The sequence below is a fragment of the Oncorhynchus masou genome, chromosome 27 (assembly GCF_036934945.1).
Source record: "Oncorhynchus masou masou isolate Uvic2021 chromosome 27, UVic_Omas_1.1, whole genome shotgun sequence".
NCBI classification, from domain to species: Eukaryota; Metazoa; Chordata; class Actinopteri; order Salmoniformes; family Salmonidae; genus Oncorhynchus; species Oncorhynchus masou.
In genome coordinates this window covers 47524292-47594128 of record NC_088238.1, presented here as the reverse complement: position 1 = coordinate 47594128, position 69837 = coordinate 47524292, and the positions used below count along the sequence as shown (strand labels likewise).

The 69837-nt window shown below is 41.5% G+C and overlaps 1 protein-coding gene and 1 pseudogene across 1 annotated transcript; both read left to right on the top strand.

Moving 5' to 3' along the window:
* Positions 1 to 49022: 49022 nt before the first annotated feature.
* Positions 49023 to 54801, top strand: LOC135516329 (5,6-dihydroxyindole-2-carboxylic acid oxidase-like). The gene is made up of 7 exons (XM_064940529.1): positions 49023 to 49665; positions 50303 to 50625; positions 51376 to 51580; positions 52154 to 52321; positions 52739 to 52918; positions 53197 to 53343; positions 54066 to 54801. The coding sequence occupies exons 1-7, from the start codon at positions 49311 to 49313 to the stop codon at positions 54254 to 54256; spliced, it is 1569 nt and encodes a 522-aa protein (XP_064796601.1). The 5' UTR covers positions 49023 to 49310; the 3' UTR covers positions 54257 to 54801.
* A 708-nt stretch (positions 54802 to 55509) lies between these two features.
* On the top strand, positions 55510 to 60632 carry LOC135516328 (leucine rich adaptor protein 1-like; annotated as a pseudogene).
* Positions 60633 to 69837: the final 9205 nt, after the last annotated feature.

Sequence of the window (69837 nt, the reverse complement as noted above, 5' to 3'; positions counted from 1 at the left end):
ATTGCCTGAGATGACACAACGCTCTGATAGCTGTTTGAGGCGTCCATCTTTATTTATCCAGAGAAGAGGTTAACTTTTATTGGGAGATTGTGTCAGAAAACCATCATCAGCTTAACCCCTGTGTTGTGTCAGTTACCTGTACCATGGCGCTAAAACGCTCAATTTAAAACATGCTCTGCCATGAAAACACAGAATACAAACTACATACTATGATGCTATCTTTGCTCAATATCTTTTATAGAGGAAACACTATAAAAAAATACAAGCGAGGTGAGTAATCTAATACATTTTTGGGGGGGGACAACAACCTGACATACACTGAGTCTACAAAACATTAAAAACACCTTCCTAATATTGCGTTGCACCCTTCCCTTGCCCTCAGAACAGCCTGAATTCGTCGGGAGGCATGGACTCTACAAGGTGTCGAAACGTTCCACAGGGATTCTGGCTCATGTTGACTCCAATGCATCCCACAGTTGTGTCAAATTGGGTGGTGGACCGTTCTTTTTATGAAAATTATATTTTTATTTCATAATATACAACACAAGGCAGGATCACATTACAAATACTAGCCGACATGACAACACTAACATACAATAAAACAAACTATACAATAAAAACATATTTTTGATACTGTCGCAAAGCTAACTAAAAAGCAGCATTCCCCAATTGAGTATGGCTTTCACTTCAGCAGTAATAAATTCATGACTTCTTTGAGGAAAAGATCATGATCATTAGAAAGCAAATTACGGACTCCTCTTTAAATCTGCGTATTCCTTCAAAGCGCAGTTCTCCTGAGTCTGCACAACTCTGCCAGGACCTAGGATCAAGAGAGACACTCAAGTGTTTTAGCACTATATCTCTTGACACAATGGTGAAAATAACCATGGCCTCTGAACCTTCAAGCTGCATACTGGTCCCTATTCCAACTAAACTACTGAAAGAGCTACCACTATTGTTTTCACTATATATTTTACCTCTTGGGGATGTCATTCGAAAACATAATGTTAACTTTCACTGCTATGCGGATGACACACAGCTGTACATTTCAATGAAACATGGTGAAGCCCCAAAATTGCCCTCACTAAGAAGCATGTGTTTCAGACATAAGGAAGTGGATGGCTGCAAACCTTTTACTTTTAAACTCGGACAAAACAGAGATGCTTGTTCTAGGTCCCAAGAAACAAAGAGATCTTCTATTGAATCTGACAATTAATCTTGAAGGTTGTACAGTCGTCTCAAATAAAACTGTGAAGGACCTTGCCATTACTCTGGAACCTAATCTCTCTTTTGACGAACATATCAAGACTGTTTCAAGGACAGCTTTTTTCCTTCTACGTAACATTGCAAAAATCAGAAACTTTCTGTCCAAAAATTATGCAGAAAAATTAATCCATGCTTTTGTTACTTCTAGGTTAGAGTACTGCAATGCTATACTTTCCAGCTACCCGGATAAAGCACTAAATAAACTTCAGTTAGTGCTAAATATGGCTGCTCGAATCCTGACTAGAACCAAAAATGTGATCATATTACTCCAATGCTAGCCTCCCTACATTGGCTTCATGTTAAGGCAAGGGCTGATTTCAAGGTTTTACTGCTAACCTACAAAGCATTCCAAGGGCTTGCTCCTACCTATCTTTCTGATTTGGTCCAGCCGTACATACCTACACGTACGCTACGGTCACAAGACACAGGCCTCCTAATTGTCCCTAGAATTTCTAAGCAAACAGCTGGAGGCAGGGCTTTCTCCTATAGAGCTCCATTTTTATGGAATGGTCTGCCTACCCATGTGAGAGACACAGACTTGTTCTCAACCTTTAAGTCTTTACTGAAGACTCATCTCTTCAGTGGGTCATATGATTGAGTGTAGTCTGGCCCAGGGGTGTGAAGGTGAACGGAAAGGCGCTGGAGCAACGAACCGCCCTTGCTGTCTCTGCCTGGCTGGCTCCCCTCTCTCCACTGAGATTCTCTGCCTACAACCCTATTACAGGGGCTGAGTCACTGGCTTACTGGTGCTCTTTCATGCCGTCCCTAGGAGGGGTGCGTCACTTGAGTGGATTGAGTCACTGATGTGATCTTCCTGTCTGGGTTGGCACCCCCCCCTTGGGTTGTCCCGTAGCGGAGATCTTTGTGGGCTATACTCGGACTTGTCTCAGGATGGTAAGTTGATGGTTGAAGATATCCCTCTAGTGGTGTGGGGGTTGTGCTTTGGCAAAGTGAGTGGGGTTATATCCTTCCTGTTTGGCCCTGTACGGGGGTATCATTGGATGGGGCCACAGTATTTCCTGACTCCTCCTGTCTCAGCCTCCAGTAGTTATGCTGCAGTATGTGTTGGGGGGCTAGGGTCAGTTTGTTATATCTGGAGTACTTCTCCTGTCTTATTCGGTGTCCTGTGTGAATTTAAGTATGCTCTCTCTAATTCTGGTAATTTATGAACATTTTAACATCTTGGCCATGTTCTGTTATAATCTCCACCCGGCACAGCCAGACGAGGACTGGCCACCCCTCGTAGCCTGGTTCTTCTCCTGGTTTCTTCCGAGGTTTTGGCCTTTCTAGGGAGTTTTTCCTAGCCACCGTGCTTCTACACCTGCATTGCTTGCTGTTTGGGGTTTTAGGCTGGGTTTCTGTACAGCACTTTGAGATATCAGCTGATGTACGAAGGGCTATATAAATACATTTGATTTGATTTGATACTGTCAGGAGTCAATTATTTGAGTGCACAATATGACATTTACAGAATTTAAGTAGAGTTCACAATAAAAAATATTCTATATTATTCTCAGAAATTAAAATGTTGTTCCCCCACTCCCTAACCATGTAGGTCCATTGCTTGGTCAAGTGTTGTTTTGCATAATACATCCCATGCTTCAACTGGATTTGCCCGAGCTTTGTTGATCACGGCCACTGATCGCTCTATACAAACAATATCTTGAAAATATGATAACCATGTTTGGAGGGAGAGTATTGTAATGGTGATCCAAGCACTATGGATAACCTTTTCTTGCTGCTGTTAACCCCAAATAAATATTTGCAGTACAAAATGAAGAGTCATCATTCAACAAAAATAAAGGTGTATCTTTATTCACAGGGAAACCCGTCATTGTTGTAAGGAAATCTGAAACATGTGACCAGAACTGGGACACCACAGGGCATTCCCAAAGCATGTGCATGTGTTCCAACAGCATTCATTCAGCATCTATCACATATTGGAGTAGGAATCAGCTTCATCTTAAAAAGTCTAAATGGAGTTCCATAACTTCCCAAATGGTATCCCAGTTCAGGTCATACTGCAATCCCTGCATTTCACAGTTCCATACTAGAGTGACACCCAATGTAGTGCATGTGACAGACAGAAGGCAATCATAAGTGGCAGATACCATTTTAGAAGCTCATTTGTTTTTATTTGTTTTATTAAACCTTTATTTAACTAGGCAAGTCAGTTAAGAACAAATTCTTATTTACAATGACGGCCAACCTGTGGCAAACCTGGACGATAATGGGCCAATTGTGCGCAGACCTATGGGACTCCAAATCACTGCCGGATATGATACAGCCTGGATTTCAACAAGGGACTGTAATGTTGCTTCTTGCACTGAGATGCAGTGCCTTAGATCGCTGCGCCACTCGCAATCCCTAATGAAGGGTCTATCCATGGAAGTATTACGTGGGATGTTAACGGAGCATCCCATAATACACCATGAGCTTTTAACGAAGATGTTAACGACAGGTAAAAGAAGCATGAAAAGCCCGGACGTGAACACCTTTGTTTGAGATATTAAGTTCTGCAGAAAATGAGATGAGTACACCAGAGACCTTAGCAGTTAGAGAGTGACATGAAACATGAGACCTATCTCACTGAAAATTACATACCTGATTAAAATCTCCTCCCACAACAAGTTGGTATTCTGAAAGATTTAAAAGTATTTTCGGGATAAAATCAGGTACGTTTGGACAGTAGTAGATTGAGGCGAAACACATTTTAGTGTGATTGATAACCGTGGTTACAAAAACAAACATCCTGCATCATCATTATCAGAACCATCAACTTGAGGCTTTCGTTTTCTATCAAATAATATTAAAACACCTCTAATTTTGTTAGTGGCTGAGGAGTGAGCAACACATTTATGGTATCTGTGTATGACAAAATAACCAATAAATAAAAAACACTTACTTCAATATAAACAGTAAAAAATATTTGTACAAATCAAATGTATTTACATATCAGCTGATGTACTAAGGGCTATCTCAAAGTGCTGTACAGAAAGCTAGCCTAAACCCCCAAACAGCAAGCAATGCAGGTGTTGAAGCACAACATTATACATACTTGTGAACAAGCTCTGACAGCTGGGTTTTAACAATAATATAAACAAAAAACAGTAACCACCCGCAAGAGAGGAAGTCTAACTTCAACCACTCTTTGGCTGGTAGGAACTCAAATTCGCGAACATCAGGAGTCTCCTTAACAGCGACGTACATCCCAAGTCTAGTTCCATTATGTCAGCCACTTGTTTTTATTCAACATGACTACGTGGCAAAATTAATTTTCACATTACACCTTCATACCAAGCTGAGCGCGCTGTATGTTAATTCCCATAAGGTTTACCCTACCCCAGGACTGCATTACTGAATATTTTAGCCAGCTAACATTTGCAGCCTGAACCAAATAATTTTCCAGCCAGTCAGCCGAATCAGCTCACGAGCCACATGCCAGCCAGCTATATCTTAGCCATACTAAAGAATGCGAACAGCCAAGTTAACAAATCATGACCATGCCCCTCATCCCGAATAAAGTAAATTATGTCGCTGAATAACTAATAAACATAGATGACGTTAGCTAGCGATCTTAGCATCAGTTGTGTCCATCTTACTAGTTAAAATGGGCCTTAATGCAATGGGGTATCCAAGGAAGGATGGGGACCGTAGTTGTCTGTTTCCTCCGTCTGCAGTTTCTTCAATCTGGAGGAATGGGGGGGCGATGACTGGGCTCCTTCTCTTGTAGTTGTCCTCAGCTGCAACGCATGCCTCTGCTTCTTCCACAGTATGGAATTCTTGGAGTGTTCCATTTTTCCTGAGCTTCAGGATGGCTGGGTGTATCAGGAACGGGCAAAGTCCTCTTGCTGTCATCTGTCGTTTGACGTGGTCAAAGGATTTCTTCTTCAGTGTGTTTCGTTGCTGTAGTCTGGGTACATATATCTTAACAGGCAGATTATGAGGGTACTCGGGCGGCCATGGTTATTATTGCCACTGTAGATTCGGTGTGCCAGTTGAATTTCAATCTTCCTCCCTTGTAGCAACGGTATCCATTTTGGAAGGTTCTCCTGAAGAAAACCTTTTGGGTCAAAACCCACTGCAGTTTCTTCCAGGTCCACCAGACATTGTTTCAGTCTCCTCTCTCTGTCTTCAAGCGACATCATTTTCTCCCCCAGTTGCTTCACTTCATCTCGGCAGGTGGTCTGTAGCGGCTCTGGCGCTAACCTGCATCTCATAACAGCGCTGCTGCAGAGACTTGCATTTGACAGATTGGCTGGCAATGTCGTTTGAGAGTTTTAAGATGGATATGGTGGAAGCCTCCAACACATCTTTAAGTGATTTCATTTCTCCCGAAAGCAGTTCCTCCAACTGCTTGTTTGACCATCGTTTGTTTGAAGTTTGTTGTTGATTCAGAGCCTCCAATATGGCAGAGTTGGATGTATCCTCGCTGGTCTTTGGTTGGGTGTCCTTGGTTGTGTAGTTCCATGTTATTAAGCATTTTGAAGGTTCACAGGCCAGTTGTCAGGAATTTATTATGGATTTTGGACTTTTGAGACGTTACTCAGAATTACACGTGGATCTCTGCCAAAAGGCCACCGGAAGTCCCGTGGTGGACCATTCTTAATCCACACGGGAAACTGTTGAGCATGAAAAACCCACACAGTTCTTGACACAAACTGGTGCATCTGCCACCTATTACAGTACCATACCCTGTTCAAAGACACTTCGATCTTTTGTCTTACCCATTCACCTTCTGAAGGGCACAAATACACAATCCATGTCTCAATTGTCTCAAGGCTTAACACTCCTTATTTAACTTGTCTACTCCCCTTCATTTACACTGATTGAAGTGGATTTAACAAGTGACATCAATAAGAGATCATAGAACAAGTGTTCAAAGAACAAGTGTTCTTAATGTTTTATATACTCAGTGTTTTTCCATACTGCAAAAATGTTTAATTGGAAACGGTGAAACCTCTATCTATATCCATTTCTGCTTTAATCCAACTCATCTACAGTTATCTCCTGGGGCACATGCCAATGAAGGGAAACGTGCGTTCTACTTCAGAGGCTTTCAGTGAATTGCCACTAGAATTACGTCAAAGTGCACGGAGGCCTCGGAGACAAATGCTCAGAACATATGAAACATATAAACGCCCAATTACAGCAGCTTCAAAGAGCGACACAATGAAAATGTCATAACGGGCTGACATCACGTAATCCAATGGCGAGGTTATGCAAGTGTCCTAAATAAAGCGAACAGATAGGGGTATTGTTTTCATGCCTTCATGGCAGAGTGTGGGTGGGGGGTTGGGGATACAAGGAGGACCTAGGTATTGTGAAGACAAAACACCACTCACTGAGCACAAACTAGCTGAACCAAAGTTGTTTCAACATAATTTGTCAACATACTGTGATGTGGAATCTACATGGAAAATACATTGGATTTGAAATAAGTAATCACCTCAAAAGGATGTTTTGAGGGTGAAATTTAAACCACAGGATTATGTCATCATGGTAGCCAAATTTCAACATAGACCAACCTTGTATAAAATATGTTGAATTTATACCTTTAAAAACAGATGTTTAACGTTCAATCCAGTATCCAAATAAAAACAGGCTGGGCAGCACCTCCTACTGGAGAATAGATCTATCTACAGGTACCCTTTGGTCTCCCATCCAGTTTTTTAACCAAGCCCAGCTTAGCTATGAGATTTGTCACTGACTATTGCCAATGTGCTGTCATGAGAACAATTATTATCAGATCTCCACTTAAAAATGAAGAGTCACTGTTGCTATCAAAGTCATCCCAAATGGTAGGTTTGACATAGCAAATTAAATGTCACCATACTTTATCAATCATATATCATCAACAATGGTAATTAGGCCTATGTAGCATTTGCAAAGTTATCAACAGCTATTGTTTCAATTCAACCCAGAATTGGTCTGACGTAATCATATAAAGCATGCAGGTTTAAAACAGCATGCATAGGTCAATGCAGGTCCACGGAGATCTTCACAATTGCTGTAATTATCTTCACAGAATGTTTGATTGGCATTGACCACTTGCACCATGTAGGCCTGTTTATAATGTTGTCTCAACTGCAATCCAGGTCATTTGGTTCTGCTGTTAGATGAAGCACAGTGAAAACACAATAATCTGCTGTATAAATAAACCAAATAGCTGACAATATAGTCCCATTTGAACTTTGCTTTTAAATGGTTGAAAGCACAGTTATAGACAATTGAGTGACAACTAAACCAAAGCACAGAAATTGCTTTTTGATTGGAATTTGATTGTGCTTTTTGATATTTGAAAGCATAGTTATAAAAACATTGGAAGTTCAACATTTGGCAGTCTTTTTGATTGGGTGAATATAGGTTGTAATCTCATTGATCAACCAAATATTACACAATTATCCAAGTTGAAATTACATGGTGTGCCCAGCGCTCAAAGAACTCAGACGCTTCTTCCTGACAGACCGCCTCCAGGTGGTAAAGGAACAGTTGAAGTCGGAAGTTTACATAGACCTTAGCCAAATACATTTAAATTCAGTTTCACAATTCCTGACATTTAATCCTAGTAAAAATGCCCTGTCTTTAGGTCAGTTAGGATTACCACTTTATTTTAAGAATGTGAAATGTCAGAATAAAAGTGGAGAGAATGATTTATTTCAGCTTTTATTTCTTTCATCACAATCCCAGTGTGTCAGAAGTTTACATACACTCAATTAGTATTTGATAACATTGCCTTTAAATTGTTTATCTTGGGTCAAACGTTTTGGGTAGCCTTCCACAACTCCCCACAATAAGTTGGGTGAATTTTGGCCCATTCCTCCTGACAGAGCTGGTGCAACTGAGTCTGGTTTGAAGGCCTCCTTGCTCACAAACGCTTTTTCAGTTCTACCCACAAATTTTCTATGGGATTGAGGTCAGGGCTTTGTGATGACCACTCCAATACCTTGACTTTGTTGTCCTTAAGCCATATTTCCACAACTTGGAGGTATGCTTGGGATCATTGTACATTTAGAAGACCCATTTGCGACCAAGCTGTAACTTCCTGACTGATGTCTTGAGATGTTGCTTCAATGTATCCACATAATTGTCCTCCCTCATGATGCCATCTGTTTTGTGAAGTGCACCAGTCCCTCCTACAGCAAAGCAATGCCACAACATACTGCCACCTCCGTACTTCACGGTTGGGATGGTGTTCTTCGGCTTGCAAACCTCCCCTTTTCCTCCAAACATAACGATGGTCATTATGGCCAAACAGTTCTATTTCTTTCTCATCAGACAAGAGGACATTTCTCCAAATGTACAAACTTTGTCCCCATGTGCAGTTGCAAACCGTAGTCTGGCTGTTTTATGGCGGTTTTGGAGCAGTGGCTTCTTCCTTGCTGAGCGGCCTTTCATGTTATGTAGATATAGGACTCATTTTTACTGTGGATATAGAAACTTTTGTACCCGTTTCCTCCAGCATCTTCACAGGGTCATTTGCTGTTGTTCTGGGATTGATTTGCACTTTTCACACCAAAGTACATTCATCTCTAGGAGACAGAACGCGTCTCCTTCCTGAGCGGTATGATGGCTGCGTGGTGCCATGGTGTTTATACTTGCGTACTATTGTTTGTACAGATGAAGGTAGTACCTTCAGGCAATTGGAATTTGCTCCCAAGGATAAACCAGACTTGTGGAGGTCTACAATTTTTTAAGGAGGTCTTGGCTGATTTTATTTTATTTTACCATGATGTCAAGCAAAGAGGCAATGAGTTTGAAGGTAGGCCTTGAAATACATCCACAGGTACACCTCCAATTGACTCAAATGATGTCAATTAACCTATCAGAAGCTTCTAAAGCCATGACATCATTTTCTGGAATTTTCCAAGCTATTTAAAGGCACAGTCAACTTAGTGTATGTAAACTTCTGACCCACTGGAATTATGATACAGTGAATTATAAGTGATATAATCTGTCTGTTCAATTGTTTAATTGTTGGAAAAATGTTTTGTGTCATGAAGAAAGTAGATGTCCAAACCAACTTGCCAAAACTATAGTTTGGTTGAAAAACAAGTTTTAATGACTCCAACCTAAGTGTATGTAAACTTCTGATGTCAACTGTAGGTAACACCACATCTGCCAGGCTCATCCTCAACACGGGGGCCCCTCAGGAGTGCGTGCTCAGTATCCTCCTGTACTCCCTGTTCACCCATAACTGCATGACCAACCACGACTCACACATCATTAAGTTTGCAGACGACACAATGGTAGGCCTGATCACCAACAGCGATGAGACAGGCTATAAGGAAGAGGTCAGAGACCTGGCAGTGTTTTGCCAGGATAACAACCTCTCCCTCAACGTGATCAAGACAAAGGGGATGATTGTGTACTATAGGAAACGGAGGGCCGAGCACACTCCCATTCTCATTGACGGGGCTGTAGTGGAGCAGGTTGAGAGCTTCAAGTCCCTTGGTCTCCACATTACTAACAATCTGTCATGGTCCAAACACACCAAGACAGTTGTGAAGAGGGCACGACAACACCTATTCCCCCTCAGGAGACTGAAAAGATTTGTCATGGCTTATCAGATTCTCAAAAGGCTCTACAGCTGCACAGTCGAGCATATCCAGACTGGTTGCATCACTGCCTGGTATGGCAACTGCTTGGCCGCAAGCCACTACAGAGGGAAGTGCGTATGGCCCAGTACATCACCGGGGCCAAGCTTCCTGCCATCCAGTTCCTCTATACCAGACATTGTCAGAGGAAGGCCCTAAAATCGTCAGACTCCAGCCACCCTTGTCATGGACTGTTCTCTCTGCTACCGCACGGCAAGCAGTACTGGAGCGCCAAGTCTAAGTCCAAAATGCTTCTAAACAGCTTCTACCCCCCAAGCCATAAGACTCCTGAACAGCTAACTAAATGGAAACCCAGACTATTTGCATTGATCCCCCCCCACACCCCCTTTGTTTATATCTATGCATAGTCACTTTACCTCTACCTCTTACTTCAGTTTATCTTCTATGTACAACTACACGCCTTGTTTCATCTATAGCATAATGACTGACACAGAATTGGGATAAATATGTGCACAGGAAAACACTATACAGACACTCCTGACCTGCAAACCGATCTCATTTCACAATTGGTTAAAATTCGATTAGGGTGAAAGTTTGGTTACGGTGAAGGAAAGGGTCCGTTTTTTATTTTGGTTAGTCGTTTTTGAAGGTCAGCAGTCTCCTTATAGTCTCATGTGTAAACAGTGTGAGAATTACAAAGAATGTCTGCACTATTTCTGACTAAGGATCAATATACCGTATAACATCCCAAACAACCCGAATATAACAGAGAGAACCGGGGTGGGAGAATGGAATCATTAGCTCGTTGGTATTAGCTGAAGGCCAGAAGCATTATCGACTCGATGCAGAATAGCATTACTAAGATGCATGATGTAATGCAGGCTAACTTGTGTGGTCTACAAGATTTGCATATTCACAGCGAATCAGGTCTGTCTCTTCCACTAGCAGTTGTTACTCCAAAAATAAGATAATAAAGAGAATAAAAGCTTCCCTAATAGAGGAAGTGAGGAGTTATTTTTCATAACATTAGAAAGTGAAAGAATTGTGAATGAATGGTCAGTTTGATCAAGACAAACAATTAATATTATAGAACACTGAAGTCATTCCAATATTAATATCTGGAGTTACAGGGAAATCACTTGCCCTGAGCTATGAAATTTACCAATAACAGACGCATTTGCTGTGTCATTTTCTATTCGTTTTTGGTGGAACAAATTGCTCTAAGTCCGATTGAAAGTGGCAGTTGAATTAATAGGTTTTCTACTCCTTATTCATGATATATTACATTAACAGATAAGTCCGTTTCCTTGCAGATAAGGAGGTCTCCTTGCAGCTTGTTATAGTATTGCAGTACAAATGGTTGGTCACAGAATATATCGATCCCTTTTGAGTTTCGAGAGGGATTTTTTCACCATTTCATATGGTTATATTATAGGTATTTCCTGACTCGTGTTGGGAAATATTATAGAGCAAACAGATATGATTTAGTATTTTTGAGCTGTTGTCATCTGTGAGCAACTTGGTAATCCATTTCACTCAGAGAAGTTTGACATAGTTGAGCTGTAAAAGGGAAATCAATTCCTAGCTTGGGCCTCCAGAAATCATTGAATACATGATCTGAAATGTACAATTTCAGGTAGAGGTTCATGGTGAGTTCTAGTGAGAGTGAGGTTATATTTTCTGTTGTATCCAATGGTGTATAACATCATTACACAAAATAAATCAAATTGTATGTTCCACGTGTCTGTCACGGTTGTCTTCCTCCTCTTCCTCTGAAGAGGTGAAACAGGGATCGGACCAAAACGCAGCGTGGTTATAGTTCATGGTTCTTTAATAAGAAAACTCAAACATGAACAAACTACAAAACAATAAACGTGAAAACCGTAACAGTCCTAACTGGTGCATAAAACACAAAGACAGGAAACAATGGCCCACAAAATACCCAAAGAATATGGCTGCCTAAATATGGTTCCCAATCAGAGACAACAATAAACACCTGCCTCTGATTGAGAACCAATCTAGGCAACCATAGACTTACCTAGACACCTAAACTGAACACAACCCCACAAATCTACAAAAACCCCTAGACAAGAAAAAACACATAAATCACCCATATCACACCCTGGCCTAACCAAAATAATAAAGAAAACAAAGATAACTAAGGCCAGGGCGTGACAGCATCGAATACAACAGGTATAACCTTATCGTGAAATGCTTACTTACAAGCCCTTAACCAACAACACAATTCAAGAGTAAAAAAAATCTAATCAAAAAGGCAACAAGAAATGTACGTAACAATAATGAGACTATATACAGGGTCTTGAAAAAGAAGGGTCAACACCGCAAATATTGACTCTTTGCATCAACTTCATATAATTGTCAATAAAAGCCTTTGACACTTATGAAATGTGTGTAATTATACTTCAGTATTCCATAGTAACATCTGAAAAAAATATCTAAAGACACTGAAGCAGCAAACTTTGTGAAAATTAATATTTGTGTCATTCAAAAAACTTTTGGCCCCGACTGTAGTCGCTGTTCTGATGTCCAGAAGCTCTTTTCAGTCAGAAGAGATGCTAGCAGCAATGGTAGCAGCAACATTATGTACAAAATTAGTTCGTTTTTTAAATATTTTTTAAACTAAACAAAATAACAGTTAGTTGGGAGCCTGTAAAACGGCAGCCATCTTCTCCGGCGTCATTATATGCGGGAAAACACTTCGATTGTGTCGAGCTTCCATTTACTTTGGCAAAATTTGACATGATGCCTTTATTATAAGCATTGACTTCTCAACCCCATTTTCCACACACATAACGCTACCATAATGTATTCACAACCTCCAGAAAACCTCACACCAGCCTCTAGTGCATCATTTCAATAACTAGCCAAGGTCCCCAGGCTTGCATATGAACCCTTTTGCCATGTTCTCCATAGATATACCTCTGTGCCCTTTTGCTATTGTTGATAGCCCAAACAATGAGTCACAACAATAAGACAAAATGTACATACCCCAGGGCAGTACCCCCTACAAAGATAAACAACCTGCAACAGCTTAACTTCTCTACAACACATCACAGAGTTGATCGAAGCATTTAATGCATCTAAATGGGGATTGTTCTTTTCTTTGTGTATTGCCTTGTTGTAGATAGTAGAGTTGTGTCTTCAAGATAGATTATACGCCATATGTGTCATTTAGAAGACGCTTTTATCCAAAGCAATTTACAGTCATACGTGCGGCTCCAGCGGGAATCAAACCCACAATCCTAGCGTTGTAAGTGCCACATTCTACCAACTAAGCCACACAGGACCCAATCCTGATAGAAGCGTCAGTGCTTGACATTTTTGTTCCGCCGTTTTACTTACGTTACACTAAGTAAGTGTTGTGGTAAGTATACAGGTGTATTAGCGTCTCTATACTATGGCATCCGATTACTCGAGCTGTCGAAATGGGACACTGTGGCTCCCAGATGCATGGACTTGCGTCATGATTACCTGTTGTTTTTTTTACCATTAACTGGTACTCATGCCGAGAGGATAAAATCCACCAGGAATGCAGACAGCATGGGTCCGACCCAAATCCTTGGAGTGACAGCCTGTAATCTTCTGTCTCGAGAGAAAGGCAAAAAAACCATGTTTGATCCTTTGACTAAGGATTACAGAGCGAACAGGAGAAATAGCTGAAAGGAGCTCTATACATTGGGTGCAGTCTCTCCTTGAACAGGCAGAAACATTTCGTGAGCCATTATTAGTGAAGTTACCCAGCACAGATCTAGTTTACATTGAACAAAAATATATATATATTTTTAATATTAATATTAATATTTTTTTTGTATTTTATTTTACCCTTATTTTACCAGGTAAATTGACTGAGAACACATTCTCATTTATAGCAACGACCGGGGGAATAGTTACAAGGGGGAGAAGGGGGGGATTAATGAGCCAATTGGAAGCTGGGGATAATTAGCTGGCCATGATCGTATAAGGGCCAGATTGTGAATTTAGCAAGGACACCGGGGTTAACATCCCTACTCTTACGGTAAGTGCCACGGGATCTTTTGTGACCACAGAGAGCCAGGACACCTGCTTAACATTAAATCCAAAAGAAGGCACTTTACACACGGCAATTCCCCGATCACTGCATTCACAAATAATTTCTGGGTAACAATGAAGTACCTTCCTGTGTTTGTTTTCAATTAAAATGGTTTAGCAAGAATTTTGCTACGACTGATCTGAGTGGGGAGAGGAACACTGAAAACAAACTGTTATTGGCGGAAAGGTTTGGTACTCTTTCTTATTGGTCTATTAACTAATTGACCTTCTGGTGATGTCACCAGGCAGGCCAAAACTCCATCCCACCAAAACATGCTAAAATGTGTTTACAAACAGCTCTCACACTAAAATGGCATTATCATTTTCACAATTTCACAGTATTATTTCAACCTCATAGTGTGGACATACAGTATATATAAAACACTGGGAAATAATGTTTTTGGCTGCACTGGGCCTTTAAAGTAAGTAACCTTGTCTGAACCAACCCATCTCCTCTCACTGGGTACACACTGGTTGAATCAACATTGTTTCCACGTCATTTCAATTAAATTACGTTGACCCAACGTGGAATAGATGTGAATTGATGTCTGTGCCCAGTGGCCTGTTTCTGTAGGATGAGATAGCTTGATGTACAAGTACATCCCCTGGTGTCACACCCTGATCTGTTTCACCTGTCTTTGTGCTTGTTTCCACCCCCTCCAGGTGTCGCCTGGAGGGGGGTGGAATCTTGCAATGTTATTACTTCACAATGGTGGCTGCAATGTTCATTTTTGGAGACTTAACCTACCAAACAAAGTGAGTGAGTTTGTATGGCAATTATGGGACTGTGATGTGGAACAGCTCAAAATGAATTGAACGATGAGGTAGTCATGTAGGCACTAATCCCTGAATGAAATCCCCTCTCAAATTGAACTTCCTTTTGTCGCTATGTTTAGTGTTCAAAGGACCACGAGTGGGTTCTGGTGAAAGCCTTCATTGCCTCAGCTTTCCCAACTTGGCTTCCCAAAGAAATCTCCTGTGCATCCCAAATGGCTCCCTACATAGTGTACTACTTTTGACCAGGGCCCATTGGGCTCCGAGAGACTTTCCATTTCCAATTATGAAGAAATATGGACGGGAGATGGCGACTGTCAAAGCCCCCCCCCCCCCCACCACCACCCTAAAGTTTCATTTTAATTAATCTCTGTCAGAAATCGGCAGCTTGGCGACACGCAACACATTGCAGGCCCCTGAAGTACATCCAATCTTCTGTCTCAATAGGCATTAAATTAGCAAGAACATTTCCACTGTTGTCACCCCTGCGCACATAACAAATGGAATACATTTGGCAACGTGACATAATGGAGCACTAACAAATGACTTGCCGGCATGGACGTTTGGAGGGACACTGAGCAGGTGAATCACTACCTTGGGCGCTTTGTCATGTAGTCGCTAAGGAGCTTGAATGTGCAGAGAGGCAGATTTAGATATGTGGAATTGAATGGGAGGGAGATTTTCTAATCTGTGGATGTCTGTGGCTTTCTTCCAGTGCAGTGATGTCATGTTTGATTTTACACAAGGTCAAGGAACAATTTTGGGGCTATTGCCCATGGATGTCCTGAAGTAATGTGGTGTTTTCTGACTCAACTATGTTCTGGCTTACTGCCAAGCTTAATTGACAATGCATACTCTCACTTGCCATTGGTTGCGAATGTATCTAAGTTGTATGCGCCTGTAATACAAGTGTATTGTTAAGTTGAACATGTTGCTCGTCTGACTCTGAATTTAATTTGTGTAAATTGCTTTCATTTTTGAATATATGGGAGAGTGGTGTAGGTTGAGCCCTTTTTTACACTTTTCATCACTCTGTCAAAGAAGTGTGAAGACATCAAAGTGAAGACATGGGATGGCATGTCACTGTAGAATGCTATGGAAGCCGTGCTGGTTAAGTGTGCCTTGAATTCTAAATAAAGTGGTTGGAACCAAAAATCTAAACTTTTGACTCATCAGACCAAAGGACAGATTTCCACCGGTATAGTATCCATTGCTCGTGTTTCTTGGCCCAACAGGTCTCTTCTTCTTATTGGTGTCCTTTAGTAGGTTAGTAATTCAACCATTTTAAAAAACAAGCACACAAAACTTCAAAAGCCATACATGAACATAAAAAAATCATTGAGGATAACACACAATAAAGTCTGGCACTTATTTCCATTGTAGTCCTCTTGAGACAAGATCAAACACAGTTAAAACACAGTATGGCAGTGAAATAATAAAAAAAAGAGAAGAGGAACATCTATCTCATCATTGCAGTTACATCATAGGGGTTATTCATATGGGCACTGAAGACATCAAGCATATTTTTACTTTATTTTTAAAGCTACCTGAGAGAACATTGTTTTTATGGGCAGAGGCAACTCATTCCATTCTGAGGTTCCAGTATACAACACCATACCTTTCCCAGCATTACTCCTGAACCTGTATAAGCACACATCAGCAACACCTGATCTGGTGCTGTGATGGTGTGCATCCCTAACACGAGGAAAGTAATCACTTAGATATCTGGACGCAGGACCATAAATACTCCTGTAAACCAAACCTAGTCTAATCTGGGACATTCTAGCCTCAACAGGCAGACAGTTTAGTTCCTGAAAGCAGCTCCTGCCTATGTGAGTATGTGGACTCACCTTCAATACTACCCTGAACAGCTTATTCTGGGCTATCTGGAGCTTCCCCTTCATACGTTTAGATAAGCCCCCAAACCAGGAAGTACTAGCGTTGTCAAAATGGCATTGAATGAGGGAAGTGTCTAGCACTTTCATGGAGTCCTTATCAAGCAGCTTGGACTTTCTAGCCAAAAACTTAGTCCTGGCATTAACCTTCCCTAGCACTTTATTGGCCATGATCACACCTTACAAGCTTCCATCAAGGATACATCCCAAGTAGCTAACAGAGATTTTAGTAGTCAGCATCTCACCCCATAACTCCACTCTGATTTCAGAGGACCTACTCAATTTAGGTCTGGAACCAAAAATAATTGCCTCAGTTTTCCCTAATTGCAGAGATAGCTTATTATCTCCAAGCCATGTGCTAATGTTAGTAAGCTCTGTGCTAAGTATGCTCTCCAAAATAGTTTTACTTTGTGAGACAGCAGAAGTGTAGAGTCATCCGCATAAAGAAAAAAAAGTCAAGAACAAACATCTTTCATATCGTTAACATACAATAAAAACAGCAGAGGCCCAATCACGCTCCCCTGCGGAACGCCACAACTCATTTGTTTTGCCTGAGACAGTGAACCATTAACCACTAGTACTTGTTCCCTTCCTGATAAATAGGACTTTACCCAGCCTAGATGGATACTGCTTACCCCCATTGCCTCCAGTTTGGAGGTTAGGAGACAGTGGTTAACTGTATCAAAGGCCTTCTGTAGGTCAAGCAGTACCATTCCACGGAGGTCTCCCTCATCAATCTCTTTCCTGATGAAGTCAGTCAAGTAAAGTAGACATTAAATCAGTGGAGTATGCTCTTCCAAATCCCGACTGAAAATCATACAATCATACATTAGACTTTGTTAACATATTCATACATTTGCTCATGTACAACTCTCTCCAGGATCTTTGATGTTACAGAGGATAGATACAGGCCAATAATTCTCAGGGTCAGACTTTATCACCTTCTTATACAGAGGTATAACTTTAACTTGTATCATGTCCCTGGGAAAGATGCCTTGTTCAAGAGAGAGATTAACGATATCCGTAACACAAGGGCCAATTTGCTCAGCAGGATCTATGAGAAACCATGCAGGAATATTATCCAGGCCTGTGGCTTTAGAGCATTTAAGCTCTGCCAGCATACTGACCTTTTTAGCTGTTGCTACCTTTGCAAAAGAAAAAGAGTTTGGCTGAACCCCCTAATTCTACATAATACTTCTTGGTTTGGTTGCTTCCAAACAAACCAGAACTGGTGGGCAGCTTGCTAACCAGCTTCCTGGCAACAGAAGTAGTGGTTTCTTTGCAGCAATTCCACCATGAAGGCCTGATTCAGGCAGTCTCCTCTGGACAGTTCATGTTGAGATGTGTCTGTTACTTGAACTCTGTGAAGAATTTATTTGGGCTGCAATTTCTGAGGCTGGTAACTCTAATGAACTTTGCCTCTGCAGCAGGTCTCTGGGTCTTCCTTTCCTGTGGGAGTCCTCATGAGAGCCAGTTTCATTATAGCGTTTGATGTTTTTTGCGACTGCACTTGAAAAAACTTTCAAAGTTCTTGCAATGTTCGGCATTGACTGACCTTCATGTCTTAAAGTAACGATGGACTGTCATTTCTCTTTGCTTATTTGAACTGTTCTTGCCATAATATGGACTTGGTCTTTTACCAAATAGGGCTATCTTCTGTATACCACCCCTACCTTCTTACAACACAATTCATTGGCTAAAACGCATTGAGAAGGAAAGAAATTCCACAAATGTATTTAACAAGGCACACCTGTTAATTGAAATGCATTCCAGGTGACTATTGAGAGAATACCCTAGAGTGTGCCAAGCTATCATCTTGGCAAAGGGTGGTTACTTTGAAGAATCTCAAATATAAAATACATTTTGATTTGTTTAACACTTCTTTTACTACATGATTCCATATGAGTAATTTCATAGGTTTGATGTCTTCACTATTATTCAACAGTATAAAAAATAGTAAAACAAAGAAAAACCCTTGCACGAGTAGGTGTGTGCAAACATTTGACTGGTACAGTATGTAAAATATTTACATTTGAGTCATTCACCAGATGCTCTTATCCAGAGCGACTTATAGTTAGTGCGTTCATCTTCAGGTAGCTAGGTGAGACAACCCCATACACTAAATTTACACATAAAAGTATGTGGACACTTAATAAGAGCTCAGTGACTTTCAAAGTAGCACAGTCATAGGATGCCTCGTTTCCAACAAGTCAGTCACAAAATGCTGCTGGAAGAAAGATTAGGGTTAGGGTTGATTTGATTTAATATACATTCATGTACATACTTCCTCAATTTAGCCTGACCAACCGGTGCCCCCGAAAATTGGCTACCTGGGCTATCTGCATTGTGTCCCACGTCCCACCACTCGCCATCCCCAATTCTATGCTACTGCTACTCTATGTTTGTCATATATGCATAGTCACTTTAACCATATCTACATGTACATACTACCTCAATCAGCCCGACTAACCAGTGCCTGTATATAGCCTCGCGATTGTTATTTTTCTCTGTCTTTTTACTTACCTAATGCTCACCTAATACCTCTTTTTTAAATTACACTGTTAGTTAGAGCCTGTAAGTAAGCATTTTACTGTAAGGTCAACACCTGTTATAGTCGGCGGACGTGACAAATCAACTTTGATTTGAGTTAGTCAAAGTTATGCCCTGATAGAGCTGTTGTTGTGAAGTGGAAACATCTAGCAGCAACAATGGCTCAGCTGGGAAGTGGTAGGCTACACAAGCTCACAGAATGGGACCACCGAGTGCTGAACCCCTTAGCTCAAAAAAAGTGTCTGTCCTCGGTTGCAACACTCACTATTGAGTTCCAAACTGCCTCTGGATGCAAGGTCAGCACCATAACTGTTTGTCAGCTTCATGAAGTGGGGTTACATGGCCGAGCAGTCACAAAGCGTAACACCAAGCGTCGGCTAGAGTGGTGTAAAGCTCGCCACCACTAGACTCTGGAGCAGTGGAAACGCGTTCTCTGGATTGATGAATCACGCTTCACCATCTGGCAGTACGACGAACTAATCTAGGTTTGGAGGATGCCAGGAGAACGCTACCTGCCCGAATGCATAGTGCCAACAGTAAAGTTTGGTGGAGGAGGAATAGTGGTCTGGGGCTGTTTTTCATGGTTCAGGCTAGGCCCCTTAGTTCCAGTGAAGGGAAATGTTAATGCTACAGCATACAATGACATTCTAGACCATTCTGTGCTTCCAACTTGTGGAAGGCCCTTTCTTGTTTCCATGACAATGTCCCAATACACAAAGTGAGGACGATTCAGAAATGGTTTGTCGAGATTGGTGTGGAAGAACTTGACGGGTCTGCACAGAGCCCTGACCTCAACCCCATTGAACACCTTTGGGATGAATTGGAACACCGACTACAAGCCAGGCCTAATTGCCCAATATCAGTGCCCGACCTCACTAATGCTCTTGTGGCTGAATGGAAGCAAGTCCCTGCAGCAATGTTCCAACATCTAGTGGAAAGCTTTCCCAGAAGAGTTGAGGCTGTTATAGCAACAATGGGGGAACAAACTCCATATTAATGATTTTGGAATGAGATGTTCGATGAGCAGTTGTCAACATACTTTTGGTCATGTAGTGTATCACATTCAAATATATCGGATACGAACCTTTCATTCCAGCGAAACAATGGAACACCAGAAAAGTGTCTACAGAGCGAAACGTCACGTGGATTAGCATGCGGTAGGGCTGAGTCCCATATGGCACCCTATGCCCTAGATAGTGAAATACATTCTTTGAAAAAGGGTTCCAAAAGAGTTAAACGGTAGTCCCCATAGGAGAACCCTTTTTGGTGCCAGGTAGAACCCTCTGTAGAATGGAACCAAAAAGGTTTTTGGAGCCATCATCGACTCAGTGGGTTTTGTCCAACGTCTCTGGACCCACTCACTGTCACAGTCATACGCTGGACCTAGTTTTGTCCCGTGGAATAAATGTTGTGGATCTTAATGTTTTTCCTAATTTTCCTGGACTATCGGACCACCATTTTATTACGTTTGCAATTGCAACAAATAATCTGCTCAGACCACAACCAAGGAACATCAAAAGTTGTGCTATAAATTCACAGACAACACAAAGATTCCTTGATGTCCTTCCAGATTCCCTCTGTCTTCCCAATGACACCAGAGGACAAAAATCAGTTAACCTCTTGAAACTCTAGGGGCGCTATATCATTTTTGGATAAAAAGACGTGCCCGTTTTAAGCGCAATATTTTGTCACAAAAAGATGCTCGACTATGCATATAATTGGTAGCTTTGGAAAGAAAACACTCTGACGTTTCCAGAACTGCAAAGATATTTTCTGTGCGTGCCCTAGAACATGAGCTACAGGCAAAACCAAGATGAAACGGCATCCAGGAAATGAGCAGGATTTTTGAGGCTCCGTTTTCCATTGTCTCCTTATATGGCTGTGAATGCGAGAGGAATGAGTCTGCCCTTTCTGTCGTTTCCCCAAGGTGTCTGCAGCATTGTGACGTATTTGTAGGCATATCATTGGAAGATTGACCATAAGAGACCACATTTACCAGGTGTCCTGCGCCGAAATTGGTGCGCAAACCTCAGCTGCAAGTATTTTTTCATGGAATTCAGAGAAGAAAGCAGGCTTCCACGAACGATATATCAATGAAGAGATATGTGAAAAAAACACCTTGAGGATTGATTCCAAACAACGTTTGCCATGTTTCGGTCGATATTATGGAGTTAATTCGGAAAAAGTTTGACGTTGTTGGTGACTGAATTTTCGGTTCGTTTCGGTAGCCAAATGTGATGTACAAAACGGAGCGATTTCTCCTACACACAGATGCTTTCAGGAAAAACTGAACATTTGCTATCTAACTGAGAGTCTCCTCATTGAAAACATCCGAAGCTCTTCAAAGGTAAATGATTTTATTTATTTGGTTATCTGGTTTTTGTAAAAATGATGCGTGCTAAATGATACTCAAAATGCTAAGCTAGCTTAGCATACTCTTACACAAATTAGTGAATAGAGATGGTTCAAAAGCATATTTTGAAAATCTGAGATGAAAGTCTAAGCTTGAGAGCAAATATATTTATTTCATTTCATTTCATTTGCGATTTTCATGAATAGTTAACGTTGCGTTATGCTAATGAGCTTGAGGCTATAAATAGAATCCCGGATCCGGGATTGCGCGACGCAACAGGTTAACCACCTAACTAAGGAACTCAATTTAACCTTGCGCAATACCCTAGATGCAGTTGCACCCCTAAAAACTAAAAACATTTCTCATAAGAAACTAGCTCCCTGGTACACAGAAAATACCCGAGCTCTGAAGCAAGCTTCCAGAAAATTGGAACGGAAATGGCGCCACACCAAACTGGAAGTCTTCCGTCTAGCTTGGAAAGACAGTACCGTGCAGTACCGAAGAGCCCTTACTGCTGCTCGATCATCCTATTTTTCTAACTTAATTGAGGAAAATAAGAACAATCCGAAATTCCTTTTTGATACTGTCGCAAAGCTAACTAAAAAGCAGCATTCCCCAAGAGAGGATGACTTTCACTTTAGCAGTGATAAATTCATGAACTACTTTGAGGAAAAAATTGTGATTATTAGAAAGCAAATTACAGACTCCTCTTTAAATCTGCGTATTCCTTCAAAGCTCAGTTGTCCTGAGTCTGCACAACTCTGCCTGGACCTAGGATCAAGAGAGACGCTCAAGTGTTTTAGTACTATATCTCTTGACACAACGATGAAAATAATCATGGCCTCTAAACCTTCAAGCTGCATACTGGACCCTATTCCAACTAAACTACTGAAAGAGCTGCTTCCTGTGCTTGGCCCTCCTATGTTGAACATAATAAACGGCTCTCTATCCACCGGATGTGTACCAAACTCACTAAAGGTGGCAGTAATAAAGCCTCTCTTGAAAAAGCCAAACCTTGACCAAGAAAATATAAAAAACTATCGGCCTATATCGAATCTTCCATTCCTCTCAAAAATCTTAGAAAAGGCTGTTGCGCAGCAACTCACTGCCTTCCTGAAGACAAACTGTCAGGATTTGGCCAGGGTTGTTCCGGTTTTTGGTCACTAGATGCCCCCATTGTACTTTTTGACCTTTTGTTTTCCCTTGATCCCCATTATTATTTGCACCTGTGCCTCGTTTCCCCTGATTGTATTTAAACCCTTAGTTTTCCTCAGTTCTTTGCACCGTGTTTGTATGTTAGCACCCAGCCCTAGTATTCTGTGAACTCTTGTTGATCCCGGTGGACTCTCTTGTGGAATTCTGTTTTTTGTTCTTGTTTATTTATATTTGAGTATCTTTTGAGGCTTTTTATGCTATACCTACCACCTTGTGGATTTACCTTTTTGTCTTGGAGGATTACCTTTGTTCTTGTGGAATTCCTTTTGAGGTTGTGGAGTTACATGTTTTCCTGAAGGACTTTTTACTTTATTAAATACATCGTCTCAAGTACTGCTGTGTCTGCCTCATCTTCTGGGTTCTGCCGACTATTCGTGGCTCAGTTGGTTAAGTGACTGTTTCTCACTCCGGAGACCCGGGTTCGTAACCGGGTCCTGACACAAACAATGTATACGAAATGCTTCAGTCTGGTTTTAGACCCCATCATAGCACTGAGACGGCACTTGTGAAGGCGGTAAATGACATTTTAATGGCATCGGACCGAGGCTCTGCATCTGTCCTCGTGCTCCTAGACCTTAGTGCTGCTTTTGATACCATTGATCACCACATTCTTTTGGAGAGATTGGAAACCCAAATTGGTCTACACGGACAAGTTCTGGCCTGGTTTAGATCTTATCTGTCGGAAAGATATCTGTGAATGGTTTGTCCTCTGACAAATCAACTGTAAATTTCGGTGTTCCTCAAGGTTCCGTTTTAGGACCACTATTGTTTTCACTATATATTTTACCTCTTGGGGATGTCATTCGAAAAATGTTAACTTTCACTGCTATGCGGATGACACACAGCTGTACATTTCAATGAAACATGGTGAAGCCCCAAAATTGCCCTTGCAAGAAGCATTTGTTTCAGACATAAGGAAGTGGATGGCAGCAAACTTTCTACTTTTAAACTCGGACAAAACTGAGATGCTTGTTCTAGGTCCAAAGAAACAAAGAGATCTTCTGTTGAATCTTACAATTAATCTTAATGGTTGTAGAGTCGTCTCAAATAAAACTGTGAAGGACCTCGGCGTTACTCTGGACCCTGATCTCTCTTTTGAAGAACATATCAAGACCATTTCAAGGACAGCTTTTTTCCTTCTACGTAACATTGCAAAAATCAGAAACTTTCTGTCCAAAAATGATGCAGAAAAATTAATCCATGCTTTTGTCACTTCTAGGTTAGAGTACTGCAATGCTCTACTTTCCGGCTACCCGGATAAAGCACTAAATAAACTTCAGTTAGTGCTAAATACGGCTGCCAGAATCCTGATTAGAACCAAAAAAATTGATCATATTACTCCAGTGCTAGCCTCCCTACACTGGCTTCCTGTCAAAGCAAGGGCTGATTTCAAGGTTTTACTGCTAACCTACAAAGCATTACATGGGCTTGCTCCTACCTATCTCTCTGATTTGGTCCTGCCGTACATACCTACACGTACGCTACGGTCACAAGACGCAGGCCTCCTATTTGTCCCTAGAATTTCTAAGCAAACAGCTGGAGGCAGGGCTTTCTCCTATAGAGCTCCATTTTTATGGAACGGTCTGCCTACCCATGTCAGAGACGCAAACTCGGTCTCAACCTTTAAGTCTTTACTGAAGACTCATCTCTTCAGTGGGTCATATGATTGAGTGTAGTCTGGCCCAGGAGTGGGAAGGTGAACGGAAAGGCTCTGGAGCAACGAACCACCCTTGCTGTCTCTGCCTGGCCGGTTCCCCTCTTTCCACTGGGATTCTCTGCCTCTAACCCTATTACAGGGGCTGAGTCACTGGCTTACTGGGGCTCTCTCATGCCGTCCCTGGAAAGGGTGCGTCACCTGAGTGGGTTGATTCACTGATGTGGTCATCCTGTCTGGGTTGGCACCCCCCCTTGGGTTGTGCCATGGCGGAGATCTTTGCGGGCTATACTCAGCTTTGTCTCAGGATGGTAAGTTGGTGGTTGAAGATATCCTTCTAGTGGTGTGGGGGCTGTGCTTTGGCAAAGTGGGTGGGATTATATCCTTCCTGTTTGGCCCTGTCCGGGGGTGTCCTCGGGTGGGGCCACAGTGTCTCCTGACCCCTCCTGTCTCAGCCTCCAGTATTTATGCTGCAGTAGTTTATGTGTCGGGGGGCTGGGGTCAGTTTGTTATATCTGGAGTACTTCTCCTGTCCTATTCGGTGTCCTGTGTGAATCTAAGTGTGCGTTCTCTAATTCTCTCCTTCTCTCTCTCGGAGGACCTGAGCCCTAGGACCATGCCCCAGGACTACCTGACATGACTCCTTGCTGTCCCCAGTCCACCTGGCCATGCTGCTGCTCCAGTTTCAACTGTTCTGCCTTATTATTATTCGACCATGCTGGTCATTTATGAACATTTGAACATCTTGGCCATGTTCTGTTATAATCTCCACCCGGCACAGCCGGAAGAGGACTGGCCACCCCACATATGCTCTCTCTAATTCTCTTTCTTTCTCTCTCTCATAGGACCTGAGCCCTAGGACCATGCCCCAGGACTACCTGACATGATGACTCCTTGCTGTCCCCAGTCCACCTGGCCGTGCTGCTGCTCCAGTTTCAACTGTTCTGCCTTATTATTATTCGACCATGCTGGTCATTTATGAACATTTGAACATCTTGGCCATGTTCTGTTATAATCTCTACCCGGCACAGCCAGAAGAGGACTGGCCACCCCACATAGCCTAGTTCCTCTCTAGGTTTCTTCTTAGGTTTTGGCCTTTCTAGGGAGTTTTTCCTAACCACCGTGCTTCTTCACCTGCATTGCTTGCTGTTTGGGGGTTTAGGCTGGGTTTCTGTACAGCACTTTGAGATATCAGCTGATGTACGAAGGGCTATATAAATAAATTTGATTTGATTTTGATTTGATTTGGTTATTCAAAGGGTCCTCCTATGGGGACAGCCAAATAACCTTTTAAGGTTCTAGATAGCTTTACACTCTTAGAAAAAAAGGTGCTGTGGTCAAAAGTAGTGCACTACATAAGAAATAGGGTGTAATTTGTGACAGATTAGGTTACAACCATCCATAGTAGGCCTACTCTCTTTCCCTCCAATGTGACGTGGCACAAAGAGAATATGACTTTGTCATATGATTCTCAAAAATCTATGCACAGAGGAACAAAAAACATAACAGCTAATTTCAAATACATTACTGTGCACACTCACATCCCTTACAAAGTAGAAACTTCCATTCCTGAACCACATGCTCTCCAGTCGGCACACATCAATGTCTGAACCCATAGCTCCATATTTAGAGAAAACTCTGCCCTATATTCGAGAAGATACCACATGTATCATTACTCTAGGATTTAAACAATAAAGTGGGCACCCCACCACTTTTTGTGGGGTAAAGAGTTTATTTAACTAGGCAAGTCAGTTAAGAATGACCTACTAAAAGGCAAAAGGCATCCTGCAGGGATCGGGGCTGGAATACAATTTTAAAAAGTAGGACAAAATACACATCACGATGAGAGAGACACCACAACACTACATGAAGAGACCCTAGAGACAACTACACAGCATGGCAGCAGCATAACAAAATATCAGCTTAAAGCATGGTACATAGGCATGGAAGTCAACACAAAGGGAAAGAAGACAGAGACAACAATACATCACGCGAAGCATCAAGTAGTGTCATTAAAAGTGTCCATGATTGAGTGTTTGAATGAAGAGATGGCTATAAAACTGTCCAGTTTGAGTGTTTTTTGCAGCTCGTTCCAGTCCCTAGCTGTAGCAAACTGAAAAGAGGAGCGACCCAGGGATGTGTGTGCTTTGTGGACCTTTAACAGAATGTGACTGGAAGAATGGGTGATGATGAGGGCTGCAGTAGGTATCTCAGAGGGGACTGAGGCCTTAGATGGTTTTATATACAGTGCCTTGCGAAAGTATTCGGCCCCCTTGAACTTTGCGACCTTTTGCCACATTTCAGGCTTCAAACATAAAGATATAAAACTGTGTTTTTTTGTGAAGAATCAACAACAAGTGGGACACAATCATGAAGTGGAACGACATTTATTGGATATTTAAAACTTTTTTAACAAATCAAAAACTGAAGAATTGGGCGTGCAAAATTATTCAGCCCCTTTACTTTCAGTGCAGAAAACTCTCTCCAGAAGATCAGTGAGGATCTCTGAATGATCCAATGTTGACCTATATGACTAATGATGATAAATACAATCCACCTGTGTATAATCAAGTCTCCATATAAATGTACCTGCACTGTGATAGTCTCAGAGGTCCGTTAAAAGCGCAGAGAGCATCATGAAGAACAAGGAACACACCAGGCAGGTCCGAAATACTGTTGTGAAGAAGTTTAAAGCCGGATTTGGATACAAAAAGATTTCCCAAGCTTTAAACATCCCAAGGAGCACTGTGCAAGCGATAATACTGAAATGGAAGGAGTATCAGACCACTGCAAATCTACCAAGACCTGGCCGTCCCTCTAAACTTTCAGCTCATACAAGGAGAAGACTGATCAGAGATGCAGCCAAGAGGCCCATGATCACTCTGGATGAACTGCAGAGATCTACAGCTGAGGTGGGAGACTCTGTCCATAGGACAACAATCAGTCGTATATTGCACAAATCTGGCCTTTATGGAAGAGTGGCAAGAAGAAAGCCATTTCTTAAAGATATCCATAAAAAGTGTTGTTTAAAGTTTGCCACAAGCCACCTGGGAGACACACCAAACATGTGGAAGAAGGTGCTCTGGTCAGATGAAACCAAAATTGACCTTTTTGGCAACAATGCAAAACGTTATGTTTGGCGTAAAAGCAACACAGCTCATCACCCTGAACACACCATACCCACTGTCAAACATGGTGGTGGCAGCATCATGGTTTGGGCCTGCTTTTCTTCAGCAGGGACAGGGAAGATGGTTAAAATTGATGGGAAGATGGATGGAGCCAAATACAGGACCATTCTGGAAGAAAACCTGATGGAGTCTGCAAAAGACCTGAGACTGGGACGGATATTTGTCTTCCAACAAGACAATGATCCAAAACATAAAGCAAAATCTACAATGGAATGGTTCAAAAATAAACATATCCAGGTGTTAGAATGGCCAAGTCAAAGTCCAGACCTGAATCCAATCGAGAATCTGTGGAAAGAACTGAAAACTGCTATTCACAAATGCTCTCCATCCAACCTCACTGAGCTCGAGCTGTTTTGCAAGGAGGAATGGGAAAAAATTTCAGTCTCTCGATGTGCAAAACTGATAGAGACATACCCCAAGCGACTTACAGCTGTAATCGCAGCAAAAGGTGGCGCTACAAAGTATTAACTTAAGGGGGCTGAATAATTTTGCACGCCCAATTTTTCAGTTTTTGATTTGTTAAAATAGTTTGAAATATCCAATAAATGTCGTTCCACTTCATGATTGTGTCCCACTTGTTGTTGATTCTTCACAAAAAAATAAATTTTTATATCTTTATGTTTGAAGCCTGAAATGTGGCAAAAGGTCGCAAAGTTCAAGGGGGCCGAATACTTTCGCAAGGCACTGTATAAGCATCAACCAGTGGGTATTGCGTCCCGTATACAGAGATGGACAGTTTACAGAGGAGTATAGAGTGCAATGATGTGTCCTATAAGGAGCATTGGTGGAAAATCTGATGGCTGAATGGTAAAGCCCATCTAGCTGCTCGAGAGCACCCTCACCTGCCAATGTAACGATGTGCGCTGAGAGTCGGGAAGCAAGTTCAGGGAGTGAGTGTTTTAATAAATAAATGAAACATAATACAAAACAAGAAACACGACAGGAACAAGAAACAATGACGCCTGGGGAAGGAACCAAAGGCAGTGACATCTAGCCATACTCTAAAGTACTTTTATGAGGTGACTACCTCAAGCTCTAAACCCTCTGAGGTAGTAATCACACTGGTGAGGAGAGGGGCATTCTTCTTACCTAACCACATTACCTTTGTTTTGGAAGTGTTCCGAACAGGGTTAAGGGCAGAGAAAGCTTGTTGGACACTAGGAAAGCTTTGTTGTAGTGTTTAACTCAAAATCTGGGGAGGGGCCAGCTGAGTATAAAATTGTATCATCTGCCTATAAATGGATGAGAGAGACACCTACTGCCTGAGCTATGTTGTTGATGTAAACTGAGAAGAGCGTGGGGCCTAGGATCGAGCCTTGGTGTACTCCCTTTGTGACAGGCAGTGACTGAGACCGCAGATGTTCTGACTTTATACACTGCACTTGCGGTAGTTAGCAAACCAGGCCAAATACCCCTCAGAGACACCAATACTCTTTAGAAACATGTCATGCTCTACCGCATCAAAAGCTTTGGCCAAGTCAATAAAAATAGCTGCACAACATTGCTTAGAATCAAGGGCAATGGTGACATCATTTAGGACCTTTAAGATTGCAGTGACACATCCATAACCTGAGCGGAAACCAGATTGCATACCAGAGAGAATACTATTATCAGGAATCAAGGTAAGACCCAAGTGCAGACTGTGTGGAGTAACAATGTTTATTGTAACCAGGCAAACGACAGGTCAAGGCAAGCAGGGATCGATAATCCAGAGCAGAGGCCAAGGTACAGGGCGGCAGTCAGAATCATGGACAGAGACAAGCAGTGGTCAGGCGGGCAGGTACGGGGTCAGGACAGGCAGAGGTCAAAAAAGAGAAGGATGAGAAAGAGAGAGATTAGGGAAAAACAGGAGCTGAGACAAAACGCTGGTCGGCTTGAACAAAACAAGACGAACTGGCAACCGACAGACAGAAAACACAGGTATAAATACACAGGGGATAATGGGGAAGATTGGCGACACCTGGAGGGGGGTGGTGACAAGCACAAGGACAGGTGAAACAGATTAGGGTGTGACATCTATAGACATCAAGAAAGCCAGTCAGTTGATTATTGGCAAGTTTTTCCAACACTTTTGATAAACAGGGTAAAATAGAAATTGGCCTATAACAGTTAGGATCAGATTGATCTCCCCCTTTAAATAAAGAACACACCTTGGCTGCTTTCCAAGCAATGGGAACCTCCCCAGAGAGGAGAGACAGGCTGAAAAGGTTAGAGATAGGCTTAGCGATTATAGGGGCTGCAACCTTAAAGAAGAATGGATCTTTTAGAAGCTCCTTTAACATCTCAGACTCAGTGACCGCCTGCAGTGAGAAACTTTGTATTGCGGAAGGGGATAAAGGGGGAGGAGCATCGATGCTAGTCGCATTAGAAGGGCTGGGAGATGATGAAATGTTGGAAGGGCAAGGAAGAATGGCTGAGTCAAATAGGAATCCTGACATAATGAAGTGGTGATTAAAGAGCTCAGCCATGCGCTCCTTGGCAGTAACAACCACATCGTCAACTTTAAAGGACATGGGCAGCTGTAAGGAGGAGGGTTTATTCTCATTTTACAGAACTTCTTGGGGTTAGACCCTGCTTAAAGTAACTAACTTTAATCTTCCCTATAGCCTGTCTGCACTTATTTCTAATTTGCGTGAAAGAGAGCCAGTCAGCCTGAGTGTGCTTGTGCCGAGCCTTTTGCCAAATGTAATTTTTGAGGTGGAGTAACTGTCAGATCACGGTCTAACCAGAGGTTGAACCTCTTTAATTCAAATGTTCTTTATCTGCTGTCTCAGTCACTGAAAATATAAAAACAAAAGGTCCAAGGGTCTTCAACAGAGGGGATCAAGCTGATTCCATAGAGATTTACAGAGGCCAGGTCATGAAGGAAGGCAGTTTTTTAACAGGACAGGTCGTTTAACTGAGCAGCCATTACAAACACAGGCTGTAAAACAGGGATCACTAAGTTCATTACAGAAAACACCGGACTGATACCTATCATGATTATTTGTGAGGATAACATCAAGGAGAGTAACCTTTTCTGGGTGTTTGGAGTCATACCTTGTGGGATTGGTAATAACCTGAGAAAGATTTAGGGAGTCTCATTGCTTTAGAACTTATTCAGGGAGTTTAGGTCACCTAGCAGGACAAATTCAGAATTAGTGTAAGGGGCCAGGAGAAAGCTTAGGGCAGGTAAGGTACAGACCGGTGCTTATGGTGGATAATAACACCCAGCAACAGTGAACAAAGAGCTATTTGAAAGCTTAATGCTTAAAACCAGCCAATCAAATTGTTTGGGGAAAGACTTGCACTGAGCACTGAAGTTGTTCCTTGGTAAATATTGCCAGTTCACCACCTTTGGAAGATCTGTCTAGCTAAAAAAGGTTAGAACCAGAAAGGTTAACATTAGTGTTCAAAACACTCTTTCTTAACCACATCTCAGGAATGACCAACATATCTGGATTGGAGATGTGAACCAACACTTTCAATTGATACATTTTTGGTAATAAGCTTCTAGTTTTAACTTTCAGAAAACCCAGGCTTTTAAGAGAGCAGAAATCCAAGCACAAGTAAGAATGGGGGCTAGCAACAGTAGATGGGCCAGGGTGTACATGCACATTTCCAGATATCATCAGCATTAATACAATCAGGGCATGGCAGAGGACAGGGAGAGCTATGCAGTGTATATGTTTAAATGTGCATCAGAAGGTAATAAGATCATATTGTACAGCAATTTCATCAGGTAACATAAATATAAAGCTGACAAAAGGTGGTTAGAAACTTCAAACTTCTACAGATGCACAATCGAGAGCATCCTGGCGGGCTGTATCACCGCCTGGTACGGCAACTGCTCCACCCACAACCGTAAGGCTCTCCAGAGGGTAGTGAGGTCTGCACAACGTATCACCGGGGGCAAAATACCTGCCCTCCAGGACACCTACACCACCCGATGTTACAGGAAGGCCACAAAGATCATCAAGGACAACACCCACCCGAGCCACTGCCTGTTCACCCCGCTATCATCCAGAAGGCGAGGTCAGTACAGGTGCATCAAAGCTGGGACCGAGAGTCTGAAAAACAGCTTCTATCTCAAGGCCATCAGACTGTTAAACAGCAACCACTAACATTGAGTGGCTGCTGCCAACACACTGACTCAACTCCAGCCACTTCAATAATGGGAATTGATGGGAAAGGATGTAAAATATATCACTAGCCACTTTAAACAATGCTACCTAATATAATGTTTACATACCCTACATTATTCATCTCATATGTATACGTATATACTGTACTCTACTGTACTCTACTATCATCTACTGCATCCTTATGTAATACATGTATCACTAGCCACTTTAACTATGCCACTTTGTTTCCATACTCATCTCATATGTATATACTGTACTCGATACCATCTACTGTATCTTGCCTATGCTGCTCTGCACCATCACTCATTCATATCTTTATGTACATATTCTTTATCCCCTTACACTGTGTATAAGAAATTAGTTTTGGAATTGTTAGTTAGATTACTTGTTGGTTATTACTGCATTGTCGGAACTGGAAGCACAAGCATTTCGCTACACTCGCATTAACATCTGCTAACCATGTGTATGTGACAAATAAAATTTGATTTGATTTGTTTTAGAATGAGATGCGAGGCCAAAAGACTGTGTAACCAATAGAGAGTCAGAGTTGCAAGTGTGGGACCAAACATTGTCTGCCACACTGTCGGGTTAACAAGCAAGTTCATAGTCAACAAAGCATGCATGAGTCATGGGGCAAATAGCATGAAGAAGAAGAAAAAAATAAAACGACTTGGGGCTGGCCATTGTAAACTCAAAGTGTCACGCCCCCAACAAGATAGATTGCACAAGTGAGGTAGCCCACAAGGGCACTGCAAGGTTGGAGAGAGTAGCATGTGGTAAATTAATCTCAACAGCAACTGTTTAATGAATCTTAAATCATTGTTGAGGTTGTCATGACGTTGGCCTGGGGGATAGGTTTATGACAGTCATAAATACCTCTTCCCTCCCTTTTTCCTCTTTCTAACCTACTGAGGTTACATTTAAAAAAACTTGGTTAACTTAGAGATTCTGGGAACATCAGAATGTGGGGGGAAATTATTCTGGTAATCCGAAAAATTGAACATATGCGGTGGTACTTAATGAATGTCAGTTCGGTTGTCATCTGAGACATTCTCATCAATGATAAGATGACAAACTCTACAGTGGAAAGTCTACACATCAGAGTTATCGGATTCACATGGAATTGTTGTTCAATTTAAATGTTTGAATATGAAATTATTTGTGATGGGATGAAATGTGATTTTATCTTCTAAAATGTGAGTTTTCATAAGTTAGGGCTGCTCACTCAGTGGCCCGCCTCTGTGAAGGGAAATGGGCTATAAAACTTTTCAAACACGCCCTCTTCTCCCTCCCTATATAAGCCCTTGACCTCAACATAACTCTCTGTTTTGAGGATATGAGGGTGACGGTCCTATGTCAGAATGGTTCAGAATGAAGCCAACATCATCATGAGCTTTGGTTGCGAATGGTATGAACTTTGAACTCTTATTCACTACAGAAGTGATACCTCCTAGCTGTTGTGTTAGCGCCCGGAGCTACAAACGCAGGTTACGAAGGAACAGACAGAGTATCCCGTCTATCACCCACAATGTTACTACAACGTATCTAATTGACAACCTGAGACATTCATCAAAGGACAACACAGCCTTCCATCTACCACCAACCTACTGAAGCGCAGCTCAGAGTAAATATTTTTTGCATTTTCCTTTAGAATGAATTTAGAATGCATAATATACTGTATTTACGATAGCACAGCTTCGCCTTTGTTCCTGTCTTCCCGCTCTTTCACTCAACCCAGACCCTTTTCCTTTGTAACAAGCTGTCATATCTGTTCCGCCCACTAGGGACGTTTTCCTTTATGACGTAATTTGTAATCAAGTTATGATTTAATTATGTGTGATTAGTTCGGTATTTAGTAAATAAGTGATTAAACCCAATTTTGTATTGCTGATTCAAATTGTTAGCCAGGGTTCTTGCAGATAACCAAGAATTTAAAACTTTCAGATGAGACTGAAGTAAGATGAAGATTAATGTTGACTGCTATGGATGTAAAAATTTACTAGGTCTTTAAGAGTTTATTCGGAAGATAACAGCTCTATAAATATTATTTAGTGGTGCCCGACTCTAGTTAATTACATTTACATGATTCGCTCAATCAGGTGATATTAATTATGGATAAATTATTATTTTATAGAATAGCAAGTCATATCACATAATCTGGCATAGCCAAAGACACGACAAGGTATTTAAAATGTATTTTTTTGTCATAATTTGGTAGAAAAAGGTGTCATGAATGCCCTAGTAGGCCTATACCCCCTTCAAGTAGAGTGGCTCCGAAGTTTCTGCATTACTTCACATTAACTACTGTAGGTATTTACGTACCACTCCCTGTGTAACCTTGTGCATATACTAGCCAGTGACAGTTTAATTAGGTAGGCTGTTGCACCAAAAGTTACTCTAAGGCCCATGTGTCATGATGAGATTATTACTTGGTCATATTCTTTCTGGTTATTAATCTGTAGTATCCTTATTGCTGCCATTGGAGAAGGTGTGGTCCATATAGCCCTCTTGTTTGAGCTGTCCAGTCAGTTGGAATTAGGGTTGCAAAATTCCCAACTAGTTTCCCAATATGCTCCTGTTTTCCAGAAAGTCTGGTTGTAAAATTCCTTGAATTACGGGGGAATAAGGAGGAAATCCGTGAATCCTTCAACCAGGATTTCTGGAAAAGCATGGGGGATTTTGCAACCCTAATCACTTTATGAACCTATACCCTATAACAGTATTTGTGGATTTTGTTGGTCCTGGTCTTTCCAGCTATAGGGCCTCTGTTACTGTATCATCAAACAGCATTGTGACACTTCACAATGACCTATATATTGGGCATCTATTTTGTATTATTAGCCATTTGTTAGGCCTTTATTTAGTGTCTTCTTTTGAACATGATTTGTTTATTGTGATCACATATGAATAAGAAAAAACTGAATAAAGACTAATAAAATGGTTAATAATGCCGCTATACTTTTAATCAGTGCCTATTATGGTAATCACTATGCTAGCCCTATGGGGGGTAAAAGCATGACCAGACAGGAATGGGCTTATTTTGGACCTAAGCTTGTCACCTGCCATCCTGCCTTTGGGCCAACGACTCCCATTATTAGGGATGAGACATGAGCATCTTGTCAATATATTAATTCTCTGGCATGACTGAGCACACTTTTGTGCAACCTCCCTTTCCTTCTCCATCCTCTGTCTCCCGCATTTTAATTAGCTCAGACTGGTTCAACCTTCCAACCCAGTTGGTTCCTAGCACAATCTGGAGCTAAATTACCATTCCACGCTAATTACCAACACTGTCTGCAATGATCTGCTTCATAACGAGCCTCCCACCCATTGATTTATCCCTACTTCTCTCTCTATCTCTAATTCCTTTCTCATTTCCATGTTTTCCCATTGGTGAGGTAACTTCACACTGACGGCGCTTTGAGAAACCTGTCCCTCAAGACTAATGACGGTTAAAAAGCAATCAGGTGATAGCGGCGGTTACGACAGTATTTCTCCGTTTTTTATTGCTAACGCCAGGTCATGGCTCCAGCTCCGTTTAAATTATTACTATTTAAATCACCTGAAGTGCTTTCGTATTGGAAAGCAGCAGATTTAAGATACTGGCCGAGGCCCTAAGACTAAGTAGACAGTAACCCGATATTCAAGGAGACTTGAGAGGGGCCTACTGTGCTCATTTGTCAACATGTCTGTCTAGTGGGTGTGGACGCCAGGTTCTGGAAAGTTCCCTCCCCGGTGAAACAAACGCTCTTCACATACTTCATGTACATGGCAGTTTCTGCTTACTGTGTTGAAATGGCCACAGTTTCCGACTCTGTTGCAGAAGCACTGTTACTTTCAAGTACTTAAAAAGTTTACATATTACCCTTTTCGACTTTGTAGAACTTTACACTAAGTTGTTCATATACTTATATAATTGACTTGCATTGGATTTGTGCAACAAATGTTAAAAGTTAACATTTGAAACAGATGCCAGGGAAACAAAACCAAAGCATGGATCGGTGTCATACCTTGTCAATTGACTGCTTACAGGGTAGGGCCATGTCATTTTCTAATTTAGGTGAGACATCCCTTTAATCAGTGTCTGTCCATGGATTACTCTGATGTGCCATAGTCACACAACACCAACACAGATAATAATAATGAATTCATGTTGGTTGTTGAATTGACGTCTGTGCCAATGGCTTGTGACTGATATATTGACGTGTCATCCGACATTCAACTTCAAATCCCCCAGCAGACTGATATAAGCCATGAGTAAGGTCAGGGTTATATGAAGAACTGGCATACTCAACTCAATATTCTTCATTTAAAGTCTTTGAGCAGGGTTTTGAGGGCATATAATAATACACTGAGAGTAGGCCTAGTCTTTAGATAGTTTTTTACCAATAAATTCAATAACACAGACGTGTTTTGCGAAAATACTTTGTTGGTGGTTGGACAAACATATTTATGTCTTTGTATATTTAGAAGTCTAAGACAGCACTACAGGGAGACAGGGCGGACAACTGATCGTCCTGGCAGTTGCAGACCACGTGTAACAACACCTGCACAGGATCGGTACATTCGAACATCACACCAGCAGGACAGGTACAGGATGGAAACAACAACTGCCCGAGTTACACCAGGAATGCACAATCCCTCCATCAGTGCTCAGACTGTCCGCAATAGGCTGAGAGAGGCTGGACTGAGGGCTTGTAGGCCTGTTGTAAGGCAGGTCCTCACCAGACATCACCGGCAACAATGTCACCTACGGGCACAAACCCACCTTCGCTGGACCAGACAGGATTGGCAAAAAGTGCTCTTCACTGACAAGTCGCAGTTGTGTCTCACCAGGGGTCATGGTCAGATTTGCGTTTATCATCGAATGGAATGAGCATTACACCAAGGCCTGTACTCTGGAGCGGGATCGATTTGGAGGTGGAGGGTCCGTCATGGTCTGAGGGCGGTGTGTCACAGCATCATCGGACTGAGCTTGTTGTCATTGCAGGCAATCTCAACGCTGTGCATTACAGGGAAGACATCCTCCTCCCTCATGTTGGACCCTTCCTGCAGGCCCATCCTGACATGACCATCCAGCATGACAATGCCACCAGCCATACTGCTGAATCTGTGCGTGATTTCCTGAAAGACAGGAATGTCAGTGTTCTGCCATGGCCAGCGAAGAGCCCGGATCTCAATCCCATTGAGAATGTCTGGGACCTGTTGGATTGGAGGGTGAGGGCCATTCCCTCCAGAAATGTCTGGAACTTGCAGGTGCCATGGTGGAAGTGTGGGGTAACATCTCACAGCAAGAACTGGCAAATCTGGTGCAGTCCATGAGGAGTAGATGCACTGCAGTACTTAATGCAGCTGGTGGCCACACCAGATACTGACTGTTACTTTTGATTTTGACCCCCCTTTTGTTCAGGGACAAATTATTAAATTTCTGTTAGTCACTTGTCTGTGGAACTTGTTCAGTTTATGTCTCAGTTGTTGAATCTTGATATGTTCATACAAATATTGACAAGTTTGCTGAAAATAAACGCAGTTGACAGTGAGAGGACGTTTCTTTTTTGGCCTATATAACAGGTTTATATGTTATGCCTGACAGGTATATATTTCAGGCCGATATGTCATGTATATATTTAAGACCTATACGTGTATATGTCAGGCCGATATGACAGTATTCTTAAGACATGGGATTTTGTGTTTTTCAGGTATGCGTTTCCCTTTAATAGAGCAGTGTCTAAATCACGGCAATCTGGTGTGGAATTTAACACTCACAGTGGGATCAATAATGAGAAACAGTTGTTTCGATTTGTGATATAAATGAATGCATTGACCTCTGCTGGTGAATGCGTGATACTATTCATTTGATGATAATGGAGAAGATGCAAGCTTAGATTTTATGCAGACGAACAGCCAACGCCACCAGCTAAAATCGTCAAAAGAAATGAAATAATCAGTAGGATTATATTCATATGCTTTCATTATTAAAACTGAACACTAACAAAACTAACAAAGAGAATAACCGAAACAGTCCTGAAAGGTGCAAAAAACTAAACAGAAATTTACTTCCCACAAAAACCATGTGGAAAAAAGCTATCCTAAGTAAATGTTTCCCATTCAGAGACAACGATAGACAGCTGTCCCTGATTGAGAACCATTCCCGGCAAAAACAAAGAAATACAAAAACATAGAATAAAGAACATAGAATGCCCACCCAAATCACACCCTGACCAAACCAAAATAGAGACATAAAAGCTAAGGTCAGGGTGTGACATACACTGAATGTACAAAACCCTTTTGCTTTGTAAAATTGTACCTTCTCGTCTCTGAAAAGATGTGGATATACACTGAGTACACAATATTAAGAAAACCTGCTCTTTCCATGACAGACTGACAATGTGAATCCAGGTGTAAGCTATGATCCCTTATATGTCACTTGTTAAATCAACTTCAATCAGTGTAGATGAATTAGAGGAGACAGGTTAAAGAATGGTTTTCAAGCCTTGAGACAATTGAGACATGGATTGTGTATGTGTGCCATTTGGAGGATGAATGGGCAAGACAAAATATTTAAGTGCCTTTGAACAGGATATGGTAGTAGGTGCCAGGCACACCGGTTTGAGTGTTTCAAGAACTGCAACGATGTTGGGTTTCCCATGTGTATCAAGAATGGGCCACTGCCCAAAGCACATCCTCTCACGCTGGTATAAAGGACTTGGAGACAGGCGCAGGTATACACAATAGGGGTTTTTAATACACCCAAAACAAACACATATACAAAACAACAGGCCTGTACCCAAACAAAAGGGCGAGGGTAAACCTCGTTGAACAACATGGGACGATACCCGTAATACACAATATATAAAGCACGCAGCATAACAGCGGCACCAACGCATAGGTAGTCACACCACCAACGAACATGGGAACAATCACCGACAAAGACAAAGGGCACATATACAGTGCCTTGCGAAAGTATTCGGCCCCCTTGAACTTTGTGACCTTTTGCCACATTTCAGGCTTCAAACATAAAGATATAAAACTGTATTTTTTTGTGAAGAATCAACAACAAGTGGGACACAATCATGAAGTGGAACGACATTTATTGGATATTTCAAACATTTTTAACAAATCAAAAACTGAAGAATTGGGCGTGCAAAATTATTCAGCCCCCCTTAAGTTAATACTTTGTAGCGCCACCTTTTGCTGCAATTACAGCTGTAAGTCACTTGGGGTATGTCTCTATCAGTTTTGCACATCGAGAGACTGAACATTTTTCCCATTCCTCCTTTCGAAACAGCTCGAGCTCAGTGAGGTTGGATGGAGAGCATTTGTGAACAGCAGTTTTCAGTTCTTTCCACAGATTCTCGATTGGATTCAGGTCTGGACTTTGACTTGGCCATTCTAACACCTGGATATGTTTATTTTTGAACCATTCCATTGTAGATTTTGCTTTATGTTTTGGATCATTGTCTTGTTGGAAGACAAATCTCTGTCCCAGTCTCAGGTCTTTTGCAGACTCCATCAGGTTTTCTTCCAGAATGGTCCTGTATTTGGCTCCATCCATCTTCCCATCAATTTTAACCATCTTCCCTGTCCCTGCTGAAGAAAAGCAGGCCCAAACCATGATGCTGCCACCACCATGTTTGACAGTGGGTATGGTGTGTTCAGGGAGATGAGCTGTGTTGCTTTTACGCCAAACATAACGTTTTGCATTGTTGCCAAAAAGTTCAATTTTGGTTTCATCTGACCAGAGCACCTTCTTCCACATGTTTGGTGTGTCTCCCAGGTGGCTTGTGGCAAACTTTAAACGACACTTTTTATGGATATCTTTAAGAAATGGCTTTCTTCTTGCCACTCTTCCATAAAGGCCAGATTTGTGCAATATACGACTGATTGTTGTCCTATCTGTGGAATACTTTTCGACACCTTGACCCAACAAATTGAGGCTGTTCTGAGGACAAAAAGGGGTGCAACTCAATATTAGGAGGGTGTTCCTAATGTTTGTACACTCAATGTATATTAATATGCTAAATGATTTCATATACATTAGCTGTGCTTGATGGTGCTTACCTGTTGACATGGAAATAACAGAAAAGTTCCCAAAGGTTCAAACCCTGTCCATCTGGAACTCCGCGAAGTCTAAACCAAACGCTCAATAATCTGAAATATTTCAAATAGTATGTGAACCCAGGCCTGGTTATCACTTTCCCTCAAGACCACTTGGCCTCAATGTACGAACTATTGCGCCAACTTGATTTAGTTGGTCAAATGAAGTGCTATGCCAACCCAAAACTATGATTATCAGGGGGACCATTTGTTAGTGTAACTTGTGACTGCTAAGTATGATTATCACTAGACAGCTTTGTGAGACTTAATTGTTGTACTGTAACAAAGTAGCTGTTGTCTGGGCTCGCATATTTCGACTTATGCCCTCCAACCCTACATATTTTCCCTGTGTTGCTTCTGTCCCTTGCCAAATGTTTTGTGTTATTGGTCCTAAAAGGTCAGGGATATTGTAGATAATTTCCTTTCAACACAGTGAATTTGCAGGAAGTACAGGAATCAGTATGATGCTACAACACATTGTATACGGTTGTCATTAAGCATGACTTAGAAGATAGTTTATGACCGTTCTGTCATTCTGTCACTTTAAAGGCTATGATACACTAGCAATCTTTGGAGGCAATGAAAATACGTCTTTGATGCAACATTTTTCCATTGAAAATTAGCTTGTTTTTTTTGTCTAGGGAATTTTGATCGGCAGCGCCACCAAGTAGGCAATTTTTTGAAATCCTTCAATCAGAACACAGATATTGAGTTTGAGTTTGATTTTTATTCTTGCTCACAGATGAAACTGTAGAAATGCAGAATTTACTTGACTAATAATAGCAAAACACTAATTTAAAATACATAACACATAAAACGTGACATAAATAGAATATTGAACAATTTGAAATTTAAATATTAAAATGTGTTTTCTTTTTGTTTTTTTACTATTTGGAGAACCATTTAAGAGCTACAGTTATTATACAGTCTGATAACAGTGTGTAGAGTGACGTTTCGCAGGCGGTTCGTACAGGCAGTTATACAGGACAATGTGTGGCTGTTTCTCAGGAGCCTTGTGGTGCAGTTACCTCTTTTTGGAGGGAGCAGGCCATTCAGTGGATGGTCAAGTGTATGCATGTCCTTCACCAGTTGAACTGCAGCCTGCTCTCGCCTGCACTGTAGTGAGGGGAGCTGTGGTTGGACTGCTTCTCTGGAGATGATCCTCAAGGCCCTCCTCTGCACCCTGTCTAGTTGGGCCTGCTGCTTTTTACTGCATCCAACTAACAGCACTCCACTGTATTCCAGACAAGGCTGGACCAGTGTAGACTGTGGACTGTGACCAGATCTTCAGTGGGTAGGCCATTTCTGGCAAAGAACAGTCAAATGTTTTGAGGCCTTCCTCACTGACTGCTCCACATGTGGGTCACCACCGAGGTTAGAGTCTAGATGAAAACCAACATACTTAGTTGTTGTTACCACTGGTACTTCCTGTCGTCCTAGGATTAGTGGTGCAGGTTGTGGATGGTCTCTAGAAAAACACATCCCAATTTCCACAGACTTTTTCCAATTCAGGAGCATGTTGTTGGATGCGACCGACTCTTCCAGCTGCTTTGCCTCCAAGCCCATGGAAAAGTCATTTTTGAAGCTGGTTAATGTGTCACTTAATGTGTCACTGAAGACAACTTTTCTCAGATGGACATGTGATGGAGGAACAGATATGGCGAGACCACGCCCCCTTGTGGCACACCAGAGGTGACCTCTGACCCGGAGCTAAAAGTGCCATTTGCCATCACCCTATGCCTTCTTCCTGTGGTGTGGCTGTGGAGCCAGGCTAGTAACCTTGGACAGTTCAATGTCAGACAGATGTTGCAGGAGCTTTGCTTGATCAAAGGCTTTGGACATATTAGCAAGTAACACCCTCACCATTGTTGTTTTTTTGGAGTCTGTAGCTGTCAGCCAGGAGTGTGTGGCTTTCACAAGGGCAGTAGTTGTGCTGGACTTTGGTAGGTAAGCATACTGATTTGTGCACTCAGATAAAACTGTTGGCATGACTTGTTTTTTTTTATGAAGCTCTCCTGCATTTTTCCAAGGCATGACGTTAGAGAGATGGGCCTCCGGTCACTCGTTGTACATGGGTTTGACACTTTAGGTATGGGGACACACATTGGCAATCTTCCAGGAAGCAGAAACAGTCCCCGGCCAGAAGGAGGTGTTAACAATGTGTGTGATGACAAGGGCTAGATCTTCTGCATGCTCTTTTAGTAGCCAGGCTGGAATGCCACCAGGCCCACACGCTTTACGTGGGCTCAGTCTGGTCAGAGCTTGCTTTTATCTGGACAATGCTGGTCATGTAATCAGTCTTGCCATTCTAAAATATTTTGGGAAAAAGCTGTCGTGAGAGAAAATCCAATATACACGACATGAACAAAAGTATGTGGAACCCAGCTCGTCGAACATCTCATTTCTAAATAATGGGTATTAATATGGAGTTGGTCTCCCCTTTGCTGCTATAACAGCCTAGAACGTGATTGAATACATTAAGATTTCCCTATGGAACAGCCTAAAAACATCCCCAGACCATTATTCCTTCTCCACCAAACTTTACAGTTGATTGAATACATTCCAAGATTGGTGAAGCCCTCATCAATGGAATAAGTCACTGAGTCCAATGGGGCCAACACTCCAGATGACGCTTGGCATTGCACATGGTGATCTTAGGCTTGTGTGCAGCTGCTTGACCATGGAAACCCATTTCATGAAGCTCCCGACAAACAGTTCTTGAGCTGGCGTTTCTTCCAGAGGCAGTCTGGAACTTGGTAGTGAGTGTTGGAACAATTTTTACACACTATACACTCGGCGGTCCCATTCTGTGAGCTTGTGTGGCCTACCATTTTGCACTGAGCCGTTGTTGCTCCTAGACATTTCCACTTCACAATAACTACACTTACAGTTGACCGGGGCAGCTCTAGCAGGGCAGAAATTTGACAAACTGACTTGTTGGAAAGGTGGCATCCTATGATGATGCGGTGTTGAAAGTAATTTAGCTCTTCTACTTCTACTGTTCGTCTATGGAGATTTCATGATTGAGTGCTAGATTTTACACACTTGTCAGCAACAGGTTGGCTGAAAGACACATTTCCAACTTATGATTATGAAGTTAATCTGCATTGCGATTTGTCTGCATTGCCATTGACATGACTGGCAGCAGGGGCAACAGCTCTTTATTGGTTGTTTGTTAGCTGATACATTTCAGTACAGCTGTGGCAGTCAGCTGCCAATAACAAGCTATAGGAGATAAGTAAATGAATGGAGAAATTGTGTTTTAAATTGATGTACATATGAAATCTATTATTTATGTCCATGTGGCTCCAGTGTCTCATACCCCTCTCCGTTGCAGGCAATATTGCTGAAAAAAAATGTTTGTGTTTCATAGCCTTTACTGTTGAGAGAAAGCATAGTAGAGTAGCCTACACAACGTGCAATTTCGAAATGTGGTATTGCATTAGCAGTTTCTCTTGTTATGTCAGTCAATGACAGCCAATCAATTAGCCCATGTCAGCTAACATTTTAGAGATTTCTAGGTAAGTTAGTCTAGCCAGCTATCTAAATGTTGTAGTAATCATGACCAAATCGTGCCCCAATTGGGGGGGGGGCCCAATTGATTGTGTTAGTCACTCAATCAGATATCATATGGGCATGGCATAAGTCACGGCAAAATGTGTAGAATCACATTAAAATGAATTCTAAAAGTGAAAATGTATTCTAAATCTTGCTTATGGCCCCCAAAATGTCTAGGGGCAACTAGGAGCAGTCCTTGAGAACCACAGTATAGCGATGATACGGTGGGGTGTAATGTGCAAGAGGCGTCTGCACCGCAGGGCTCTGGTCATGAGGCTTGGTCATCCCGTTAGGAGTAGAGGCATGCTGTATGCCAGTCCCACCTTAACCATAGGGCATTCCTGTATGGCCACGAACCGACCCTTGGGTGGTCTATAAAACCTATAATACTTTTTCTCAGAAGTCAAATAGGCTAGACATTAAGTTATATAGACTTATGCAGCATGTGTCTACTGTTGTAGCAATTAGACATCATGTGAATTCATTCATATTAATCTATTTATTATCTCATGTAACCACACAAATACTTATTTTCAAACAAACAATACATTGAAGGGTGTGGGAGGTGTGCACTTCCTGACAATTTTTCTGTCCAATATTTCTGTTCATATAGAGGATCCCCATTTTCTCAAGAGCACCCTCAGAGGCAACGGTTCCATATAGCCTCTTTAACTACTGTGAATTAATGTGGTTGGATATATGAAGGAATGATTCTCATAATCACATGACTGGGATAAGAGAGGAGAAGGAGGAGAAGAAAATGTGGGGGTGGGGGATAGCGGGCTCCATCCAAGAGGTAGTCAAATGAACAGCTCCTACATTCAGTGTTAATGACTCCCACTGGGCTTTTTTGACCATGGGCTCCAGTCACATATTCTCACATGATCCAAGAGGTTGTAAAGTGTGTACTGCACATAGACAGAATAGTAAAAATGAAGGGTAATTAGGAATAATGGTTGGTCATGGGATGTGCGCATGCATGCATCTGAAAGAGCGAGAAAATCTGGATCCCTACAAATCAACTGGGCTAGACAATCTGCACCCTCTCTTTCTAAAATTATCTGCAGAAATTGTGGCAACCCCATCACTAGCCTTTTCAACCTCTCTTTCGTATCGTCTGAGATTCCCAAAGATTGGAAAGCTGCCGCTCTTCAAAGGGGGAGACACTCTAGACCCAAACTGCTACAGACCTATATCTATCCTACCCTGCCTTTCTAAGGTCTTCGAAAGCCAAGTTAACAAACAGATTACCGACCATTCAGAATCCCACCGTACTTTCTCCGCTAATCAAGACAAAAGAAAAAGGAAAAAGGAAACATGGATCGGTGATGACTAGAAAGCCGGTGACTTCGACCACCGAATGACGCCCGAACAAGGAGAGGAGCCGACCTCAGCCGAAGTCGTGACAACTACCCACCACTGTGACCTGTACGCTCTTGTTGGCTGGCCCTCGCTTCATACTCGTCACCTTACCCACTGACTCCAGGTCACCTGCAAGTCTCTGCTAGGTAAAGCCCCACCTTGTCTCAGCTCACTGTGTACCATAGCAGCACCCACTTGTAGCACACGCTCATATCTCACTGGTCACCCCCAAAGCCAATTCCTCCTTTGGCCACCTTTCCTTCCAGTTCTCAGCTGCCAATGACTGGAACAAACTGCAAAAATCACTAAAGATGGAGACTCATATCTCCCTCACTAGCTTTAAGCACCAGCTGTCAGAGCAGCTCACAGATCACTTCACCTATACATAGCCCATCTGTAAACAGCCCATCCAACTACCTAATTCCCATACTGTATTTATTTATTTATCTTGCTCCTTTGCACCCCAGTATCTCTACTTCCACATTAATCATCTGCACATCTACCATTCCAGTGTTTAATTGCTATATTGTAATTAAACTTGTTTTGTTTAACATGGCATAGGTAATGGAAAAATGTGGAGCATTGCAGGAAATTTGCTTTACAAACTGCAGAAATGCCTCCACAACCCCATGGCAAAATGTCTAGAATTGCAGGACATTTGCTGTGAAACTGCAACAACAACAAAAAAAACTCTGTAGAGCCAGCGTATTTGTTTAACTTTTGTCCCAAAAAAAATACTTGTTCTGTTACAGATTAAATTTTAGTTTTTAATCCCGATGCTGAGTTAATGTGAGTTAATGTGTAGCGGAAAACATATAGCTAATAGGCTTTATGTTTGTATATCGACTGAGGTAAATGAAGCTACAGCAACCAATGTGATAGTGGCTGTGGTCATTTATATTGCATTTGCTGTTCTCCAAATAGCATTTTAGATTTTCTATTGTATAGAAATGCAGTAAATGTGTCACAGTCTGACCCTAGTTATTGTGTTAATTGTTTGTTTTAGTTGGTCAGGACGTGAGTTGGGTGGGCATTCTATGTTTTGTGTATCTAGGTTGTTTTTCTGTGTCCGGCCTAGTATGGTTCTCAGTCAGAGGCAGGTGTCATTAGTTGTCTCTGATTGAGAATCATACTTAGGTAGCCTGGGTTTCACTGTTGTTTTGTGGGTGATTGTTTTCGTGTCTGTGTTTTACACCACACGTTACTGTTTTCGGTTTTCGTTATGTTTATTGTTTTGTATGCAGTGTTCAGTTTATGTGTTTAATAAACAACCATGGACACTTACCACGCCGCATATTGGTCCTCCGATCCTTCTCGCCTCTCCTCTTCAGACGAAGAGGAGGAAAACCATTACAAAATGAGCTTCAAATGTCTTACAATTTCCCAAATCCCCTGGCTATGGCCCTGGTGATATGTATTCAATACTTATGGAGGGATTTGTTATTATGTTGTACATGTATTTTATGTCATTGCCCTCATTTATAATGGGGGTGCCCAGCATTGCCGTAATTTCGACCATATATGAACTTTCATTCCAATCATGCACTTGCGCAAATATATTGGCACCCTTGCACTTTTCTTAAATAATTCTCTATTTCTTCTCAAATATATTTAAATTGAAAACAAGGGTGCCAATTGGCCACCACTGTAAGTTGATACAAATCAAAAGTTTGATGGGTTGATTAGTGGAATCAGGTGTGTATGCTAGGGCAAAAACAATAATGTGCACCCTTTTGGGTCCCCAGGACTAAGAAACACTGACTTAGAGATGTGACCTTATAATGGCTAACATGCATGAGAACATTACCTTCAAGGACATTAGCTTGTTTAATTATTCAATATACATTGAAATTAAATACCATTACATGAATAAATTACGGTTCAGAACTGTCAGCAAGCAGGAACTGCTAAATAAGATAGTATTGTTTTTGAGACAATAGGTATTCCATCAAATTATTACATGATCAAATATGACAGTACACCTGCATTTAATTTAAAACAAGGCAGTTCAAAACAGATTCAGATATAGATTTAGTGATGCTTAAATTATCAAAAGAAATTTCTGTAATGAATCTACAATATGCATTTCCCTACACAAACCTGTGATCTTACAACTCCTAAGGAATGTATTTTCATATGTATTTCATTAGAATGGAATTACATCTTGCTTATCCTCACACCCCTATTTAAGAATCTTTCCCTTCAGTATGTCTGCTGGGAGCCAGATGAGTAAAAATGGCCTGACTTGAAGGCTGATGCGTAAGATGAATAAATGGGCGTGATACTGCCAAGAGCAGTGTGCAAGTTTCTCTTTTCTTTTAAGATATCATAAAAATATTCCCGAGCACCAGCAACAAACCAACTCAGATGTGCAAAAATTTGCCTATTTTTAGGCCTACATGAAAAAAAGTATGTGATATAGCTAAATTATTAATAAACTTTTTCAATTTGCAAACAATGATACTCGGACATTACAAAGAGTATTAGAGATAAATGTGGGACTTGTTTTTTTTTCATCTCTTAGATGTACTTGTTAATAATTTCTACTTCAGCTACTTGGGGAAAATGGCAGGTTTTCATTTGTAGGACAACATGAAGAAAATAATGCGGAGGATTCCAAAATCAACTTTTCATTGGCTAACAATCTGACAGATAATTCGAGGTAAAATGAGGACTTGTGTTTTCTTCTCATAAACTGTCTTTTTCATTATTACTTCTTCCTTTACACACTGAGCAGCCTTACAGCCTTACGGTCCACCTTCCAAAATGACGTGGCTCTCCATTCCTTTGTACCTGTTTAGCATTTTAAGGGAATGTTGGCTTTCTGCCAAGTTCTTTCCAACAGTGCTGTCTGTGCTTTGAAGTGGGAAAGAGACATATGGTAATTCAAAGCTAAAAACCTGCCATTGGACTTTTTTTCCCCAGCACTCAACTGATGTTTTCGCCCAACTATCCATCAAACCATAACACGGAGAAAAATGGCCCTTCGCTAATTAGGAGGAGTTCACCCTCCTGAGAAGGACGAAACCATGCACGTCCTAGTTATTATGAAATAATGACTACTAATTAGTGCCAATAAACAACTACTGTCTGTATTCGGAGATAACCCCGGAATAACCCACTGCAAAGCAAACAGTATAATGTGGGAAACGTTAAATATATTCCTTGCAGGTTAGGTTTTGGCCTTTTTGTGATTAACGTATTGTGATGTTCTTTTAGGTTTGTTGTCACACTGGTGGTGTCTTCTCAATGTGTCCCAAATCCATGGAACTCCACATATCTTGAAAGAGGAATACGTTTGAGCTGATGACGATGCAGTCCCAACTAAAAGATCATTAACAATATGCAAATGCCAACTGGCTATTAAGCCATCGGCTGAGAGTTGGGATAAAAATGTCCAGAATGCTCTCCATTCCTTGAGGCAAAAGTAACGTGTGGTCTGTAAGAGCTATTCAACTAGACTCCCTCACTATACCGTGCTGCCACTATCACAAGGGCCTCGAAGGATTCTTAGCTCACATGAGGAGGGAATGACTGGAGCCAGGGAGGAAAGGGCAAGCGAGGGTGGAGGGGGTGAACGAGTTAGGGATGAAGGGGTGCTGCGTGAGAAGTCAAATGACTTGGGTATGATGATCACATTCCAACATGAACTCATGAACCTGCGAGCGTAAACAATTAGGGATTAGCTAAAGGAGAGCTCATGCATTGCATACCTTTTATTACCTTTAACGTTGTATCAAAAGTTGTGTTTTATCTGTGCAAATAAATAACTCAACTGAACTGATGACACTAGGTGTAATGAAACAAATGAGTGACAGTAAGTAGTACATCACGAAGGACAATGTAGCTGTTCTCTGTGAGAAAGTGACTTGTGTTATTATAAGACTTTTGTAATGGTCGTTAGGTCGAGGTGGGTTCTTTTGCAATCACATCCAGATGAGTGTAGTTGTATTAGTGATAAGGTCAACATAAATATATGTAGGTATAATAACATGTAAATATGGTTCCATTTTATTCCAAGTGACACTTAACCATGTACTGTAGCAGACCACACTTTTTTGTTGTTGTGGTGTACTTCCTTTGATTTGTAATATTAACTTAGAGCAGTCACTCTATTTTGTGGTTTTCAATGTGGCCATGTAATTTAAGTGTAATCCCTTTTGACAACATGTGGTGAAATGAGTCCAGAAATGCATAAACATGAATTGATGGGGTTAAAACTGGAGGACAGCATTAATTCAATAGCTTCCACAGGTGACATGCCAAATTATGTTTCACAGTAGGACTAGTGAAACAGTGTGCGTGACTACCTAACCTCTATCCCTCTCAGTCCGGTAAGAAATGTGATGTGATCACGAGGAGATCAGAAATCCGGGCAGTCATGCGCTAAATCCAGTATTTAAAGGCCAGGGGGTTATTTGGCTAGTGTTGGGGCAATTAGTACAAGAGGGTCGGGCGGCATGGAAATACAAACGCGCACTGAATTGAAACAGAAAAATAACTTTGAAGTGATGAGGTTACGAGTAAGGTACTGACTAACGTTAGTGTGATTGAATAAAGAGAATTGGGTGATCCATCTTTCCATTTAACTAACTTTCTGGTGTGTGTCTTTTGCCTATTCGTGGCTATGTGGAAGTATGGCTTGCTGGTGCTCTTGGGCGCAGTGTTTGTGCGCGCGCAGTTTCCAAGGGAATGTGTGACTCCAGAGGGACTTCGGAGTGGTCAGTGTTGTCCATCCCCGTTTGGCGTCGCGAATGACGACTGCGGGTCCGCTACTGGACGTGGTCAGTGCATTTCGATAGCGGCAGACGCAAGTGCACACGGCCCCCAGTACCCCCACGATGGACGGGATGACCGTGAACGTTGGCCTATCCGCTACTTCAATCGAACCTGCCAGTGCAACGGGAATTTCACCGGCTATAATTGTGGCCGTTGTAGGCATGGATTTGCCGGGTTAAACTGTGACCAACCGGTTGCTGTTGGTACGTTTTTTTATCCCCTGGGAAACACATATTGCAGTTTCCATTACAAATGATTTGATGTTTTTACGCAATTGAAAGTGCATAGGGTTAATAACCTCCAATATGTGTCTCATTTAGTGGTGTGGTAAATCTCACCCTTAAACCAATTTAACTGAGATCAACAGTCCATACATACGTTGATTAAAATAAGTAAATGATAGTCTACTACAAGCAACCTCTATACAAGGCACCGCCACACCGTACATTACGTACCGCCGCTCAACTGGTTGAAAATCACATTTCTGCACAGGATTATGGAAAGCATACAAACATTACAAATGTCAAGGACACGAACGTCAATGGATTACATTTAGTTGCATTTAATGTACGATATAATGACATGTTTGCCTCATATTTAGGCAATGGTGTAGGTCTATGCGTAAAGGTTAACGGTACTATGGATAGACTACCTGCCCTATCTATACCCAGTGGGCACAGACGTCAATTCAAAGTCCATTCCACGTTGATTCAACGTAATTTCATTGAAATTACGTGGAAACAACGTTGATTCAGCCAGTGTGTCCCAAGTGGGTAATTTCTCAATTTCTTCCCACACAAGAATGTGCTCATTAACGATTGGCTGATTTTAATCCTTCAGTCCGGAGAAACGTGATGCAGCTCAGTGCGGATCAGAAGCGAGCTTTCGTGACCGCGCTGGACCAGGCCAAGCGCGCGGTGCACCCGGACATTGTAATTGCTACCAGGCGGTACCAGGAGGTATTCGGTCCGGATGGAAACACCCCGCAGTTTGAGAACATCACCATCTACAATTACTTTGTGTGGACCCACTACTATTCGGTCAGCAAGACCTTCTTGGGGGCCGGCCAGCCGAGCTTTGGCGGAGTCGACTTCTCTCATGAAGGTCCCGGTTTTGTGACCTGGCACAGGTTTCACCTGCTCCAACTTGAGCGTGACATGCAGGTGAGATGGGGTACCGGCAATATGTCACTGTATACATGTAAAATGTGAACTGAAATAATGCATCATAATGCAAATAACTTTTTTTGCAGTGTGTCAACCACTGGGCGTTGATTATTCAATTGTATATCACAGTCTAATAGGCCATCATCTTATGCTATTATGGATTTTCACCACCAGCAAATCCATTTGAATCTGTATTTATTGCCCATCAATAGTCATTTCACTTTCACTATTGTTTGTTGGAATTAGTGCCGTATTAAAAGTGAGGATATCTTTTCAGAAGAAGCAATTTCCTGCCAAAATCAAGCAAGCTTAGCAGAAAATGTGCTTAGGCTTTACTTGTCTGAGCCTAGATTTCTCTTCTAATAGGGCACAACAGAGCATCTGTTGCCCAAGTCATTTACTGGATTGTGTATTAGTCATTGGTTCATTACTGACAAAGATTGTTTATTGTTTCCAAAGATCATTATCTTGGTCATTATCTTGGCATAACCATATATTAGGCTATATCAATAAAGGCAAATCATTGTTTCATACGATGAAATACATTGAATCAGTTGCAACTAAATATTGAGATTGTGGTATGTTGTTTGTTCAATTGAATGGAAATAATGCAGCCACGATATACTTCTCTATGCCCATTTGTAACTATTTGAATTGCAGTTTATTAAGGGGTTTCTAATTGCACAATATGATTATTATAATTGTGTGCCCTTTATGTAATTATTTCTTACCCTACTTTCCATTTAGGATATGCTGCAAGACCCGTCCTTTGCCTTGCCCTACTGGAACTTTGCCATTGGTGGAAGCACCTGTGACATCTGCACAGATGACCTATTGGGAGCGAGGAGCAACCTCGATATGAATTCCATCAGCACCAACTCCATCTTCTCCAACTGGAGGGTGATCTGTGAGAGTGTGGGGGACTATGATACACTGGGGACCATCTGCAACAGTAAGCCTTCCGTAGTGCTCTCATATCCTTCCAAGTTTTGAAGAGAACCCCCTATGTGGTGGGTAGAAGTTGTCTGTGGGCACAGATGTTAAAATCCGTAAAAGTCACTGAGATTATATAAACATGCTCAGTAAGGTTGAAAAATGACCAGAACATCAAGGGACGTGTAGTGTCCCCTTGATCAACTTCAACATTCCATATTGTGATACTTGTTGATTACTATCATTACTTGCTTAAGCCTGGTTCAAGTGTTGGTGCTATTGGCGCAACACCTTGTCAGAACACTAGGGGAAGCAATGAGCTTGTCAACATTAGTCCCCTAGCACTATCTCCATCTCAATTCATCTTTCCTCGATTCCTTGCATCCCCTCTCCTCAAAAACCCATCACCCCAACAGGGTGATTTCCAGAAGGAAGGAAGGAAGGAAGGAAGGAAAAAATAATGAAATATCTAAATAGTATTTAAACATGGCCCTGGTGTGTTTTCAGCACTTCCCAAGCCCATTTATTATTCCGTCTATTAACCCAGGTTACTAAGACCACCCTTTTAACCCTCTCCTCTCTCTCTACCCAGATACTGAGACCACCCCCATCAGGAGGAACCCAGCTGGAAACGTGGCCCGCCCCATGGTGCAGCGTCTCCCTGAGCCCCAGGATGTGGCAGACTGCCTGCAGGTGAACACCTTTGACACCCCTCCCTACTACTCCACCTCTTCAGAGAGCTTCAGGAACAGCATCGAGGGTGAGTGGCTATTTCTGGTCTACACCACTAGATATAGTAATTCACATTGAAACACACAGATATCACTACACTTCCTGTAGTGTACATAGGCTCACACACACTGAACATTGAGGGGTGTTGTGCATGATGATACACACCGAGACACACGCATGCATGCACACACGCAACAGAGTGCATTCTGTTCGGACCCGAGCAGGGTGTGAACCAACAACCTTCTGCACACGATAACACACGCAACTCAAAGCCAACTGTCGTAGAGCAAGAGTCTAGTCACTCTGAGAGATGTAGGTCTTAAGGAAGGTGTGCAAACACCCATTTCACTGGTGTACTCCTGCCAACATGCTACTGGCGAGATTCACATCCACTACACACAGTTTCCTGTATTTAATCCACAAGCTACCTGTGTTGTGTGCACAGGCTATAGTGCCCCCCAGGGAAACTACGACCCAGTGGTACGGAGCCTCCACAACCTGGCCCACCTGTTTCTGAACGGGACAGGGGGACAGACCCACCTCTCACCCAACGACCCCATCTTCGTGCTTCTCCACACTTTCACAGATGCCATCTTTGACGAGTGGCTCAGGAGGCACGCCCCTGGTAACGGATCCCATCCTCCTGTCAATCTTGTGTTCAATACCTGATCTGTTGTCTTCATGTATTGGCTTTGTCTGTGCTTGCTTGTCTGAAGATACAATGTTCTTCTATGTACTTGTTGACTATGCGGTACAGGCCGTTTCTAAATTACATGGTAAAATGGTAATTACACAACAATTACACGATTACTATGCACCCTTTGTTTATCTCTGGCAGGATTTTTTCTTTGTACATCAGCGGCACATGTTCATAAGCTGACTCTTAACTGATACATTTTGCAGATTTGGCAGTCTATCCTTCAGAGAATGCCCCCATTGGTCACAACAGGGGGTACAACATGGTTCCCTTCTGGCCTCCAGTGACCAACGCTGAGATGTTTCTTACAGCCCCAGAGAACCTTGGCTACTCCTATGAGGCTGAATGGCCAGGTGTGTATAATGTCAATATAAATACAGGTTGAATGGCCAGGTGTGTATAATGCCAATATAAATACAGGCTGAATGGCCAGGTGTGTATAATGCCAATATAAATACAGGCTGAGTGACCAGGTGTGTATAATGTCAAATATAAATACAGGCTGAGTGACCAGGTGTGTATAATGTCAAATATAAATACAGGCTGAGTGACCAGGTGTGTATAATGCCAATATAAATACAGGCTGAATGGCCAGGTGTGTATAATGTCGATATAAATACATTATGGATATTTGTCTTGTCTATTATATACAGTCAGGACCGGAATTATTGGAAGCCTTGATAAAGATGAGCAAAAAATACTGCATAAAATAAATACAAATACTGAGCTATATTGTATGGGAAAAAGGGAAAATTATATATTTTATACTAATACAATTAGAAAGAGATTTTGTTTAGAAAGTGATAGATCCACCACTATATTTTATATATATTGTCCCATTGTTTTGTAGCTCAGTTTTTATTATATTTTATACCGTTTTTTTGCTCATATTTGTCAAGGTTGACTATAATCATGGACCTGACTTTATATGCAATGTTATGCTTATAGCTTGTTATGCTTACAGTTTCTTCATTTTAGCTATTTTGGTAAGAGTCGTCCGTCCGTCCGTCTCTTTGAGAGTTTCACATTCCATATGACGAATGTAAATGTTATATATCTTGTCTCGTCTCTATAGCTGCTCCTTTAACTTTGACCGAGATCATCACCATTGCCATCGTGGCGGCCCTGGTCGTCGTCGCTGTAATCTTTGCTGCAACCACATGTGCCGTGCGCTCCCACTCTTACAGCAAACTGGAGGGCCGCCAGCCCCTGCTGGGAGAACAGTACCAACGCTACGACGACGACAAAGGCCAATCCGTGGTCTGAGCTGTATGTGAAACTACAGGGTTATGTTCGTTAGGGCACGCTTTTTGCAACAAAATTTGCGCAACAAAAAGAGTCCATCCCTGTTTCTGTCAATTTTCTCCTGTTTCGTGCCTAATGATCATGACCAAGGCTTAGCTGGGCGTCACATATGTTCAAACTTTTGTATTGTTAGCAGTTATGTTTTCATAATTTTAAATTGAGTTTAAAGTGCCGTAGAATATGCATCACAAACTGTATTCCGGGAGTGGCCAAATGTTGCCAATGAAGGGTGTGGGTTGAATGTAGTCTGTAACAAAAACCTGAACACTGCTGTCCTCCCATTGCCAAGTTTAACCACCACTGCTGACTGCTGTAGTACATAATATGGAATCTTGTTGATTGCGCCACTCATTCTACTTTACGGAGTGCCTTGACCTGTATAACTACAGATTCTGAGTATAACGATGGTTTTCTGTAAATTTGTAAACATATTTCGGTCAAAATTGAACTTATTTGTAATTCCATTGACAATATTTGGTGATTAAACAAAATAAAAGGTTATGAATTTGTCTTGCATTATTATAATTTCTGCAACACTTGTGGAGTGCAATGTCATGATTCATACACATTTTCTCTCCTTATGTGCCATGACAGCTGAGAGCAAATTACTATGTGGACGAAGTAGAAACAAATAGAATGTAATTTAATAGAATAGGGAAAACGAAAGGATCCTCATTCTCGTGAGGATTCTCAAGTTGTACAGCCTACTTTGCCATTCTTGTGAAGGTAATGTCAATTCTCATGTATTGCCACAAGAGGGTAGAAGTGTGAAGTCCAATACGACTTGAAAAAGAGTCAATAAGGGTTAAATTAATTTGTGTTGCTTTGAAGAAATATAGAATTATTAAACAAGTCAAACTTAGGTTCATTTTCTTGCTTTCAAATCGTTCAAGATAGCTTTTTTTAAATGCATTTATTTTATTATGCTGGTTTAATAACAATGTATGTAAACAGGCCATTAGGATGGCTACACAACATTGGTTTGAATTCAAATAAATTCAGAAATACAGTTTACTGTTGCCTACTTTGCTGACATGAAATGACAATTTAATCAGTTGTATGATTGAACTGATGATACTGATGAAAATACTGTCGGATACCATATGGGTGTATTTTGTGCACCATACACAAAAATATATGCTGCGACAATTGCCTTATCATTACGGCCAGCAGGCGTAGTTTTATAGTCCCACTTGTCCGGGGTGTAAGGTTTCAGACATAAACTGTGTGGTTAAGCAGCACTTCGTCATCCTACTGTGCCGCTCCGTGGTACGAATATTGTTTCAATGGTCACGGCTGACATCCCGGCGCAAGGGACTTCCGAATCTCTCAATTCACGTCTGTAGTGGCTGTGCTACTTGAATAACAGGGTTGTTTCTATTTGGTTTTGAATTGCACTCTATATTTTGAGTTGGTGATAAGAAGTGGATTGGGAAACTGTTACTGTGCGCCTATGGATATAGCAGTCGCTTTCAACATCAGACCACTAAGACCATCCGGGCTATGACCTTTTCTTTGGAAGTGAAATCAGACGGAGCCGTCAAGCCACTGAACCCCATCATTTGCTCTCTGTGTTATTTCTACTGCACGTAGCATATATCGTTTTTCCGTTTATATTCTTACTGCAATTCTATCATGGAAGAGGACAACGTGTTATCCGATTTTAAGGACATTGAGAAAAAGTTGGGTCGCAATGTTCCTGAAAGTCTCATTCGTTCCCTAGCGGGAGGACATCATCATCATCACGACAAACATGAGGATAGAAAACCGGCGACACCGAAGAACCGCTCAAACTCTGCTGACTTAAAACGACTGGAGAGCAAGATATTATTTTTGAAACAGGAAATGGTAGGCTATGTGGTTGCCTTAAAGATGCAACTTCAAATATATGTCCGTCTGTCGCTGTTGGGTCAGTGAGTTGTTTCGTGCGTGCAGTAAGCCTATAATAAAGTTTATTGAATACCGAAGCAGACATCTAAATCCGGTACAATTGCAATTCGGACCCAGGCTTTTTCAAGACAGTTCACTGCTCCTTCAAAACCATGCTGTATATTAATTGGTGCATTGCATTAAATGCAATTGACCATCGACACAAGATAATAAAAAAAGCTTTTAGCTGCAGTAGTCTAGTTGTTGCAGCTGTTTGCTTTTGGCTTTAATGGAACTTGGACGTTACGTTAGTTCACTGACCTGTGATATCATAACTCGGCATTGTTATGCAGTAACCTCCAGACGACTGATGGCAATCCAACTGTATAGGCATTGTGTTCATAGGGTATATTTGGCATCTCAGAAGTTTATGGATGACTTAAAATGCCGCCTGGTCGCAAGGCATTGGAAATAATAGTGAGTGGCATGTCTTATTTATGTCTCATTGACTTCCACTGTAACTCCATCATCTGAAATAGAAGTAGGATATACACACTACAGGGTACAGTTTTTTTTGCCATATTTCTGGCCGTCATTTAATACATAACAAGACAATGGGAGTCGGTGTCTTAATCCCAAAACGATCAACATTGGCCCACCTCTTAAATAACAATTTCTATTGAGTATTGAGCAATAAATCTATGGATTTAGTGATGTTTCTCACCCTCTATCAGCTACAGATGTGATGCCACCCAGTTGGCGAAAGCCATTAACACTTTCTCTCTACACATAACAACAACAATGCACAGTTCTTAACTGACTTGCCTAGTTAAATAAGGGTTAAATAAAAAATAAATTGTCAGGTATCACCCGGGCAGACAATTCTCACCTCAACGCTCATTTACACAAATTCCAAACTCAACAAAAATACAGGAGGATGGCCTGGCATTCAAATTGATTATCACTTGGATTCCATGCTACTACTTGCCTTGTTTGACCCCCTGTATTGAGGAGACCCCCCACCCCTTTTAAGGCTTAAGGTCAGTCAAGGCATTAGGACCCTTGAACAGATGGTCAAATTGACAGAGTTTGTACAGAAGGGTACTGTGTCATTGCCTGGTTAACCAACTGAGGGAAAATACCTCTCTCATGTTAGTTTCCATGTTGAAGTCATTGAAAGGGTGGGTCATAATAGGATTATGATGACAGGCCCAGTAAACTATAATAACAGAGAAGATATCCCACCCGGGAGTGCATTCCGCCGGACACAAAGGCGTATCGTGATGTAGGAAAGCTAGTCTTTGTCTTCTGACTGGACAGTCAAAAATGATATTGATGACAATGACTGAAATACATCCACCATGCTCTTGGGAGTAAAGCAGAAAAATACCAGTATTATTCCATTCAGTTTAATTACATTTAAAACAAGTATAGTCTGCTGTGCTCCCTAGGACCCTACTATAGTGAATGGCACATTTGGGCCATCTAAGGCTTTTGCTCTGCTGTCACTTCTTCAATCCAATTAGGCTGCTTTTCTCTTGGCCATTTGGCTAACCGACTGGTTCACTTTACAATATACATGGAGGGATCAACAGTTTGTCAAATCTGTATAGGGTTGACCTGTGTTGCCTGTAACTCCAGTTTTAGACAAAAGTCCAGAATAATGTAACTAGTTTTAAACAGAGTTCAGAAAATATCTTAAACATATATCATAAGTAAGTATTGTTAGATACTAAAATCAATGAAGTTCAATTTCAATGACTAACAAACAGGCAGCAGTAAATTACATTAGCTATACCCATCTTGTGATTCACCACCCCATTCAAGCCAACTTTAATTGACACTGCTAATGCTTCTGTAAAATTCCACTATGCTCCGGCTGGGCGTCTGTGCACACATAAAGGACAGGTTATATCCGTAAGCAAACACTGGCAGCATTATGAGCTAGTCACGATCCACTCCTAAAAATGGCACTGTTTTATAGCCAGCCAGCTGTCCGGGCCATTGTATCAGCCTTGTCAACCACCATCTGGCATAATGCTTTTTGACTGGCTCGAGACTGCTGCTACTGACTGTCCATTGGTGTAAACGGCTGTCTATTTGTCACTAGTAGCCAGGGAAAATCTTATTGTGAAGTGATAAATCAATGGTGGTACTGTATGGGTGTCAGGGCGAGAATGTCCTGCTATGCCCTCACATACCATGCTGTTGCATGCCAAGGATGGAGTGATTTCCTGTGGCGTGCTTTTTTGTTTTACCTTTGTCCTTGTCCACATGCCAAATAGTAGAGTGGTGTATTTACAATCCCCAAGGGACAATTTGCTTTTCAGCATTACTTTGCCAACTCAAAATACATGCTGGGAATTTTCTTCTCACAAGAATGGAATAGGAAAGCAGTGAATTTACAAAACAAATAAAGATTGTGGGCCTAAATGTTCGAAGTGTGATATTGTGTGTAAATGTTGCCAGTAACAATCTATAATAAAGTCCTAAAATGAATCTCCTAACACCAAACGCAGGCCCACCTCCGTGCCATCGATGTCAAGCTGATGCAGCAGCTGATGTTAATCAACGAGGGCATCGAATCCATCAAATGGGTGATGGAGGACAAGGGGGCCTAGCCAGTCGTGAAAGCAGCCTGACCGGCAGCCTGTACAGCCTAACGGACAGCGAGGACGACACCTCTCCACGCGGCAGTTTCACCAGTCTGCAGGACGGAAACAGTGACGGATTGGACGGGATATCCGTGGGCAGTTATCTGGATACGTTGGAGGAGTTAGCCGAGGACCTCCCAGAACACCCTTCTCCAACGGATCTTAATCTCTTCTCAGATATACCCATCATAGAGGACAAGACTTTCAGCAAGCCACCCATGCAAGTCAGAGTGGATTCCGATGAGTACTATTGCTTTGGATAGGGCCATCAAGCGTTATCAATGAGTTGGCATGGTAATAGTTCATTACAAATGTTTCATATGTTGTCTGGTTCATTGAGCTCGCTGTGGGAAATGTAGCACATGGATGTTTCCCTTGATGATCTGTTATTTTCCTGCTGCTAAGTATTCTACAGTGACATTTAAGTTGACCTTTATTTAATAGGCAAGTCAGTTAAGAACAAATTATTATTTACAATGACGGCCTACCGGGGAACAGTGATTGTTCAGGAACTGCCTTGTTCAGGAATTTGTTCAACGCTCTAACCACAAGGCTACCTGCCGCCCCTTGTGAAATCATTTATGTGAGTTTAAGTGGGTTTACAAGGGGCAAATACTCAGTTGTGCTATTTTGTATCATAAAACCAAATTCTTTTTTTGTCTTTTGATGCATTTCCACCTCACTAAACCTTAGCCACTTGTCGCCAGTTCAGAAGAGCTTTAATCATTGAGAATTCAACAAAGGTGCAATTTATCTGCCCCCAACAATATGAACTACAACCACAATCAACAGGTCTGAAACAAAAAAACTAAAAAAACTAAAGTAGTGCACTCTCATCATCTTTGGTGTTGCGTTCGAGTGCTCTTACCAAGACCCTCCCCTTCAATCCTCCAGAAGCGCTGAGGCAACTGACGGGGAATCTTACTTACAAATCTAATCTTTAAGAATTATTTTGTTGTTTGTTTTGTTGTTAGAACAGCACGACTGAATTGGCAAAAATGTGATGTGTTTTTTCACAAAATGTTCATTCAGTGCACTCTGACTGTACTCCAAAGAGTCTTGATACCTCAGTCTCTTCTTTTCTTTTTCACTTAGATACCATGTCATTGTTTAGCCGCTCATCCATCTGAACTAAGTTAATGTAGTAGATAAGGAATTTATGGTCATTTGGAGCATTAGTGATTCCGTGCGGAGACATCGACTGGACTGGTTTAGTGCGGCAGAAATACTGTTTTCCCTCAAATAGAGGCTGTATCATTCAAGTGCAATTTGTGAACATGCCAAATCGCTGTATTTTAGCTCATGTACCTAATATGGAAGCTAGTAAAATGAAAATGAAACATACATTTTTACAGTTATATGCTTACATATTTAACATTGGACAGATACATTGTTCTTGCTGGCTTTTTTAGACAGATGGCAGTTGAATTGCCATGCCAACAAGGTCATTATTTTACTCTTTTTGTTTTGTTTTACCACAAGAGATGAATTGCAAACCATTTACAAAGTGGAATTATTGACATTCACAACACTCGGTTAATTTAATTACTAGATAGTATTTGTCGATGACAGTTTATAACTTACTGTTGAACCAGTCAACTAGTTAATGACTGGTAACTAACAAAATTCAAGTACAAAAGTAATGCCATTTATTTCTGTACAAAGATGATATAGCTTTAAGCTCCACTTTCTGTGTTGATTCACATTACCTGTGAGTATTGTTTCATGTTGCTTACTTTTTAACGCTGTAATTTATTGTTTTTATTGGTGTTGAAAGGTTTGTTGGGGAAAATAAATAATATATTGTGATGGTCTTCTTTCTCAGTTTCCTTCTCACACACACACAGACACACTGGTTCACACAATGACCATTTTGTGGTAACATGCAATTAGTGGAGAAAATGGTTGGATTATTTATTAAAACCACAGAAGTGATTATATGCAGATTTTTATGATGAGGTAGTCTTGCTCGATTTTTGTCAGACTAGTGAAGTTCCAACATGTGGCAATTTGACCAATGTACCATAGATAATTGTACCCAGTTAGAGCTTGATTCTATCAGATCTGAGCTAACTGACACCCGCATAATGGTTGTTTTGGCTGTGTCGGAGGTGGAACTGCGTTAGATCTGTCAAATCTAAACGCGGCTCCCGACATTATACCTAAAGTGGACATTGCCATTGGCTGCATGGAGTCGCATTAAGAGAAATCCCATGCAGCCTTGTTCACAAATTCGAACACAGATGTATAGTAATCGACACCTCGATTAGGCAGATAGAAATCCTCATTATTTTGTTTCCAATTTGAGCTTCATTATTTCTATATAGCCTACACTTTCTCATTCTGAACTTCTAACGCAAGTGGGATGGGTGTGGCTTCGGGACTGAGCAGCTGCTCACTGATTTGGCAGCTCCAATGCAGTTGCACATACGACACCACCAAAACATCAGCTATGTGGGTGTCGGCTATCGCCGGTTAATGCTAGATCTGATTAAATCTAGGCCTGTGTCTTTTAATCTCCACACTTTACATTACTTGAAAAAACAACTCAAAGAGGGCGATTCATATCCTAAATTCTGGAAATGGTAGTTCACTTTCTTTTTAAAACCCGTTGAACTATTAATGGAAGGAAAACCATTTGGGATTACACTTTAGTAACAACTTAACTTCTCGTGAACGAAGCATCAATTTACTATAACTAAACCTTGGGAGTATTCATCACACAATATTATAGTCGGATCAAGTCAATAAAAACGAATGTCCGTCAGAGAGAAGACAGAAACACAAAATGAGTGCTACCCACAGTATGTTTTATGGACATTTTAATTCACCACGCTGGCTTGTTGGATGCTAAGGGAGATAATTGAATTTCAAGACCGGAGTGTACATATATTCATTGGAAAGTGGAGGCCCTTGTGGCACGATGAGCAGCCCCACTACATTCCAGTTCCCACACAGTGATGACATCACCATCTGCTCTATTTAACACTGCAGCTAACCCATATCACCTATCACTTCTTTTTTTCTAATGAGACTACAATGATCTACTTTATTTAACTGCATACAATATCACTTCTCCCTTTATTTTGGCGTTAAAGACAGCCATTGTGGTCACATACGACTGTGAGTCACAGATAATTCTGATGATGGGCAGCATGCAAGATAAATACAAATACCCTTGCAAGGGGTTTAATATACTTTCATATTGGTTCAAATTACATGTTTTCCTTAACATTGGAGGTGTAGGGATTAGTGAAGAATCACCGTTAAAAACTGAAATAGGAAATGCATTGAATTGGTATTAACCACTGCATAAGGATTGGGAGGAATTACAGTACATCTCAGTTAATACCACAATGATTTGTGTTTAGTTGCAGCATAGAAAATGACTTTTGTGCTATATGTTTGGGTGTCTAAAGTATTGGTCACATACTGTTTACCACTTTTATGATAGCTCTCTCTCTTTCTTCAGCCTCACACCATATTGTCTGAGATCACACTGTACTGGTGTTAAGCGAGGGGAAAATTGAGCATACTCTTGATTCCCATAACTTGACGATCCAACACATTTCCATGACTAAAAGCAAAGCAGCTTTATTTGGTTTACTTTGCCTTATCTCGGCTTCTTAGGCCTTTAGCACACTTGTCAAGACTTAAAGCCAAACGTACCACCCCAGAAAGCCTTTTTGAATGACTGTTTGACCATATTCAATTAGAAACAGACAATGTACCATCATCATTTCCTGTCAATGAATCTTAACTTTGTCGCCACTGGCTATTCTTTGACTATCCCCTTCAGGGAAACAGAATGACAAGACCTAGTGGCTCATAAAGTAATTGGAGGATTTCAAGAAACAAGAACAGGTTCCTCAGGTTGATTTGCTAATAACCCCTTCTATGCATCGGAATTCCTGAGAGAAGGGCATGGTACACCACCCATGTACAGTTTTTGGGTATTTTGTAATTCCAAGGCGGGGATTAAAAGCTTACTTTCTCTCCACATGCTCATATTCATTTAGCACCTTTGTGACAAAATATTCTATGACTGTCTCTTTCACATTAACATTCAGCACGTCAAGTCTATCTCTCTAAATACTGACTCAGCTAAACATGGCGTTGGTTGCTAGTGCAAACAATGCAAAGACAAGGGCTCTCTTTGACACCGAATGGGGTTCAACAGTTTACTGTTCACCTTCAGAGGTGTGTCAAGCCAATGAATCCCAGGGTGCACGTGCTCCTTCAATTTGATCAACTCTTAATGTCAGGACAGTGTCAACAGAAAAGTGGCAAATCTGATGTTGAAGGCAGGTTTTACATCATATATTTTGTTAGTGTAAAAAAGCCTGTTGAATCAAAATACAATTTTAAAGATTGAATTCGGTATTTACAGACAGTCAAGGTATTGAATATGGTTAATTCGTTTTCCCTTAATTTACTCCTTGGACCTTGAACTAAGGGTGGATTTACATTCGTAAAATATGACTAGTGAGATCTACAGTATCTTTAACATCAGATTTGCTCATTTTCTGTTTACACTAGCCTTAGAGAAAAATGAACTTTCTATAGCTGTGATATGTGGTTGTCCCACCTTTCTATCTTAAGATGAATGCAATAACTGTAAGTCACTCGGGATAAGATCGTCTGCTAATTGACTAAAATGTAAATGTGTGAGTGCAGCTTTTGGCATACCGTATATATATATATATATATACACACAAACAAAATAAGGATAGAAATTCAAACTATGAATTGAGCTTCTTATCTAAACCATGTTGTGCATAGTATTGCATCCTTTATTAACTCAATGATTCACAAATGTGTGGATATTTTAAAAGCCTTCCATTTTCAATTTGGCAAGCAGAGAAAAAAAGTGTCTACTGACGCTACCAAAATCACATAGAAAAGTGAGTTATAGATCTGTCATTATCATTGAAACCAAGCCTAAGAAGTGGTAGATATGTTCTATGTGCGCTATTTCTGTGCTTTGCATTCTTAAGATTTGTTTTTGTCTCTTTAACTTTTTATTTTGTACACCAGCGACAAACAGCTGAAATACAATATTTTTGGTTATTGAAAATATATTTCACAGCGGTTTAGATGGTACAATGATACCCTACACTATCCATTGCTTGTTTTGTCACATAAGCTATTAGAATTTTAGCAACCAGGAAATGGCAGGAGTGATTTCTGCGTATTGCACCTTTAAGGTAATTCATGTAATTCTTGCAGGGACATGTGGTGTGTAAGAGCCTTGTCTTTACACTGTACCACTCAGTGGGGGTTATGTGGTGTAGATGTCTCCCACACTACCTCCGGAGGACATCCCTTAAAGAGATATTTGAATCTAGATTTGTCTGTTTACAACACACACGTATCTTTCCTGGACCTAGTTTGTGTCCTCAAAGTAGTGCAGCGTAAAGAGGCCCCAACAATAGCCTCAGGAAAGTTCAGAGAACCACTTTTTTTCTCAGCACCTTAATGAACCATATTCTAACCAGGTGGTTGAATAGACTATCTGCTAATAATCAGCTCCCTTCAGTCCTGTCATGTCATGGCTGTTGTGCTATGTACTGTATTTCCTATTCACGTCATGCAGTCCGCCAGATCACAGAGAGATGTTAGAATTGTTTTGGAAGCTAAGGGAGTCGGCTAAAAGTCATAAAACGGACCTGTTTGGCATAGTAATTCCATATTATTATAAGAGGCCTTGGTAAGGTCACATTTTCAGGGATATACAAACATAGATCACTTCTGTCTCCATACTAATTTTGTATAGAAATGCTAAGGCTATGTCAAAGATCCTTCCTCCAAAAGACATATCTTTGTACTAAATGTCATAATAATTCACAATTGATACACAATTTCCTCTGACATTTCTGTTCCAGTTTCACACGGAATGATCCCACAATGGGGCAAGTCATGCCCTTGTCTCAACTACATCCGAAGGGAAAGATACGCATGGGAAACAAACACAGGGGGCCTAACTATCTCCGAGTCAAAAAGATCACACAAGTCCAAAACAATGATTTATTCATTCAAGTAGCTTGGCCCCAATTACTTCCCTCCAGAGCAAATAATTACACCAACATGCGTCTGAGAAAGAGCTTCCAACGGAGATCCGTTAACAAATTAGACACTGTATTGGGCCTGTGCCACCAGGCTTGGGATACCAATATCATGTGGTATCTGGGGAACTGTCACCATGCGACACTCAGGACACAGGATATGGGTTAGTGTAGTAGGGGGATCAAAGTGGGTCCGTACAGCAAAGGCAGGGGCCCCTGCAAACAGGAAGGAAGGCACAGATATAGACGTCTCAAACAAGAATCCCAAGTCAATTTAAAAGGCATTTAATAAGATAACTGTCATTATACTATGTGCTGTGCTATATCAACGAGGCAATGTTTTCTTGGCATTGAGAGAATATTGAAAGTGGTTGAAAATGTACTTCTGATGGATTATTTTCAACATCTAAACAAAGTATTAGTGTTAATGCCTAGCTCAAAAAATGGTATACTTTATCTCTTGGTTTGGCTAATGCTTTTGGATCTGTGGCCCCCATAGCAAATCGGATCTACTATCAGCCTGCCATTTCGCATTCCCAGACATAAAGTAGTGCATGTTGGGAGATGTATGAACCTGTGTGGAAAACTTAATAAGGGTGGTCCTTTACCATTAATATCTTGTTTCTTCCTGGGGAAAAATACTGAGTGAATGTCAAGTTTAACCACACTGCGATTTGCTAATGCCAGTCAACTTCACAGCCACGCCAAATATTTCAGACCAATTAGATTACTCCTCATACATAACTGGGGAACTCTCAACTGTGACGCCCACAAGTGTTGGGAAAATGTCCCAAATGTTTAATGCATCTCCAGTGTAAAATAAGCCCCAGTTGAGCACTTTCCCATCACTCATCAGAATATGTTATTGTATTGTTAACCTGTTGCAATACAAGCTAGACTAACAATGGGAGCCTCTGGTTTGGAACAGAAATGCTTTGTCTGAAGTTTACTACAATTTCCATTGTGGAAGGTTATGGGAAGCTCAATATCCAAATGCCCACCACTCTGAGAACGTATTACCCTCAAGTCTATTGTGGTGTATTCCGCACACAGTAAACTTTTCTGAGACATTTATCAGATTTTAGAGTGGGTCATTCCCATGTACTACAGACATTCCCAAATCGAAGGACATTGAAAATGCAAAAGATCACTTCTTCCCCTATGGTTTTTCCAAGGTAAACTATGGAGAATTGTTAAGTATATTTATTATGTCATTAACATGATCCAACCAGGCCCAGATCCCCGTTATTTGCTGGAGAAGGAAACACAGATTTAGCGGAAAGAGATCAGGGTGCATTGTGAGGGAGACGAGTGTCTAACCTGCCCATGTGTAACGGTCGTCGTATGAAGAAGGTGTGGACCAAAGCGCAGCGTGGTATGTGTTCATGATTTCTATTAACTGAACACTGAAATACAAAACAACAATGTGAAAAACCGAAACAGTCCTGTAAGGTGCAGAAAACACTAAAGAGAAAATAACTACCTACAAGACACAGGTGGGGAAAAGGCTACCTAAGTATGGTTCTCAATCAGAGACAACGATAGACAGCTGCCTCTGATTGAGAACCACACCCGGCCAAACACACAGAAATAGAAAACATAGAACACAAAGACATAGAATGCCCACCCCAACTCACGCCCTGACCAAACCAAAATAGAGACATAAAAAGGATCTCTAAGGTCAGGGCGTGACACCATGCCTTCCATCCTGTTAGCTAACGTTCAATCGCTGGAAAATAAATTGGACAAGCTGAAAGCACGTTTATCCTACCAACGGGACATTAAAAACTGTCATATCTTATGTTCACCGAGTCGTGGCTGAATGACGACATTAAGAACATAAAGCTGGTGGGTTATACCCTCTATCGGCAGGACAGAACATCAGCCTCTGGTAAGACAAGGGGCGGGGCCCTATGCATTTATGTAAACAACAGCTGATGCATGATTTCTAAGGAGGTTTCGAGGTTTTGCTCGCCTGAGGTAGAGTATCTCATGATAAACTGCAGACCACACTATCTGCCTGGAGAGTTCATCTGTATTTTTCATAGCTGTCAACATACCACCACAGACCGATGCTGGCACTAAAACCGCACTCAATGAGCTGTATACCGCCATAAGCAAACAGGAAAACGATCATCCATTCTAGTGGCCGGGGACTTTAATGCAGGGAAACTTAAATCAGTTTTACCTAAGTTCTATTAGCATGTTAAATGTGTAACCAGAGGGGAAAAAATTATTGACCAACTTTACTACACACACAGAGACTAGTACAAAGCTCTCCCTCACCCTCCATTTGACAAATCTGACCATAATTCTATCCTCCTGATTCCTGCTTACTAGCTAAAATTAAAGCAGGAAGCACCAGTGTCTCGGGCTATAAAAAGGTGGTCAGATGAAGCAGATGCTAAACTACAGGTCTGCCTTACTAGCACAGACTGGAATATGTTCCTGGATTCTTCCGATGGCACTGAGGAGTACACCATATCAGTCACTGGCTTATCAATAAGTGCAAAGTGCATCGAGGATGTCGTCCCCACAGTGACGGTACATACATACCCCAACCAGAAGCCATGGATTACAGGCAACATTTGTACTGAGCTAAAGGGTAGAGCTGCCGCTTTCAAGGAGCGGGACTCTAACCCGGAAGCATATAAGAAATCCCGCTATTCCCTCAGATGAACCATCAAACAGGCAAAGCGTCAATACAGGACTAAATCGTACAACAACGGCTCTGATGTTCGTCGCATCTGGCAGGGCCTGCAAACTACTACATACTACAAAGTGAAGCGGAACCGAGAGCTGCCCAGTGACACGAGCCTACCAGAGGAATACCTTATCTGCTCGCTTGGAGGAAAGTAACACTGAGACATGCATCATGAGAGCATCACCTCTTCCGGATGACTGTGTGATCACGCTCTCCGCAGGCGATGTGAGTAAGACCTTTAAACAGGTCAGCATTCACAAGGCCGCAGGGCCAGATGCATTACCAGGACGTGTACTCCGAGCATGAGGTGACAACCTGGCAAGTGTCTTCACTGACATTTTCAACCTCTCCCTGTCTGAGTCTGTAATACCAACAGGTTTCAAGCAGACCACCATAGTCCCTGTGCCCAAGAACACTAAGGTAACCTGCCTAAATGACTACCGACCCGTAGCACTCACGTCTGTAGTTATGAATTGATTTGAAAGACTGGTCATGCCTCACATTAATACCATTATCCCAGAGACCCTAGACCCACTCCAATTTGCATAACGCACCAACAGATCCACAGATGATGCAATCGCTATTGCACTCAACACTGCCCTTTCACACCTGGACAAAAGGAACACCTATGTGAGAATTCTATCCATTGACTACAGCCCAGCGTTCAACAGCATAGTGCCCTCGAAGCTCATCACTAAGCTAAGGACCCTGGGAGTTAACACCTCCCTCTGCAACTGGATTCTTTACTTCCTAACAGGCCGCCCCCAGGTGATAAGGGTAGGTCACAACACATCCGCCACACTGATCAGGGATGCGTGCTCAGTCCCCTCCTCTACCCCCTGTTCACTCATGACTGCACGACCAGGCACGACTCCAACACCATCATTAAGTTTGCTGATGACACAACTTAGTCACTTTATTAACTCTACCTACATGTACATTTAACCTCAATTACATCGACACCCGTGCCCCTGCACATTGACTCTGTACCGATAGCCCGCTATTGTTACTTACTGCTGCTCTTTAATCATTTGTTATTCTTATCTCTTACTATTTTTTTTAGGTATTTTCTTAAAACTGCATTGTTGGTTAAGGGCTTGTAAGTAAGCATTTCACTGTAAGGTCTACACATGTTGTATTCGGCGCATGTGATAAATAAAATTTGATTTGAAGTTCTTTGCCTCATTTAGTCTGTCATATTTGTGCTCATTACATAGTGGAGGATATGGTGCTGCATAACAATATTAATACAGAAATGTAGCATGCAGAGAGGAATAATGTGCCTAATTCTTTAATAAGCCACATATTGATTAGATCACAATGATGGTAATTTACAATTACAACCTAATTGTACACGTGTGGATCATCCCTAACATTAGACTATACAGAAAATATATTTGATGACAGGCATTTCCCCCCCTATGAATAGTGTACATATACACAAGACACACAAGACACACGTAAAAAATCCCAGTTCTGAAGTTGCATGTGTCTACTTTCGCCATCCCCAACTGGTAGAATCAGTGTATAAACTATAGTAAAGTCAATATTTCTGTGGTGACATAGTCATTCAGGTACATGTCCTTGGAAGGCATGTTTCTGTTTGACTTGTGATGGGCTAATTAGTCAGTATTAGTCACACACTCTAGGCCTTGGGTGTGGTATATTTTAGATCTGACTTGCCCTTCTGTTTAGACTGTAATCTGGGGGCACGTTTAGCAGGACTTAATGCTTTGGAACATTCAGGTAGAAATATGCTATGTAGAACAAGCATGCCTCTCTGAGATGTAGAATAAAGAAGAATGTTTGCTCTATTCATGGCCTTTCGATCTGCAACGTTTAACAATGTTTGGCTACTGAACGTGGCCCTGTTGGTGACTTCACTGTGACCTTTTGACTCCTAGCTCGTGTCACCCCCACCATCTTGAAAGGCCAAACCAAGTTATAGCAGAATGCCATAATGATGTGGTTGTCCAGATTTGAATAGAAAATGGCTACGTGTGACTGAATGACAGGCGTGTCATCACTGTAGTAGGGTTGGGTTTGAAGATCATCTCCCATCATGTAATGTGACCATACAGTGGATAAACAGTTAGGACCAGACCAGAGGAGGCTGGTGGGAGGGGAGGATGGGCTCATGTGGATGTTTGATACTGTTCAATATGTTCCATTTCAGCCATTACAATGAGCCTGTCCTCCTACAGCTGTATGTGTTCTCTGTCACCTTGGGCTGCATGGCAAATGATCCAG

What these genes read in the sequence shown, in the direction of transcription:
- LOC135516329 (XM_064940529.1), top strand. Translation starts at nt 49,311, where the DNA reads ATGTGGAAGTATGGCTTGCTGGTGCTCTTGGGCGCAGTGTTTGTGCGC. An exon ending in TGACCAACCGGTTGCTGTTG is followed by an intron (nt 49,666 to 50,302) that starts GTACGTTTTTTT and finishes TTAATCCTTCAG; the next exon opens with TCCGGAGAAACGTGATGCAG. An exon ending in GCTCAGGAGGCACGCCCCTG is followed by an intron (nt 52,919 to 53,196) that starts GTAACGGATCCC and finishes TACATTTTGCAG; the next exon opens with ATTTGGCAGTCTATCCTTCA.